The 61,164-nt window shown below is 36.8% G+C and overlaps 2 protein-coding genes across 2 annotated transcripts; both read left to right on the top strand.

Annotated features, from left to right (window-relative positions):
* Positions 1–474: 474 nt before the first annotated feature.
* LOC6646302 lies at positions 475–30,481 on the top strand. The gene is made up of 7 exons (XM_023178014.2): positions 475–1,324; positions 14,573–14,768; positions 26,860–27,118; positions 27,193–27,455; positions 27,522–27,749; positions 27,813–27,964; positions 28,027–30,481. The coding sequence occupies exons 1-7, from the start codon at positions 1,190–1,192 to the stop codon at positions 30,121–30,123; spliced, it is 3,330 nt and encodes a 1,109-aa protein (XP_023033782.1). The 5' UTR covers positions 475–1,189; the 3' UTR covers positions 30,124–30,481.
* A 22,534-nt stretch (positions 30,482–53,015) lies between these two features.
* Positions 53,016–56,165, top strand: LOC124460647. The gene is made up of 6 exons (XM_047011894.1): positions 53,016–53,089; positions 53,151–53,171; positions 53,236–53,482; positions 53,682–53,835; positions 53,902–54,003; positions 55,894–56,165. The coding sequence occupies exons 1-6, from the start codon at positions 53,037–53,039 to the stop codon at positions 56,163–56,165; spliced, it is 849 nt and encodes a 282-aa protein (XP_046867850.1). The 5' UTR covers positions 53,016–53,036.
* Positions 56,166–61,164: the final 4,999 nt, after the last annotated feature.

Here is a 61,164-nt window from a genome sequence, read left to right as displayed (position 1 = left end):
TACGGTTAATGATAATGATATGGCTTGGCTATGATGAGATTATTAGAGCAACAGCAGCAGACATTCAGTCTGACGACAACAGCAACAACAATAATAACGACGACTGAGCCGTCGACGACGACGACACTGCTGATCAGCAGATCTAACTAACTCCAGTTTATGCTTTCAGAGTTCGCCTAATTGATTTTATAATCAAGGTTTTAATGCCTTCTCTTCTCTTCTCTTCTTTATATTTTTGTCGTTTCAGTTTACTGCTACATACTACACACAGCCCATCCGAAAAAAAATAAAACAACCGAAAAAGAAGTCACCTCTCTCTCTCTCTCTTTCTATGTGTACCACCACCGAAGACGCTGTCGCTCTCGCTATCTCTCGGTGTGCAAAAATAATGCTGCTTGCATCGAAGCTCAATGCAAATGCCACTTGCGCAGCCGAAGTGGCGCTCGTGTTGCTGTGAACCAGCCCCAGTCATTTGGCTGGCGCCGCATTTCAGTTCGTTTGTGTCGCTCGGTGGGTACGGTACGCCTTCGCGCTAGTTTTCTCTTCACTTGTATACCCATACTGGTTCGTGGTTTTTTTTCTGTTCGTTATTTGCTGCGCGCATGCGTTAAAGCCTTGCGCTGGCTTCTTTTTCTTTTTTTTTTTTCTTGCCTGGTCTTCTGCTTGGCATTTGGATGTTGTGTCTTGAAAGCGGCGGCTAAGTTTATGCAAATCATAAAATAAAAATAAAAAATAAGCAACCAAAATTAAAAAGTAACTTAAACGTAGAAGAGTCTAAAATAAAAGTGTGCGAAAACAAAATGTAGCAAAAAAAAAAAAACAAAAAAAGCAACAGTTCAATACGACGGACGGGTTTCGTTCTTATCGTCGTCGTCGGTCTGTTCTACCATTCCATTTAGTTTTACTTTTTTTCACCTCCGCCTTCCCGTAGACCGTGCGTGTGTATATATATGAGTGTGTGTGTGTGTGCGCGTTGACCATTAAAAGTAGCGTCACTCTGTAATGAACCTTTGAAACAGACAGCGCAAGAGAGACCCCAAGAATCAGGCTTTGCGTCTTCAGAACTTCGTCTTCGACTTGCGTTTCGCGTTATTTTTAGACGATAAAAAAAGCACAGCACAGAAAAGAAACTTGCCGCCGGCCAACCAACAACAACAGCAACAAGAGCAACAGAAACAACAGCCACGAAATGGGCACCAAATCACCCGGTGGTCCACAACGTTGTCGACTGATCTTGCAACGCTGCTTGGCCATACAGCTGAGCAAGCCGGGCCACACGCCCGAGGACTTTTGGATGTACGATTCGGGATATATGATATTTCAGGTGAGTTCTTCTTCTTCATCTTCATCTTCATCTTCATCATCATCATCATCATCATCATCATCCTCATCTTCTTCTGTTGTTGTTATTGTCTCGAATATGTGTGTGTGTGTGTAAGGTTCGTTTGTAACAGAAGAAAAAGGAACTGGTTTTTGGAGTTTTTGCGAACTGGTCTCTATGTGTCCAGTTGGAAGACACAAACAAACAAACCCACAAAAAAAAGAACAAAAAATAAATGTGCGTGAGGATGTGATCAAAAAGTCAGAAGATACCCAACAACAGCAACAACAATGTATCTAGATGCATATTTGTATATGTATATATAGAGACTTCTAGAAGGAGAATGGTGATAAATTTCTGTAGCGCTCTGAGTGAGGGAAGGGGGTGGGGCCGAATGTGTAATTTTCTGTTCTCAAGGTCGCCTCTGCGGGTAGTTACGATTCTAGGTAAAAAAAAAAAAAGAATAGACTTCTTTTCATTGCAATTTATGTGACCATTTCCCATGACAAAACCAATCTGTTGGAACGACTCTCATCCAGGTTGTCTGCATGTGTATGAATAGCGGCAAAAATGTTTTTTTTTAAGTTTTTTTTCTTATCCAGGCGTCAGCTAGACTAGACAAAGCACCGGCACCAACACTAACTTGCAACTGCAACTGCAACGTTTGCCTTTTAAATTGCAACTTTGGTGGCGGCAATGTCTCGGGCTTCCAGTTTCGTCTTCGTGCTTCTTTATATTGATGACCCTTTAGGTAGAAAGAACTTTTTGGCTGGCAAAACTTTTCTTTTGGCCTTTGGTTTGATATTATTTTTTCGTTTTTGCTTTTTGCCCTTCGACAAGAGGAGGAAGTGAAAACCCATAGATAAGCAGAAATTCAAATAACTTATGAGTTCATGGAACTTGTGAGCCGCAGAGCATCATAAATCGCTTCTTAGTGTAGAAGTCGCTGAAAGGCGATCGCTTTGAAGGCGAACATCGTTCGTTTGTTCATTTTTTTTTTATTTTCCAACACGTTTTGCCACAAAAATTTGAATTTAAAATTATTCGTCGTTTTTGTTTCTGTTGTTGTTGTTTTTTATTGTTACTACTGATGTTATTCACTTTTTCGGTGGCTGAATTTTATTGTTGTCATTTTTCATTGTTTATTGCACAAATTACCCTAATGACGTCACACCCAGGTATAGCCACAGACACACAGGCAGGCACTCAGGCACCAAGTTCAAGTTTGAAGTGCTAATTAATGTGTGGCATCAACACTCTCAACACACAAATGAGCAAACAAACAAAAGGAGGGATAGAATTAAAAATTCATTAATTTACAATGGAATCGAATAGTCGGTACCCTAATAAATGTACCTTCTTTCCCCCGCCCCCATTCTATATGTTGGTATAAAGGTTTCCCATCCTTTATTTATAAAAAAGAGCTAATTCTTTGAAATTTTTGAATTTTTATACATGATATAAAAAAATAATGTTGTGAATGTTCGATATAAACCTTTAAATGGAAACTTCTAATTAAAATTATTTGAAAATTGTGCATTTGCACAAACGAGGACGAGATTATATTTCAGAATTTTGTTCATTTTTCATTTCTTTTTCATACCTACGAATCCATCGTGATTCTGCTCGTTTCTCACGTATTTCATTGGGCCATAGACCAGGCTTAAGCTGAAACAGTTCATATAATTGTAGTTTCTTGTAAATTAAATGTTTTTTTTTATTTTAGTAAAATAAAGAATACATATTTGATTAAAATTGTTTTGCCAATAGATTTATTCCTTTCCTAGAATTCGCATCACATTTTTATACAAATAAACATACATACATACATATGTAAATGTACATACGTATATGTATATTTTAAAATTTAAAACAAAAGAAACCTGTCGTTTAAATTTAACTATTAATCTAAATATTTTTAAGCTGTTGCAAGCTTTTTGGTAAGATTTTGGGATCCAACTGATGGGCTCGATTCATTTTGGAAATATTATATATCTTTCCTAATATCTGACAATTAGGCCAAGTTAGTTACCCACATTCTTGCATTTATAATTTTCATGAGCGCCGAGTTCTAGATTTTAAAATCCTTACCCTTCTTTATTGGGCTTAGTAATGGATAAAAAATAGCGTTTTTTCTTTCAAACCAAGAAATGATTTTGCAAATCGATTCAATTTAGTAGGGCTATGAGTAATTCTAGATATGAATCATCAAAACCAAATGAAAAGTTCTGTACTGAATATTAATATAATTAATTAATATAATATTTTTAAGTGTTTTTTTATTTAGTTTTACTAGACCTACAACTAGGACTTCAAAATAGTATATATGTATGTATATGTAGGTTCCAGCCAGTGGAAATGAGGAAAAAACATGTTTTACCTTAAAGTGCTAATATTTCGATATGAACACTAAAACGCTACACCCTGAACCGCCCCTGAGACAGACCTAAAAAATAACTTTTTTCAATCTCTTTTTTCGTCCTTTTTGATTCAATTTTATAAATTTTACCAGTAGGTCGAATTAGCCAAAATGCAAAAACGTCTGTCTGAAAGCTAATTTTTTTTATCTCCATGCCTTGCACAATTGCAAATGAAGGTATCATCGACAATTCGGCCAAACAGGTGGTTATACTTAGTGTGTATATAACTAAACAAAATTAACTTGTATTATTATTTATCTGTACTTGAAGTCTATTTTTAGACCCACTCACTCAATTCACCGGCATTTTTTTTTTGACAATACCAACTAATTTCAATTTTAAGTGAAAAAAAAAATTGAACTTCAAAAAGGCAGACCGCACTTTTTTCCCCATTCGCTTTTTCGCTTTTTGTCATGTTTTTTTTGCGTTCAGTTTGTTTTTTAGTTTTGCTCTTTTTTACACTTTGCATACAAAAAGAAGCGAGAAAAACATTTAAAAATGTCGCTTATAGTACACATTCATTTCAATTCCCCTGACTGAGTTGAATTGAACAATGCTTTTTGGTTTATGCATTTTACACCGCATACAGAAATTACAAAACGAAAAATCCAAAAAAAAAATATCAGAAGTAAAACTCAACGGAGTAAGAATACACACTCGACACTGTGTGTGTCTGTGTGTGTGAGCTAATTAATATTACGTGCTTTGGAGTTAAGCAGAGATAAGAGACCGGAGCGTGCCCTGAATACGACTACGCGGGGGTACAATGACAATGAGCCAGAGTGAGAGACAGAGGAAGAGACAGAGAGGGAGAGACGAAGAAGATGATTATTAAATAAGGGCCAAGCATAAACCATTTACAGTTTTAATTTGGGCCACTAGCTCTGCGTGAAATTATCGAAATATTTACGGGTTAAAACTTTGCCCCCACCCCCCCAAAACGGGGAAGTCAGTTGGAAGTTGTTCATTGAATGGAGAGGAAAAGACACAACAAAAATTGTACGAATTTTCTTTGTGGTCATTCAAGCAAGCGATAAGTTATGAGTAGTTAGTCAGTCAGTTCATCAATCAGTCAGTCATCCAGTAAGTTATTTGTATTTTATCATTTAAAAGAAAAACTTTTAAATGTCCATATGCAATGAAGTGTAAATTATTCTTATTGAAGGGTGACAAAAAGGTTTCTTCCTATTTCTTCTTTTGTTTTTATACTTCTTCCATTGAGGCGCAGTTCAAGACAAGTTTTGAAGCGTTTCCGGTGTTGGAAATTAAGTTTTCTGGGTGTGCCATAATTAACAGAAAAAAAAAACAAACAAAACACAAACTTGTGTAATTCTTATGGAAATTATGGGAAGCGCAACACAAACACATTTTATATATAAAATTATACAATATTCATAATTTTAGCATATTAACCGACAGACAGGAAAACGGTTAAGAATTATACAAAGAAAAAAAAGAAGGCACAACCATAAAATTTTTAATTAATATAATACATATATATGTATATACATATATACATATAGCTTTATTATGGCATATGGCCATATGGGCCAACAACGGGTGTGAGTGAATATAAACAGAAAATTAAATGGAATTACAAAACAGTTTTTGCCCAACAGATTCGGATCATATATCCATAACTGTGTAACTGTGTGTGCCATTCCAGAATCGAGCTTTGAATTCCAGAAAACATAGTTAATTTACTTGTTTTTTCTAGATTTTCATTCCCCTTTTTTCAAGTTGCTCCATTTTAAAAGCATTTCTATTTAAATTTTGTCTGAAATAATTAAGAAATGAATATTTAATAAAACAATCAGAAGTTTTTCTCTTTTTGCTTGATTTGCTGTTACTTTTTACAAGAATATATTCATATTTAAGGGCAACAAAGGATCGATTAGTCCATCAATCTGCGCAGGGTCCAATCGACTTCGATCTCTAAAGATCCGTTTGCATGTTTTGTCTATTTTTAATTCGTTTAATTTATACCTGAGGGACCAGAACTTAAATACCTGCTAATGGATATAATACAGCACAATTTGTCGATAAAAACGCAGGGCTTTGTAAATTATTTCAATAATGCAGATTTAAAGATCAATTACATTAAATAATTAACATTTCCTGTCATATACATATATTAGACATACATTGTAATCGGAGAGTAGCCCAACATTACTCTGATCTTCCAAACTATTTGGTGTTAGTTCTTATACTTATGTTTACATATATTACATAGAAAGGCTTTGTCATCATAAATGGGTAATTTACACTAGCCTGCATATTTTTATATGTTTGATATTAGGTTTTTTAAATATTCTAATGCTACTTTTTCCATGATAGGGGCAGAAACTGGTCTCCCTGCTTGGCGTCATTGTACGCCACTAATTCATTCCAAAGTAAAACTACACTTGCACTACCAATAGTCAATTAATTTCCGAATTTCCCTATCGAATGACATATTGTTAATTAAAATCGGATAAAAATTAGATAGACTTTGTTGCCTCGCAAAAAAGGTACTTATACCTGTTCGTCCCTTTTTACCTAAGCAGCGGTATTTTCCATGCGAAAGAAAGCGCGGGAAATAATACCTTTTTTGCAAGGTACCTGTAAATTTAGGTCTGTAACTATCCTCTTTTCAACGCTTTATACTGATTTAAGTGGTTCCTATGAATAATATGTGTATATTTTTATATAGGAGCATTTCTCTGATCTAATGTGAAAATCAAATTTAATTAATTTAAGGATATAAAATTTAATTGCACTCCATTCAGTTTGCATATAGCAGATACATACATATGTATATACATATAAATATATTGATGTAGTTCTAGTTCTGGAAACTTGTTCTTGCTTGCTTTTTTGGGGACTCTGCCTCACTTCACATCCGTGACTGCTTTTATAGTCAAACATATTAAAATCGACTCAATTGTTTATTTTTATTTACTTTTTTTGTTGTTTTCGGTTATAGTTTTTGTTGCCCCAGTCGCGTCGTAGTCAAAGCTTTAAATGCCAACTCAGCTCAGTGAGAAGAATGATTTAAGGCCGCGACTCACTCTAACTAAAGTCAATTTTCCGGCGTATAAAATGAATTTTTATTATTTGCCAACCAACTTTGTGTCGTAGAAACAAACATACATACGTACATACACTCTACCAAGGTACGACTCTGATCTCTCTCGGTGACCCCTCTCCCCATTTGCTAGTCTCCCTTTCACCCGACTGCACCACAACTCCAGCACCACCCCACCATCAAAAAAAAAAATGTGATCTCTGAACCGTTTTGTTAATGTTGTTGCTGTGTGGTTTTTTGTGTGTTTTTTGCACGCAAATGACTTCACCTAAATCAACTTAACTTGTTTTTCAAATTAATAAACTTGCAACAAGTTTTTTGAAATAGCTCAACGGATGCGAACAAATGGCGTCATCTGTCTCAAAAAAACGAATGGAAAGGCACACATCAGAGAGTGAGAGAGTGAGAGAGAGACATGGAGAGAGGGGGCAGGGGCGATGGAAGTGTGGGAGAAAAACACATAAACTGCAATGTAAAATGCATAAAATTGGCAATGAACATTTTTAGAATGCATATTTTCATCATTTGAAAACAAAAAGGGAAAGTAAGTGAGAACATCATAAGGGGCCATGTTGGCCTTCCTCCACTCACTCCACTCAGCTCCATCCGCACTTGCATTCAACTTGCAGCTTATTAAGCTCTTGCCACACAATCAAACAGAAAAAAAATGGGGAAAAAAAATGAAAATTAAGCCAAAGTCTGGACAGACGACGGAGGCGAGCCAAGTAAATTGATTTATCGGCACGCGGCACTAACAAAAACAGATTTAAATTGTTGATAGCCCCTCCAAACCCCTCCCTACCCACCACCGTTCCTCTTTCCCCTCCCCATCTGTAACACTCTTATACTCTCTCTTTTCATATAAAGCATCTTCAATTGCTTTGATTGAGTTTAATGGAATTGAACAACGACAATTCGATTGCTTTGGTGTGGTTTGGTTTGCTTTGGTTTTGATTTGATGTTGCAACATTTAAACGTAAATTAACTTTTTGTCGCCCGTCTTTTTGTGTTTGTTTGTGTATTTATTATTATTGACTATAATTGATTTGCGTGTGTGTGTGTGTGTGCCTTTATGATTGATTTTCATTGTGATTGGCGATGATCGACTAATTTAATTGACAAACATTGAACTGTGCTTTAGTTTAGCAGAAGGCGAAATATTTGCCCCGACTCGTCTCGCCTCTTCTCGTCTTGTCTCAAGAGCTTCCATGTCTCTAAGTCTGTGCCACTTGCCACTTGTTTGTGTTACTCACTCACTCACTCACTCATTATGTAAGCAAGCCAGTCTAGAGTCGAGAGACGGCGGCAAGGTCGCCTTGGATTTCAGTTGGTGTTTTTTTTTATTTTTTTTTGGTATTGGTATTGCTTGGTGTCCAGTGGCAGCAGCAACAGCTTGAGTTCAAGTTGAAGCTTTGTTTTGGTCACGCCAGGCGACAGGTAATTGCCAGCCAACAACAAAAATAACAACATATGAGTTTTAACTGTATTTTTTTGGTCGCTTTGCTATCTCAAAATGTGTTTAAATTGCATTTGGAAAACTTTTGTAAAACGTTGTTCAGCCACGACGTTTACAATTGGCTTGTTAGTTTTAGTGCTGGGGCAATGGGCCAAAAGCGAATCAAAGTAAGAACCTTTCTTTACGTAAGTACATATTCTAATGGAGTGTCCAAATTGTCCCTGCTGCTCATTCATGAAAATAATGTAAATAAATCGTAACGCCGACTGGACAGCAAAACTAACAACTATTTTGTATGTTTAAATCTTAATTTTCAGTTTCAGGAAGACAGTATCATATTTGTATAGAAACTTTAATATAATATTTAAATTAGTTTATTTGATTATATGCACTATATTAAATATATAAAAGTAAATCCTGGAAATACTTGTTTTACGCAGATTTCAGAATACAAATATTGTAAAATTCAACCAAGAAAAATGTGCAAGAAACATGTATACAATAAATAACTCAGCCATGTTTTCACGAATATTTTGTTGAAAGGAATCAATATAAACTTCAGTTAGAGAATAGAACGATATATTCTCAATTTTAAATTAGTTTGAAATGATCAAGCCCGGTTCTCACATTCCAATTCCACAAAAACATATTTCTACCGAAATAATTATATATGTACATATATAGCTTCGAAAACGATTGGCATTTCACATGGACACGATATTGGGTCTGAAGTTGCTATTTTTCGAACTAACAAATTCGTTTATAATTTGCAATAATTAAAAAAAATAATTTAAAACAATTAATAACAAAACGTTACTACAATTCCTATTTTAAAAGGAGAAAAAAGACAATGGGTAAGGAAATTGAAAAATTATTTTGATTCCATAAATCCCAATACATCCTACTTACTTACATCCTAATTCACGTCATTCAGGTTGTTGTTGTACTATATAGAGCTGAAACAATTACGTAAAGAAATATTCTCTTAAAGATAAAGATAGTAAGTAAGTATATAGTACTTTTTAATCTATCTGATGCATTCATTTATAATTTGTAATAATATGCCATGTTGTTAGTTTAATTACCTTTTTTTTAATGATAAATCATTAAATTGAAGTTGTATATCATGGCAAATTCAATACTAATTGTTTAAGCAGAAGCAACTAAAAATTTCTCATTAGTTTGGTCACATGGAAACAATAACAACAAACAACGAATCTATTGCATGATTACAAAATTGATTGAATGACAAACAGCCTATATACGTATTGTATATACATATACATATGAATATTCCATATATGTATGAGTAGGTAGATAGTTAGTTAGATAGGTATATATATAAATTGCGTGCTAAATGCTAGACACCGGAATAGTGTTTCCCTATTTGGTGTGTGTGTGTGTGTGTATAGACCATTTTATTTAACTAGCTTTATAGTAAATGAATGACAGACAATGGCAGAGTTAGCAAGTACAAAGTACAAAAGATGGCCCGGGCCCAGGCCCAAACTGAGTACCAGAGTTAGAGTCAGGCCAATATCAAACCGACCAGACATTTCAGCAAGTGCCAACAAAGCTTCAACGCCAAAAAGACAACAAAGCAACACCCAATAACAATTGCAACAAATCAAATTCAAAAGCAGCCTCAGAACACTTTTTTTTTATTTTTGCTTTTTACAGGTGCAGTTGAAAAAAAAAGACCAAATAAATGTATTGGATTGTAGGGGGGGTGGAGTGTGGAGCATGGGCGGCGGGTCGCCCGGGGTTGGTGGGGATTAGTTAAGCACACTTGATTGTTCCCACAGTTGCCTCCCAGCAGTTCCCAAACGTCGCCTCGTCGTCAACCGTCCTAATAGACTTTTCACGCTTCGGTTTTAAATTGAGGCGCTGATTTTTTACAGCTGATATTTTTGCAATTGGCACTCGTTTTTGCCGTCTCATACCCTTTACTGATAGCCTATTAAAGTATTTTAATGTAATAGACAAGGAAAATTTTCCATTTGGAGAAACTATAAATTCAATTCAATTCAAGATTTTTTTCAGTTTTTCATTATAAGCTTAGCTTTAATTTATAAAAACATAAAAATTGGCAAAACAGTTTTGAAAATTTACTATATTCAACATCAATACAGAGTATCTGTCAGTTGAGTTGCCAACTTTTATTTGCCTCTTTTGTTTTTATTTCATTTAGTTTTTAGTTTCGTTTTACGTTTTGTTTGTTAGAAGTTTTGCAATTGCAAAAGTTTTCCAGCAAACCGAGACAGACAAAAAAAAAAAAACGAAAAAAACAAAAAGACAATGCAACGAACCTCGGGGTTTCTAAAGTATTTACACAATATACATATATCTATTCACATTTATATGTATATGGATATACATAGTATATTTTTTATTAATTGCTGAGAAAAGCAAGAACAACAAGAACAACAACAACGATCACAATAAAGAGTTGCCAAAAAGTTTTGTTGCAGGAGAACCAGGACTCTAGGAAATGTCATCAATTGCTAAAACTTGGAATCGAAATAGGACTTTTGCCAACAGCTGGCCTCGCTGGCAATTTATTTTTAGCCAAAGGAGAGAGAATGGACTCGGTATTTTCTTTTTTTTTTTTGGTTGGTTAGTTGGTTGAGGGAAAAAACTAATAAAACAAATCGCATGTTTAGCCAAGAGTAGATTTGTTGTAGATTTCTGGTCATTGAACCTGGAAATCCTCCCCGCTAGCTGCTGCTGCAACCATCCCTTAACCCCATTCCTCGATAACTGGCGCAAGGACTCTATGCTACGCTCCACTGACCAAAAGCAAATCACAAGCAGGGCCCAGGCTTAAGTATAGTGCAAATTGCAACAGACGTTGGTCAGTCAGTCAGCCTTTCATCTTCCACTATTCCTTTGCCATACCAACCATGGGGTAGCTTGTTCCCAATTCAATTCAATTCATTGCGTTTGAAGTGGGCGTCGGTTTAGAGTTACAATTCCTCTCCCATCCTTTCTTGTATACATAAGTACTACTCATAGTTTGTGGCTCCAATGCAATTTGTGTCCTTATCTGAGTTGCAGCATTGACTGGATTTGTAGTCGTAGTCGCAGTCGTAGTTGCCGTCCGTTCCCTGTATTTATGTTTACTTGGCAAACGATTCATCCGGACAGGCGCTAAGTCTTATTGTCTCAGAACAGCCCACACACACACACACACACACACACACCCCACAAACCCCTAACGTCCACAAATAGAGAGGGTAGACGACTATTCTAGAATAAACAATGATGACAGGGTTTAGATATGGCAAGCGAACCTGGGATTTAATTGTGGTAAACTGTGCAGTACCTTGCAGAAATAAGCCAAGAAACAATGCGTTCAATTGGGCAATAGTCCTTTAGATACATATCACTGTCGCAGTTTATCACTGACAGTGGAGATAATGGGCTTAAAAAGGTAGAGTTAGCATTAGGTATTTGGAAAACAGTTTTTAGTATCGGAGGTGATATCCATTTCCCGAAGTAGAGTTTATTTTGTCAGGCCCGTCTTTTGTGTAGCTTCCTAAATCCAGCCATGTATATCACAAAAAATATAATTTTTTTTTTTTTTAAGAATCAATGATGATGATGGGTGTCTTCTAGTTTTCATTGGATCAGTTTTTACTTTTATTTTTTTGTTGGACTACTCTTACTCTTACATATAGTTACTATATTCCTCCTATTGCTACTTCTTTCAGCTTTCTCATTTGCTAGTTAGATTTAGAAAAAAGATGATTTCATTGTATACATGTTTTTTTTTTTTATTTGTGAAAAGTAAATGCCGCTTTTAAAGTCAAATGAAGGGTCCCCAAAGGCAACTACCACAACAACAACAAAAACAACAACAAATAATAACCAAAGAAATATACAAAAAAACAACAGCACACAAATATGCTTTTGACTTGTGCCTAAGTTGTTGTTGCTGTTGTTGAAATTGTTGGGCTTCGAAACGACTGGCTGCAACTTGATGTTCGTTAGTGGAAAGGTCAAGGATTATTATACTTCATCATAACTCTATTAAGCTGCAAGCCCGCAGTAGGCAGCAGCAGAGGGGCATTTGAAGCTGCTGCTGCTGTTGTTGATGCTGCCGCTGCTGCCTCACTGCGCATTTGTTTGTATATTGTTATTATCTTTTTATGCGGCACACACACACACACACACTAGAGAGAGATCTCTTCAAACGGCAGCAGCAGCCACATATCTCAACTCCCCATATGAGATACGAAGTCAGTCTGTCTGTCCGACTGCCTGCCACTCTTGACTTTGCTCGACTCTTACTCTGCCTTGCCTGCCCCTGCCACTGACTCTTTGGTGATAGTTTCGTTAGTTTTTCGTGTGTTTGTGTGTGTGTTTGTTTCTTTCAACTTAAAAATATTATTATTTGTGGGAGTTTCGTTGGATAGTTTTCTATTACATGAAATTAAGTAAAAGTTCCAATGAAAGCCATCCAAAAACAACAACAACAACAACCAACGAAACTTTTCAAGTGACTTTTCAAGAGAAAATTACTTTCATACACCGCAAACGAACAAACGGTTTGGGCATTTGATTTGATTATTAAAAGTTTCGCATACTTCCGAAATAAATACAAAAACACCAAAATAAAAAAAAGCTACGATGAAACCGTAAATTTTAAACTTACCTCTCCTCCTCCTCCCACAATGCTTAAAGCCTTTATAAGTAGGCCTTTGATTATGATTGTCTTGGCATTTTGGTCTCGTGTCTGTCGTCTGGGCGCTTGTATAGCAATGATGCGGCACTAAAATTGATCCGTAGCCCAGGCCAAGGCCCAGACTCAAAACTCATACTCTTAGGTCCAGCTATGATTGCATAGATAATAATGGAACGCGTGACAGGTAAAGCCGCCCATTTGGGGATGACGCCAAATGTTGCCGATGTTTGCCTCGAAGGCAAGCAATGACGAGTTAATTTCCGCGCCTTCTCTCCATCCATCCATCTTTCCACATTAATTGTGAACCCTGGGGCGAGGAGAGTCGCCGCCGACAATGGTTCAACTATTGTATAAGAGACACCACCAAGAGTCAGCATCAGGCATCAAGTTGGCGACATTAAAGCCCAAAAGGAGTGACCACAAAGAAATGGCAAAGTTGTCCCAAACGAACGAACTAACCATCGCAAAGATCCATCTATTTCATCTGCCATTCCATAGCCAGAAAAAGGTCAAATATTCAAACTGGGTGATGTTCATTAGCGACAGAGCATGGGCAGAGAGCGTGAAACTCCGGCGGCTACAAAAAAAAAAAAAACCAAGGCAACAAAAAAAACCCTATTCAGCCTGCACTTTAAACCCGAGTGCATTTCCTTCATCGTTTCGTATACCCTGGAAGCGTTGGCATATGTAAGGGTATATTTAATTTTTCCTGAAATCTTAGCTAAAGGATTTATATATTTAGAGTTGTTGATTTCGACGCCGATAAAATTGATGCTTGTAAATCTCTTGCACGATTATCAGTTTGATAAATCGTTGGATTGATTACAGGGTATTCTTACATTCGTTATCATCATTGAACGATCATTCCCCTTCGCTTACATGTATACGTATTGTTTTTTTTTTTGTTTTTGTGTTTGACTTTTTGGTTTCGACCCTTTTTTTGTGGACCATGTTTACATCGAAAACGTGCCTCAAGTGTTCCTGTCACAGCACAAATTGGACATTTATTTGCTGCCTCCGAGGCAGCAGTGGCAGCAGCAGCATCGCCACTACCACCAAAGATTGGCTCTACATTGGGTATATGATTTTTGCAATTCGGTCAGAACGTGTTAAGGATTTGCATTTTGCTTTTGTGGCGCCTCTAAGATTTCATTGATGGTGTGTGTGTGGTTTCTGTTTTTTTTTTTTTCGTCATGGGGCGTGTAACAATCCGCTTTGGTTAATTGATGGTTGCCAAGACCCCGATTGCGGGATTTGTCACGCCCACCATCAAAGAGAGAGATGGGTAATTCTTAAAACAGCTAGGTTGGCTAACTGGATAGATGGATGGGCTGGCAGACAGACAGTTTGCCACCAATTATGCCACTTGGTGCACTGCAATTTGTCAATTAGCTGATGAGATTGAAGGCTGGGCTTGTTAAACACCCATTGAACTTCCGCTTTGTCTTAAAAGAGCGGCGCTTTTAACCGTTTTTACCAACTGCCACAACAGTTATTTTAATTTGAATACATACCTACATAAGTTATGCCTGCGACTTCCTTCTACATAATTAGACATAATCAGCGCAATTCTCCTCTTTACCCGTGACTCATCTTCTTCTGCTGTTGTTTTTCTCTACAGAACTTTCTGGCCGCTAATGCACAATGCTGGTGGAATGGTCCACTGACTGCTGCCACACGTGCCCTCAAATATGCCGGTCATGTGGCACCTGGAATGCTGTTGGTCACCGCCGAGCCATGCGCACTTGAAGTGTTGCGTGGAGCGTTTGCACGCAGTGTCCTAAAGCCGCCGGCCACTTATGTCATCAATTCGGTTGGTAAGTCAAAAAGATAAATTTCAAGATTTTTAGGGACCATTATACAATTGACTAACTAAGCGGACACGCAGGCAGGCAGGCAGGTAAACAAACAAAATTGAAATACTCCCCGCATCCCTCAACGGTTATCACTGTGATTGTGCCAGACACTTCATCAAATATTGATGCTCAGGCTCGCTCGGTCTGCTCTGGTGAGCCTCGTTGGCTGTCAATTAAATGGACACCTGTGCAGCTAATGCAATGCTACTACTTCCCATTCCCATACCCAAACTGTCTGTACTTTTTCACACTTCCAATTCGTTAGTTTATGGCTTTCCCTCTCTCTCGGTCCTGCCCCGCCATACCAAGCCAAGCTCATGAATTGATAAATGGCCGGCCATGGCCAAAGATCGCCAATGTCCGCGTCCATGTCCGTGCCCCTGTGTGTATGTGTGTGTGTGTCCGCTCATCGACAGCCTTTGACTAACCCGTTTGAAAATTAATAAGTTTCGATTTAGCTGAAGTTTGTTGTTCATATATATTTTTTTTCGCAATGGCTTATAATCTGTGCGGCACTCAATAGAGGAAACAAAGACAACCACTCACTCATTCTCCACAAACAACATACAATACTAGAGTCAACTACTGCACCACAAATTGCCCAAGATGCAACAGAAGCAGAATGAATGTTTGCCTCCAGCTTTGCTAATTAACATCTGCAATGGCGTAGAACCCATTAGCTACTAATTACCATAAACATGACAATTTCATTTTTTCCACATGTATCTAAACGGACACCAAGCCAAATATTGTTATAGTTCATAATGAAATAGTTTTGCATTCACATAAAATGTAGAAAAGGGTCATTGTAATTGAGAAGGCAAATTATATTTTTACATGTACACTTAATAAGGTAATCTAAGCTTGACCAGTTTTGTTAGCTTTGTTTTTATAACCTTGCAGAGGGTATTATAAAATTGGTCAAATGTTTGTAACGCACAGAAGGAGACGATTCCGACCCCATAAAGTATATATATTCTTGATCAGCATGAGAACCTGAGTCGATATAGCCATGTCCGTCTGTGTGTATGCGTTCTGTGGGTTTTATTACATGGAGCAGAACAAGTATGAAAATTATCAGGATCGGACCACTAGCTCTAAAACATTTTCATAAAAATTGGAGTATTCCCATGAAATTTGCTAATATGATAGTATTGGATATGAAACCTCAGATCCCAAAATTTGAATCTGATCGGATAAATATACACAAGTTACAGTCAATATAAATCGGCTCTACTACGTCATTGCTTGAAATCCACAGAGCAGCTAAGCACACGCATACACACACAAACGTAACGCTACGTAGACTGATGTGTATGCATGAGGAAGAAGAAGAAAAAGAAATGGAAATAATATTTGGAAGGTTTTGTCTATGCATTGATGAATTGATGATACTGACATGTAACATTATTATGGCCAAGGACTGCAAGGGTATATAAAATTCGGCACAGCCGAAGTTAGCTTCATTGATATTTTTTATTAAAGTGTGTAACGATTTTCCTTTAATTTTCACCCGCGTGTTTTTATAGCACAATTGTATTTTGAAGGCACACAAGGTTTATGAGAAAATGAGATAAAATTAAGCAAGCTCTCGTCACAAACAGAGCAAACTTTGGCTTAGACGAGACCACCTTATACCTATTATAGCCTGAGTTAGACTATGAAATAACATCGAAAAAGCAGGTCATTGCTCTCTTCGTTGTTTTTTTTTGTTTTTTGCAATTATCATACCATTTATATTCATATAATTTAAATGGACATGTATTTTGGTTATTAAGTCGGCAAAACAATTACCCCTTAATCTACAATATAATCAGACAAAGAATTTGATTCTTAATCAAGCTTTTCACCTTAAGGGCATTTAAAAGCCATTTAGATTTCAGAAGAATAAATGATAGTTAATTGATTTAATGCTAATATATTGATTGATAAGAGTTAAAAACAATTTTTGTGTAAATACTTCTACTATACAAAAACTAGAGAGACGTGGTCATCAAAGATGGTTATTAAATTTTGATCAAATTATGATTGAATATTATGATTAAACTGCCCTTTTTGGAAATCCAGTTATGGGTATGTTATTCACTTTCTATATATATCCTAAATGGTGTCCTAAGTTATGGGATATATGTATGTCGTAGAGATGGTTTCCTGGGACATCCTGTGCAAATTAAATTATCAATGTATGTAGTATCTTGTCTGTGGGTATCAAGTGAAGTCGTTTAAAATGATGTTGCTAAGCAAAACTAAGTCACAATTGATGGCCCAAACAAAAAGCAAATAAAATGGCTAACATTGCATGCAAAAACAATCAATCAACGGCAATTTCTCGCTCAATTAGACAACAAACATGCCAAATAAATAAATGCAACAACAATAGCAGCAGCAACAACAACAACAACAGCAGTAACAAAATAGAGGCAAATAAAATGAAGAAACAGAAAATCAAATTAAATTCAATTTCGTGTTAAAGAGGCAAATGGGGAGGTGAATAGATTGATAGAGCAAGTAGGAAAGGAGATAGGAGTTGGGGGTATACATAGATGCATTCAAGCAGTTTGTCCGTTCGCCAATTTGACAGTGGAATATCACAAAAGAGACAGACAAATGGCCAATGCCTGTTTCTCGTCGAATGTTGTTGTTGTTTTTTTTTTGTTTTTTTTTGTTGCAAAAATGCAAAATAGCTGGAAAGCGAGAAAATTATGCAGCATAAAAAGAGGATTGGGAAGGTGGTAAGTGGGCAATGGTGGTGGGGAGGGGGAAGATAAAGAAATGATAATCTCTAATCCCCCTCCTACCCCCTTGCAACCCCTTTTCCACTGTGTCAGCTGTCGGTAACTATGATTGTGAATAAAACCGAAGAAGAAGTGAAGAGCCGCAAATCAATTTCATCACGATTTCCCATTGATGTGATGTTGCTGAAAGTGAAATGTGACCATGACAGTGGCTGTTGATTGTCTGTCGGACCGTTTGTCTCTTCGTTCAATCTGTCGGATAATTGTAACTTAATATTCAAGCCATTAACAAATCACAAATCGGTAGAAATCATTTGAGCCATTAACATTGAAAGAAAAAAAACATAACAAATTGAAAGGCCATCAAATGACAAGTCCTAGCAACATGTTGCTGCAACATTTTATTGTAGTTTTTCTCTTTCATTTCGTTTCATTTTTTCTGATATTTTTTGTTGTTGTTTTTTTTTTTGCTGCTTTCCCACAAAGCTTTCAACTCGATTCCTCCTCCATTTCACCATTTAATTTAAAATTTCACCGTTATGTGTGTTGATTGTTTGCATTGAGATTTAGCCTCTAACCGTCACCGTCACCGTCTTCTCACCCACATTACCCACATCACCCACCATCATCATACGGTGAGCCAATTTCATGGCACTGCCAGGCCAAGTGTCTTCGAAGGTTAACAAACCCATTGGAATTGGCTAGATGGAACGGGTTGATGGGGAGCTCTAAAGAGAGAATTCGCCAAAGCGTAACCAACGCAAGTTCGCCAAAAAAAAAAAAAAAACAAAAAAAAAACTCAGCGTCATCTTCATTGGGAGTTGTCTTTGCAAGTTCATCATCTCATGCTCGCTTGAACACACTACCCTTTCCTTAGCCCTAGCCCTACTCTACTCTATCTAGACTCTATTCCACGTTCTAGTGACCCCTCCTGGAAGAGCATTACCAAAAGCGATTATTGTAATTTTATTGTTCTTTTTTCGTCTTCTGAAAGCTCTGCTACCCACACTGATTACTGATTGCTTACCAAACTCCAACTCCAACTCGACTCCCAACCCCCTTAATGAGGTCAACCCGTTTATTTTAAAACGATTTTTTTTCGTTGCGTTTTTTTTGGATACGCTTCGCAGATTTCCCATACGACGGGAAAGTGTTCTTTCTTGCCCTGCATTTTCTTCATTGCCCATTGTTTTTTTTTTTTTTGCTTTTGTTATTTGGGTTACATACAAATTACTTAAAAGCCGCCAGTAGAAAAGTGGTAAGAAGTAGACAGTATAAAAGAAACGCACCGCCGCACCACCCGCAACATATTATGGTAGATCCAAAAATGGCAACATTCGACACGTTTTTCTCTCTCCCTGTCTTTGGGTATGACTGACATTATCATCATCAAAATGGTGCCACATTGCTTGGGCTTGGAACTGACTTGGACTTAGATGCTCCTGCTCGGATTCCGAAATTGCGCAAGTAAACAAAAGCAGTTCCAGGTTCAGGTCCACTAACCCTAAGTTGTCATCGCCATCATCATCATCGTCATCATGATCATTGTCATCGTCGCCGGCCCAACGAGACTCATTGACCTTTAACACAAGATGACGTGAACGAAACTGAGAAAAAGTGTCGCCAAAATTTCATTGTATTGCTCCTTATTTGCCTGCCTTTATTTTGTGTTGTGTGTGAGTGTCTTTAGTGTTTTTTTTTTTTTGCTCGTTTTTGGTGTTGCAACCACGTAAATGTCAATTTGCATTTTGTTGCATTTGCTTTGCCTTTTTGTCGTTGTCGTTGTGAGGCGTTGCATAAACAGCAGCAACAGCAGCGGCAGACCTCCTTGAACGCCTTGTTTTCAATTTGTTACTGGACTGAAATATTTTTATTAACAGACGGAAACAATTAGAGTCGCCTCGAAAACGCAAAAACAAAAACACAAAAAAAAAGCACAAACTTAGGCTCTCTATCTGTATTTTTTTTCCTATTTGGACCGACTGCGTGGCCTTTTCCTCAAAACCAAAAAAAAAAAACCCCCTCAAACTAAAAAAGACGAAAAAAAAAAAATGGGAAATTGAAAAAAACGCGCAAAAAACGTTTCAGACACAAAATCGTGATTGCCTTCGTTTGGCCGCTAGACATATTTTGTTTTTTTTTGTGTCTTTTTCGAAACTCCTTAACTTTTTGGCTGCGAAATGCTCTACATGTTCAAGAAAATGAAAAAAAAACCTACATAGAGGGGTTGGAGGGTGCTTGGAGCACGGACTTTGTGGGAGGCTTCTTATGTAAATGAATTGCATGCAGCAAGCAGCAACAGCAGCAGCAACATTTGGTCGCATACAGAAGAGAAGAGAAAAAAGAAAGAAATAAAATGGAACAACAGCCTAATTCCGGCATGACATGGTATGCATCTAATTTGGCTAAAATCAATGCTCCTTCCCCCTATCGCCCTTCACGACGGCCCTCCAATCCATTCGATTCCAAGAGCATATGAGAACCTTTTCAATAGAAATTGAATTCTACATATGAATGAACGCAAACCTGTTATCTGTTCTCTTTTCGGATTCACAATGCTAATGAAAAATGCTAATCATTAAAGCCAAATGTGTTAACTATATAATTATGAATCTATTTCTTTTATGATAATTCATGATTTCTTTTCAAGCAGCAAAGCCAGTTCATTAGTAGTACAACCCAAATTATGCCTTCAATTTCGTAAGGATCAACTAAGATACATAAAGATAACTAATTTCTAATTTTAGGTTCTAATTTATTGTTTCAGTTTGTACGCTTAAAAGTAAATGAAGATGAAGCTTAATAGTTTTTGTTTTATTTTTTTTTGTGTAGATTAAAACAATTTTTTCTGCTCTCATTGCCAAAGTTAGTATACCCTTGTTATTACTTTGGTATTACTCGTTCCCTAATTTTAGGAGTGAAAGTTATAAATAATTTGTATAAAAAGTCGAGTTGATGCCTAAGAATGATCCACAAACTCAAATCGAATGATATAGTCATCCGATTCTGATTAAGTTCGCTAGATTTTCGAATGACTATGTGTTTCTGGTGACTTTTTAGATTAACGCAGTGTAATATAAATAAAATTTTTAAGTTGGTATTTTTTTACGAACTCTGATATATTCAAGAACTATATGAACTTATGAATAAAAAGTTAGCAACCCCAAGTTTTGTAACTTACATGACTTAATTACTTCATTTTACTTCATTGTTTTATTTAACTTAATCTCTATCGATTAACTATGCTAGATAAATGCTAAAACTCCAGAATGCACCCTTCTAAAAATTTAAATCAAATCTTGAATTTAAGCCGGCTCGAGGTCCTTTTTGCAAGGGAGCACAAAAAGGTGAGCAGATTGTCTATATAGCTATTTCAAGAAGGGTCAAGTTCTATTACCAGTAGACTTTGCTAAACAACTAGTGAATTGTAGTGTCCATATTAACACTAAAATTAGTTGGGACTTACAAATAAATAAGGGCTTGAGAATGCTTACAACAGCCGAGTCCATCTTTTGTGCATACCCTTGGGCTCTATTTCTGATTGTTTGTGGCTGAAACTTTTAAAGGGATGACAAATGTTTATTTATCACTTTGAAACATTTTGTGCAGAAATTCCTTCTCTTATAGGAAACATGTATCCAGAATGTAGGCCCTATTTATTTGTAAATTCGTCCTCGAACATCATTATTAGTTAAACTCTACTAAATAGACTTATTTACTGTTGATCGATATTTTGCAAATGGGTTTTCCCCTTTTGGCTGTAAGCAAATTGAGTGATTGCTTCTTCAAATTGAATAAAACTATGACAAAGTTGGCCAAGCTTATTTTCGACTTCATCTGCATGTTTTTTTTTCTTTATCTTTTCTTTTTTTTTTTTTTAAAGTTTGGTTTTTTTTGCAAATGATAATTAATATGAAAAAGACGTGAAAACGATTGCCGCGATTTTCCCACCAACGCTTGTGATGGTGTCTTAAAGGTAACCTGCCATCCTCCGCCTTCGCCTCCGCCCCTGCCTCCTCCTATCTGGAACCGCCTCCCCAGTATTCGCTCAGCTTCATCCGTCTTAAGTAGAGTGAAAGTGTTGCGTTTTGGTTTCAAATTGTGGACGTTGCCATTGTCGCTGTTGCAGTTGCAGTTGCTGTTGCTGTTGCTGTTGATGTTGCCTGCGCTTTGGTTTATGTTATTGTTGCTATTGCTGTTGCTGTTACTGTTGTTGCCGGCGGACACATATCCTTGTGTTCAATCAAACCAAAGCGACGTCAACGCGCGCGGGCTCGTGGTATCTTTCAGCTGGCGATGGTTGTGGCTTAGTCTCTAGCTCTGTCTTTGGCTCTGGCCTGGCGTCGGAGTCAAGTGTTTTGTAGCTTGAAGGTTGTTTCGTCTACCTCCCACTGAAGCTTACAATCACCCCCAACTACACCCCTCTCTTACCTTGTGTGTGTGTGTGTGTGCAACAAACATTTTTAAGTCTTGTAGTTGCCATGAATTTTTATGCAAATGAAAAATGTTTCTTGCGATTTCCATTTTTTGTTTTTCTTCCCAAATTTTTATACATATTTCTTTTTTTTTTCCAAACGATCCGCCACTGAGGCCATTATTGTGATGCAATTGCCGCAAGTAACAATAATCTTGATGTATGATATTTTTTCGGGTTTCAGTTTTTTCTTTTTGTTTATTATTAGAAAAAAGAAAAACGTTAAAATAAAGAGGAAATCTTGCGCGCCTATCGTGTTGTTGGCACATTTTCGCGTTGCATTTTGTTTGATCTCATAACCGCCAGCGATACCCCAGCCAAAGCCAAAGAGATCTTACCAACAACAACAGCAACATCACTAGACGACGACCATCATAAACTTTTAACGCTGTCCATTTCGAAATAATCAATAATTTTTAGCTATCAAAGGCAATTTATTATTATTTTTTTTCTTCTTTTGTTTCTCCTCTCTTTGGCGAAAAGTTTTTTCTCGCTGCCCCGAGGAACGCGGCATACCCCACCAACCATTCATTCATCCACCTTCTCCTTCGCCTGGCAGACAAAAGCGCAGGAGAGGAGCAAATAAATTAACACTTCCTTAAACGATAAACACAATTGGTGGGAGAGAGGAGCTTGTGTGGGGGGTTGTGGGGCCAGGGGGTGTAGTCGAATGGAAATAGAAATCAAAAAATCAAAATCAAATGCCAAATGCTATATACAATGGTAATTGATATTGTTTTCTTCTTGCCTAGTGGGCAACATTGCATTAATATGTAGGCGGAGGTGGAGGTGAAAGGGGAAGTGGACACCGGCAATATGATGACAAATGTTTTCACAATTTAATATTGTTTTTTTTCTTGTTTTGGGGGGGGGCGTCACAAGTGTTTGCTTTTCATTTCTTTTATTAATTTTAATTGCAAGAGGTGGCAACGCCTCGCAGCCATTTTGGCGGGGCCAACAGCTAACGAGAGCTTCGAAAGATTAAGCCAACAAATTGCAATGGTCAACTAAGTGGAAAATATATAGACGTAAATATATATCGATGCATGTTATCCAAATGGTTATAACTAGATTAAATTATATATTAACTTTAGTTTGTGCTTATTGTCCTTTAAATGTAATCAATCAATGACGACAAATTATTTTCATTTAAGCAGGGCACATATACAAAAAATGCTGGACATTGATATTGGTTTCCTTTCTTATATCGATTAAGCTGCTGATGCTGATCTAGAATATATGTATGTATATTGTTTATTATGATTTTTTCTTTTAATGGACCTAAAATAATGGAAAATACAACTTTAAGTGACTTAAGCTGCACCGATATGCGTAATATGAAAGTTTTATTTAAAAAGAAAAGAAACATATTAATAATAATATATTATATAATAATATAACTGAAAATAACACTTGTCCTTGACATCATGGGTTCCAGTAGCACTTTTGCGATGTCTTTACAACAATGTTTGGCTTTCAGTACATGAGTTTTTTGACACCACTTTCAACTTGGTCACTCAAAACACTTGGTACTTTGTTCTGTGTTTGATATTTTCTTTTGAAGGAGTTTTTCACAAGCTGATCGTGTCTGTCAATGGTAATCAATAGGTAATAGAATCTGGTAAAGAGAGCTTTTTTTAGTAAGGGACACCCTAATATGATATTAATTATGAAGTTAGAAAAGATTCCTTTCGCCTATTATTTACATTTTGGCGACTTAACCCTCATATTGAATGACGTAATTGAAAACCTTTAAAGAGCTGTTTATTTACTTTTAATTTAAGATACTCTCAGTTTCTAATTTGTTTGTGCGAATCTTTTATAGAATTTACTTTACCAATGACTACATTTATCGCCATCCTTGTCTGATGTTTGAGTCAAAGTATAGGACACTTTATCTCTAAATTGAATGAAAGAAATTCTAAGTATTGCAGACAAGAAAAATTGCATTACCCTGCAAGATATTTGTGCTGAAAATCGCTTTTGGTTTTTCCATAGTTTTGTCTAAATATCAATATCAATGAGCAGCACTACCTTCTGGCATTACATTTTGTTTGTTGCCAGTGAATTTGTTTCCTGCAAATTATTGACTTGCCCTTAAGCAATATCTGCATGGTTGTTGTTGGCCCATGCGGCTGACTGCCTGCCCAACTTGCTGCTGCCTTATTGCCAATTTCTGTCATGGCTTTGACTCCACCCAAAAAGAAAAAAAAAACAGAGAAAAGAAAAACGTAATGTGTGTTTACCAAAAAAGATGCAGATTGCAGCAATATGTTTGCCATCTTTCATATTTTTTTATTTATCTAGCCTCAATTTGGCTTCTGCACTTGCAAACAATTTATGGGCAGGGCGCCGCTGCCAAATAACCAAATAAAATTTATAGAAAAATAACAAATCTTCAACGAAAAATAACTAAATGCGCCAGCTGATAAGCAAATATACATAAAGATATACTATAGTAAATATTATATAAATTGTTGGCCCAATACTTAGGCCAAGTGTCTTGCCAAATTGTTAGAGGGAGACAACTGCAAGAGAAAAGAGAAAGGGGAGAGGGAGTGGAGTAAAAACCATAAATGTTCATAGCTTCCAGTTGCGAATTGCTAGATTGAGATTGAGTGCAATTTCAAGTGACGCCACCAAATGAGTGCAAAAGATTAATCGGCAAACAAATTTGCAATATGCAATGTGAAAGTGCCACAGTATATGTGTGTGTCTGTGTGTGTGAGAGAGAGAGATAGAGATGGTTAGCATTTGAGAGACGGGCAAAGGCTTGGAGATTGGGTGAATGTGCTGTATTTATATACCCTTTACCCTCACAGTGTGTATTATGAATCCATCATCTCCATATGAATGATAATTTATCTTATCCGGATCGTTTTCCTAGTTGCTGAAGCCTCTCATTAAAATAACCTGTGTCAAAGTTCGAAAATAAAAACTTGTGTTTTTTTTTCTTGACACTTTAGTATGCTAAAAATTAAACTTCCGAATTCTAGATAGATCTTACTATTAAATACTCAGTAATCTTACTTACTATTCAATCGAAATTTACTCTTGCGTTCATTTAGTGGTAAAAACGTGAGATATTTAAGTTGATATAGGAACCAGACACTTCAACTTTAGTATAATCATCTTAAAGATGTTAAATTTAAATCACATTTTGCTTCAATCGTTGTTTAGTTTATATTGTTATAAAATAGAAGAAATTAATCTTTAACCATAGAAATTTTAATTATTGTAAATGATTTTAAAATTGATTTCGAGGTTTCTGTAAATCGAAAATGTTCCTTTTTTTATTTGGCATTAGTTTTTAAATCAGTTTGATTTCTAATTTAATTAAGAAAAAGTCTATTAATACAGAAGTAGAATAATGGATGTTATTTTTGTTTTTATTTATGAAGGGTATGACAAAGTCGTTGCACTGAAAAATCATATAATTTGTTTCTTGGCTTGTTGGGGTCTTTTTCGTTGTATTTTTTATTTTTTTTTTTTGGCTGCTGTCGCCCATCTAAATGCCGCTAATTGTCCTTGACGATGGAGCGTCCCACATGACATTTGTTTTATGCGATTTTGCGTTTAAGCTGTTGGTTCAAATTGCTGCCGGGTAGCGGCATCAAGGCTGTGTGGTTGCAACAAAAAGTGAAACTTGAAAAAAAAAATTATGCAACTGCCGCAAGGACGTTGTGGCCAAGAGGCACGGCCTCAGTCACAGCCACAGCTTCAGCCAACGGAGGTCGTCACACACTTGGTCTGATTTTGCAGTACCCCCGTACCCTTTCTCTTGGTATGCCTCTTTCGCTGCTTCTTGCTGTTTTTCTCTCTCTGGGCTTATTCTCTTTCTCACTCTCTCCATTTATTTATTATTGCATTTTTTTCATCTGTGCTTTGTTTTTATATTTGAGGCATGCCACAGCAGCAGCAATTTCAATAATGGTGAGATGGTTGCCTCGGGGGCGTTGCTGCTGCCTGTGGTAATTGTCGTTTGCGTTTTTGGAGGTTAACTTGGCAAGTAGGAAGCAATTTGTGGAGGCGACTATGTATATATATATTTTTTTTAATTTATGGGCACGACGCCAGAAAGAGACAGGAAATGTCACAGTTAGCAAGATAGAGACGGGGAGAATGAATGTTGTAAGTACCATCAGTCGGGCCTCTTCTTCTCTCCATCATGATGATCTGTTCGGTTAATGGGGCGCGCATTTTAATTATGCTTTTTGCCTTTTAAAGCCATATCTCTTAAGTCATACAACCTAACATTGAGAGAGAGAAAGGGAGATAGAGGGAAGACAATTCTTCGTAAGATTCAGAATTGTAATGTTTAGATCTCTTTTTTCATCTTCCATGTGATAAGAGTTTCACTCATGACTTGGCCGTTTGCACAAAAGCAAATCTCTTGCGACCTTCTCAAATGACCTCTAAAAACTCACCTTAAAAATTGCCTTATATGTGTTTAAGTATCTCTAACTACATTTAATTACCCCCGACACTCAAATGGTTACACATCAAATGCCAAACGAGCCAAGGCTGCTGCATCCATCATGACCATCCACTAAAGCAAGCAACCAATCCAATCCAATCCAGGCCAGTCAGCTTGGGTGATGAGGCGGTGGGGGGTAGGCCACCCAAAATGCCGAAACGAAAAAATAAATAACAAACCAAATTCATTGGAAAAAATGCGAGCAAGTTGCTTGATACCAATTTGGAGAGCTGAGAGCTAGCTGGTTAAGGCAGTGATTAACCTTATATGTAACCCCACGCAACCCACCGCCCCCACTTACACTTGTTTGTTATAGATGTCGTCTCTCATCTCCTTGGTCTGCTTTTTTTCTGTTTTTGTTTTAAGGTGACATTGACGATTGCATTGTGACGCCAACAGTTCAGGGACAGTTCACGCCATTGCCCGAGGCTCTGTGTGATGTCATTATGGACCTCACATCGGAGGGTCAATCAGCAACTATTGAACATGTGCGCGGCAAGTTGGGAGTACGTTTCCCCCACATGACGACACCTGCCACAGAGGTTATTTACGATACGCTCGCCCAGCTAATGCAAGAGCAAAAAATTTATCAAACCTCAAAGGGTTACTTTATCTTTACACCAGAGTAAGTACAAAATCAAAAATAGTGGACAAGTGGAAGGAGGAAGGGAGATTTGAATTTGAAATCTTATTGTTCAGACGTCGACGCAGTCGCTCACGACCACGAAGCAATCATCACCAATTGAATGGGACTCACAGCACCAATAGTAGTTTAGCCTATGGCCAGCTGGATGAGGAGGAACAGCAACACGATGGCGATGTAGTACCTCAGGAGGCACGCACCATGTTAATGTCCAATGCCGAGGCACTGCATTCGCTCTATGGCGAGATATCGACGGAGCGGGATGGAGATCTAACACATCAGTGCATCCAAACAAATCTAGCGGATGTGATTTGTGGAGGTGAGTACATTGATTGATTCATTTGTTTTGATTTGCCCATGGATGAATATGTTGTTTCTTTTGTAGGCAATCCCAATGACAAAATTATTTATCCACGCGCGGCCAAGCGACGTAGCGCCTCATTTCCGACGCCGCGCAGTTTGGAACGTCGGCACAGTTTGCGGCTCTTTGGATCATCGAAGCGCCTGCAACGCTGCGCCTCTACGCGCAGTCTGTCCAAGACCTATGCCCAGACACTGAATACCACGGATAGCAGCAGTTCGGAATACCAAAGCACAGATTCGTCATCCCCCAGTAAGTAAAATGGAATGAAATGAAAATGAAATCCAAGACTCAGTTTATTTTTTGTTGTTGAAGAAAAAGGATCTTTGCTTTCACGCCTGTTCCGACGCAGTGGACGCGCCAAGCAGCGTCAAATTGAGACTTATTCGGCACAGTTTCCACCAGCCGAATGGTTCAATACGCGTGCCGTTCATTTACACAGTGTGGGCACCCAGACGGCAGAACATGTAAGATTGATTGATTGTAATTGAATTGGTTTTCCTCTGACCCCCATTCTTTCCCTTTCAAGGACATGCCCGTGGCACACACCTTATCGAACTCAACGTTCTACGATGGCTCCGAGCTGAGCCAACGATCATCGACACTGCCGCGTCGTCATCGCCGTCACATGTCCAGCGAATCGACATTTTTGATATCCTCACGTGACTGTTCGCCCATCCGGCGGCGATCGCCGGTGTACTGCAGCAGCTCGCTACCTCGCTCCACGCAGTCCATACCAGCCACCACAGCCAAGATGAATCACTCGTCAGCCACCCTGTCGCGTCTGCATCATTCAGGGACGCCCACTCCGCCGAAGACGGCACAAAAATCGGTGATTGGCAAACACATCTTTGAGAGTTCACCCTCACGCTCCACATTGAAAACATCGGCGGCAAAGCGTCAAACCGATGGCCTGATTATTAATAGTTGCACGGACAACAAGACCACGTACCGGAGCCTACAGAGTAGCGGTCCATCCAGCTTGGAGTCGTGCAAGACATCGATGTTTGCCAGCGGGCCATCAAGCATCGATAGTGGCAAGTTATCCTTTAGCCAAAAGACCAGCGGTCACTCTAGTCTTGACTCACAGTGCTCCACTAACACAGCTGTGATTGCCCCATCATCGGGCATTAGTGGCAGTGGCAGTGGCAGTGGCAGTGGAAGTGGCAGTGCCCGCTCCATTTTACTGCTAAACGGCTCTCCAAGAGGCACACCACGTCATCAGGCGATGCGAGCACGCGTCGCAGAGGCACAGGCTCAGAGGCAACGGGAACGAGAGCGTGCCAGTACACCAAATCGAATTCTAAAGGAGCTTAGCTATTCGCATGTTCCCAATGGTGTTGGCGGTGGTAGTGGAAATGGTGGTATGCCGAATTCGAATAGCAACAATTCAATTACCCTGCAAGTGACCACTACAAATGGAGGTCAGAGTATACCCAGCACCAAAATCTTTGTGCAGAATTCACCTGTGAGAAGTGTGATCACATTAGAGAATGGCAAAATGCTTGAAAACTCCAATGTCTTTATAATAAACAATGAGACAATGACTAACGAGAAGGGTGAGATAATTAAAAAGACGTTGTCCAAGCAGACAACCCTGGCTGCCTCTAATTCTGCTCCTGCTCCTTCTGTTGCTACTGCTGCCGCGCCTCCTGCTGCTTCTGCTCCTTCTCCTGTAGCAGCATCAACGCCCGTCAAGCACGAGACAGTTCCGGAGCATCCGCTAAGTGAAACGGAGGCCAATTCAGAGACTTGCGATTCCATATCGTTCATTAGCGAAAGCTCCCCAGACAACACATGCAACGGAGCGGACACAGAGACACCCAGCTATGATGGTGGAAAATATGCCAAGAATACCAACAATGATGCCACAATGAACAACAACAGAAAGCTCTGCCTCCAACTGGCCAATGGCATTGCGTATAAGAATAATGTGCTGAAGAATGAATCTCAGCCCAATTCGCCCAGCATTGAGCAGCAACCACTGAAGCTGGCAGCTTTAGCCAAACAGGATTTCGAGATAGCCGGTTCGGTGGGCAACTTGCATTTCTATGAGAAGCATTCTAAGGATCTGGCTCCGGCGCAAAGCAATAATAAGCTTATGAACAGCAGCAGCGATTTGAAAAATCTCTGCTACGAGTCTGTATGTCAACTGCAAAAATGCTCCATGAATGGCCACGATGAACTGGCCTTAGCCCATTTGCTGCACAAGCAGTCCAGCAATCCATTGGGCAGCGAACCCAATCTGGCTCTGAAGGATCATGCCAATGACAAGTCCATCGACAAGGAAGCCATCGATCGCCGGCTTAGTCTGACCAAAGAGTCACTGGAGCAAGGTATGGGCAGTGTCCTAGCTGCTGGCAACGAGGAGCTCTACAATTTCCCCAGTCTAACGGACTTATCATTTAACTTTACATCGCTGGCGGCAAGAAAGATTTTGCAAGGTGTTAGCCTCAATAGCATCGATACCCTTGTCGAGTTGAATATGGCAGCGGCGGCGGCAGCAGCGGCAGCCGTTAATACCCAGGAGAAGCAGCAAAATAATCAAGCAGCAGCAGCAGCAGCTGCAGCAGCGGCGGCGGCGGCAGCAACATCACCAATGTGCACCGATTTTGGAATGGTCTAATATTCCTCCCCTTCCACTTTCCCATCCCCTTCTCCAATGCAGAATCTTCTGCTTCCCTTGAATCAAGCGAATATTAAGCGTCTTAGATAGGAGAGAATAATGCCTGTTCTCTGCATTTGGCAAGCAAATAACTTTTTGCAAACACTGTGTAATTTATTATCGTATCGATTTGATTTCCCCATTTTTTATAGCCGCAATTTGTATGTATTTGTTTTAAAGTTTTATCGGGAGAAACTTTTATTTACAGTGCCAAAATATGTTTAGTTTAATCTTAATGCATCTAATTTCGTATGCCAGTTCATCATTTACTGATTTACGTTACTTCCCCGTACCCCTCCAACCATTCCTTACCACCAAACACGAGTACACAACCAACTCCCTCACAAACACTCACACACACACACGAGTTCCGTTTTTCTCATTCAAATGGGGAAGGATGGATCGGTCCGAACTTCGATGTAATCTTTTTGTATATTTACTCAAATCAATTTTTTTTTTTTTTTTTTTGTAATAGTCTAAACTAACATGCTCCAATATGCAATCCTATCTACACACAGACACACATACATACATACACACAAACGACACACACGTAACTACAATGACTATATGAAAATAAAAGTGTACTACGAATCTAGAATTTAGCAATTAATACAAGAAATACAATAATTTTGTACAAGGCCTTAATTAGTAAAGTCAGCAATAATACAAAATAAGTTGAATTCACTAATAAAATAAAATAAAACATAATAAAACAAAACATATCTTTTTTTCATACAACACAAATAATTTAAGGGTTCAAAATGAGCCTAAAGACTAAAAGTATAGAACAAAGTCGGAAAACCTGAAAACTTTGAATACACTGCCAGCCACTTGAATAAGAACACCCCAAATTTGTTTTTATTAACTATTACCTTGGTATTAATTTATAACCAAAGTTTAAGTATTTCCCATGAGAATACATAAAGTTGCACAATTTATCAATTTATTTAATTTAGAAAAAAATAATTATGAATGAAGTACAAAAAACACTTGGTGATACTAGTTAATTATAAGAAAATGCGATTAACAAAATTAAGAGTTAATTTTTTTAGAGTAAGCTTACAATATTTATAACGCTTTAATAGTGGGTGGAACCGCCAAAGAGTGGTATAGGCTATTCAGGTAATTCAGAGAAATTTGCGACCATGCAGCTTTAATGGCCTCTATTAGCGACTGCTTTGTGTCGTATTGTTTACCTGATCCATAAACTTTCCTCGAAAGCCAACCCCAAGCATTCTCAATAATATTGAGGTCAGGTGAATATGACGGCCACTCGAGCAAATCGCCGTTTTGGGACTGGATCCATGCTTTGGCAATCCGGCATTATGAATTGGGGCATTACCCTGTTGATAACGCCACTTGAGACTTCCGAATAGGTTTTTCATTTGAGAAAACGCCTTTTCCAAAACGTTTTTGTACGCCACGGCATTCATTTTCGATGTAAGAAACTGAAGCTCGCAGGCTCTATAGTAAGATATGGCCACCCAGACCATAAAGGGGGAGTTATCCGGCGATTTCCAAACTCTTTTTCTGTAACTCAATTCATCAATGTACAGACAAAACCTTCCAAATACCATATCCATTTCTTTTTCTTCCCCATTCCCTTTTACATGCACGCTGCGATTGACACACACACACATACAGTTTATGTAGGGTTGCGTCTGTGTGTGTATGCGTGCGCTTTGATGATTCGAGCAATGACGTAGTAGGTTGCTGGCAGCGCTGCCGGCAGCATTCGAGCAGAGCCGATTTATATTGACTGTAACTGGTGTTCTATTTTTTGATATTTTGTATAAAAAACTATCATATTAGAAAATTTCATAGGGACACTCCAATTTCTTCACCTATTTGCCTTCTATAACTATGTATGTATATGATATAGTAAAAATTGAATATAATTTTTTGTAAAAAGCATGTTGTTCCTTTTCTCTGCTTTTCAACGAACATTCCAGTTAATGCTGACAGTTCCTTAAACAAAAAAGGACTTTCATCTCAGATTCGCAAAGGACATTCCAGGAAATGCTAGTGTCACTCGAAGCTAGGACTATTATCTGACAAAAGAACATCCTGGTCGTCCTTGAAATTGCCATGTCTTTTCTTTGATATTCGAAGGACATTTTAGGACATGCCGATGTTGATCGACGCGCATTGGCTAGGAGAACAATTTGTTCAAAGAATATCCAAATTATCCTTAAGAGGACCAAGTTTTGAACACTTTTGATTTAATACCCTTGCAAAAAGGGGTATATTAAATTTGGTCAGAAGTGTGCAACGCATAAAAGGCAGCATCTCTGACCATATAAAGTATACATATTTATCATCAGCAGGACGAGACGAGTTCAAATAGTCAAGTCCGTCCGTCCTTATGGACTAACGCGAAATCCTCATAGACTGTTAGCGCTATAGGGTTGAAACTTGCAAGTAGGCTTTTATATTCTGCACAACTTGTATATCTAGGATTCAGCGAATCACTATATCGTACAGATCCCATACAAACGGTAATGTCACTCACTAACAGTGACTTTTCTCAATAGCATCGATATTTTCTGAGCTATTGTCGTGAGTTAATTGGTGAGTTTATTACAGCTATAAGCAACTGTGCAGATTTTGGTCGATTGACTATATCATATAGCTCTCATAGAAACGATCGGTAGAAAACACTTACTTTTATGAACAACTTCGTTACTTTTGACGCGATTGCTTTAAAATAAAACATTTATTAGTTAAACATATCTATTAAGGACTGTGCCAAATTTAATCGAAATCGGATATCTTTATTATATAGCTGTTATATACACATGCGATAAAAAAAGCATACACAGCAGAGCTGCATGCGCCGCATTGCTCCATCCCAAACTTGTAGGCCGTATTTTCGCAAACATTCGATTTTTTATATAAAACGTTTTTCCATTTTGATCACTATAGGTAAGGAAACACTTACACTACTTATACAACTAGACGATTTGCAAAGCATACTCTTAGGGTAAATAATATAAATTAAAAAAAAAAAAACGTTGTCTACTTATTGGTGGCAAAAGGAATTTCTCAAATATTTCGCATATCCTTGGAAGAAAAAAAAGTGGTATTGTTGGCAATAAGCGTTGAATATGACATCTTAAAAGCTGTATAGCTCCCCTCTAATAAAACGGTCCAATAATTGACTGCAACCATGACACCTGTTTTTTTTTTAACAGAGTATTGTCAGGGGCAATTTATAAATTTATTTGCCACGTCCCCTTTCGTCCCCGTAAATTATACAAAACTGATTTTCTGAAAAACCAAATCGGCTAAAGACATGAAATTTGGTTTATTGGCTTGCTAATCATGTATATAACGATTCTACAAATATTTCGTTCAGTCCTCTTCCGCCCTTGCAAATGAAATAAAACAGATTTTCTTGAAAACTAAATAAGCGAAAGAGACGAAGTTTGGTACGAAGACTAGTTTAGTATGCGCGCAGATTATAATAGCTCAGAAAATAACGAAGTTATTGAGAAAAGTCACTGTCGTGACTTTGGCGTTTGTATGGGAGCTATATGATATAGTGGTCCGATCCGGCTGAATCCGAGATATACAACCCATGCAGTATATACAAGCCTACATAAAATGTCAACTCTGTAGCTCTAACGGTCTAGGAGGAGTTTGCGTTGCACACTTCTGACCAAAATTAATATACGCTTTTTGCAAGGGTATAATTAAAATGACTTATCGAACAATTGAAGAAAAGCCTAAAAGTATGCAATTTTATCAGTTTTCACAAATATTATACATAATGTCATGAACACGATTTCTGAACATTTCTTGCTCCGTTTTGGACAAATTTGATGGGTATATTTTATTGATAGTGTCATTAAAAGGTCCAGCAATTGAAAAGACGCTCAAAATAATAAACAAGGCATGAATCAGTGAAGACTTATTTAAAAAGAATGATCTTTTCAATTCAGTAGCCAAACAAATTGAACCAGCTCTGCAAGAAATATAGTACCAATCTATAGTGCACTGTTCAAAAATCAAGGGTAAAATAAAAAAAAGGGGTTGTAATTTCAAAGGAAACTATAGCTCAAATGTCTAATAAAAAGTTAACTGTAAAAAAGTTGTAATGAGAAGGACCAAAAAAGTTAAAAGCAGGGTTGTTCAACATTTTTCTATTTTTATATTGCAAAGTGTAAAGCACTCACATGCATTCATAATATTGGATGAGTCTCTTTGTATTATTGTTTTAGATTTAACTGATTAAATGGCTTTATTGAAAATTGCGAAAATTACATTCATTCCAAAGACAATGCTCAAGCAAAACAGTCCTAAAATCAACTAGAGTTTGAAAACAAAGCCAAAATCAACGCACATGGATTTTTTAAAATTGAAGGTCCTATAATTAGAGCACCAGATAATCAGGAGTTGCGAAAGGGTCTTTAAAACAACAACTGGATGATTCCAGAAATGGAAAGAAAAAGTAAGCAAGATCAAGGCACAAACATAATCGAGAATTGAAAGAAAGTCCTGTAATCAACGCATTATTGACAATTGGAAATATGTAGTCCTAAACGTCATTAAGAATTTTAGTCCTAGTATTAACGCACGAGAATGGATCAGGTTATTGAATATGGCCGCAAGCTTAATTTCTGCAAATCAAATGAAAACAGCAGCTAAACTGTCAAAACTGGCCTTACGTTTCTAGTATAATTACTTTGTAAAATCATACAATTCCGAAATTCACTCACTTGCTGAATTTTTGGGGGTGCGAGTTCCCTCTTTATTCTGGCATAAAGTCGACTTATAGCATTATGATTAATCCTGGAAAATTGAGTTAAGGCCTTTGCGGCGTGTTAGGAATTAAACAATGTATCAGTATCAGGCACCAACACTTAGTCATAGAACAGAACTTTACATAGCATTAGCATAGAGATCGAGCACTGATTTTGTAGAAACGTTACATACAATTCCCTTGGAAAATGAAAGAAAAAGAGTCATTTTCTTAGTAAACAGTCCTCCACAGACCATATGTATGTATGTATGTACATATGTATGTATGTATATCCGATATGATTTTGATTTCGCTCGAAAAGTAAAGTGAAATTTTAAAGATCATTAGTAGGACTAAAATATAACTTTTATTTATTAGTTTTGCAATCGGCTCACGCTTTTCTTTGTCCCAAAAATTGATCACTTTACCAAATGCTTCATTAATTTTTTTTTAAAGGAATTAATTTAGTTCCCTAATGAACGAATAAGACTGAGAAAACTGGTGTCTGGCCGCCAATGCATGTGTATATGGATTCGCGGACAATGTTTAAAATGAGTTGAGTGAGTTCGAGTGCACGGCCGAACATGTTGGAATGAGTGAGTGCTCTAGCATAGGACCGAGCCGCACAATGTTCAAATGCGAAAGAAGAAATATAATGAGCTCAAATATTCGAGTGGCAAAGTAGTTTTCTGTTATTGTTGAATGGAATATTTAAGAAGAAAAGGAAAAAAACCAATAAAATTTAATTTCTATGATTTCCATTATTCTTCAGCCATAGGAACGAAATGAATTTACAAAATGTGTCAGCTATAATTCGAGTTGATGCGGGTGCCTTCGGCACCGCCAAATTTTTCACTCCGTTTTATGTTTCATTTATTCTAATTCTTTTCGTAGGACGCTGTGTGTTATTTATATATATATGTGTGTGTATATGCAATATTCACTCATACTTACATGTATTCACTCAATGGTATGCACTAGATCAAGGATGGCCACGTAGTGGCTCTTTTGGCTCCCGTGGCTCTTTACCGGCAGAGGCTGGGCAAAGAAAAAGATCACTTTTGCGAGTCGACGCACACAAAAATTTGTGTGCCTCGAGTTTTATGACGGGTCATAAAACGACCTTTTTTGGGTCGAGCGAGCGATCGTCGTCGAACTTTTAGGCAGAGGGACGGCCACAATCGAATTTTGAGGGGGAGGGGGAAAAGTGTCGCGATCACGAGCTCGCAAGGGAGGAACGCGATCTCGAGTTCGAAACTTGTTGGCAGAGGGAGTGAGGGACAAGTAAAAAATAAGGGTTGTTATTGATGAGTGCTCGAGCTCGCGACCGAATATATATAAAGTATATATATTCTTGATCAGCACGACGAGACGAGTTCAAATGCCATGTCCGTCTGGATCAGCGCAAACTCTTTCTAGACCGTAACAGCTACAGAGCTAAAAGGCTTGTGAGCATACAGGCTTGTATATACTGCACACTTTGTATATCTCGGATTCAGCCGGATCGGACCACTATATCATATAGCTCCCATACAAACGTCAAAGTCACGAGCAGTGACTTTTCTCAATAACTTCGTTACTTTTAACGCGATTCCTTTCAAATTAAACATTTGTTGGTTTAATATATGTGTTAATAACTGTGCTGAATTTGATAAAGATCTGGTAACTATATCATATAGCTCCCATAGGAACGATCGCGGAAAACAGTGACTTTGATCAATATCTTCGTTATTTCCTATGCTAAGATTGTAGGCCGTTCATTAACAAACATAAGCCTTTTTAGATAAAACGTTTTTCCACTTTGAAGAGTTACCAAAGAAGTTGCAAGTATATATGTATACAAATTTTGACGCGGCTGAAGTTAGCCCAGGCCCTCTGTTTTTTTGCGCGTTTGACCTTTTTCTTAATTCTCTTAGGCCCGATTTCCACTGGCGACCTTCCAACATCCCTTTGTGGCAGTGCCTACTAGGCACCCATAACCAGTGCTGCCAATTTAGCTATTCTCCCACTACATCTAGTGGGTTGCAACAAGAGATTGCGGGATAAATTGTGAAGTAACGGCTAGCTTTTCCAAGAAAAACTGGCTCTACTTTATACTTTGAAACATCTAGTGACTTCGTGTACTTTTATGCTTTATGATGCCACATTTTCATATGAATAGTATTTTTTCATATGAATGACAAAAAACATCGATAAGCCAAACGAACATTCAGTCTTATCATTTTCTGTTAAGTTATTTGACATTTTTTAAAGCGCGAGCGAAACTTTAGAAAAGACCCTGCGTTTAATGATTGGCTGACTTTAGATGCAGCTGATGAGGGCAAATGTTATGGCAAATACTTCAAATCCAGCATTAAAGCCAAGTCTTCAGGCTTTCACTCACATGCCAAGACTGCCAAACAAACGTCAACTTCAGCGGCTTTTGCACAGCCTGACAAACTACCGTTTGTTTCTTCAATCTGATTGAAAACTTGCGATCAAGGAGCGGGAGTGTGTTTGTTTATTGCAACACATTGATGAATCAAACCTGTGGACTATTTGGAATTGCTGTGCAGAGAAAAGTTTCAAGATGCCAATCTTTTAAAGCTCCATACGACAAAGTGCACGCTGACGTGGTCGAACGCAGAGCTAGAAAGGGTTTTTAGTCAAATGAACATTGTCAAAACGAAGCAAAGAAATAGCACGGCGTATACAACTTTGAACGCCATTTTACATATAAGGCATTTTTTTTGGTAATCTAATATTTTATAAAATTGTTAATTACATAAAATTTTATATTTATATGTAGATACGGACTACGCCGCCAAGAAAAATGCTGCCACGATTACAAATTACCAGCAGATTGTATGAGAAAGATAGGGACCAATGAAACCTACATAAACCAAGATGATGAAGATGAAGTCGTTGATAAAATTATCTAAAATATTGAAATAAACAAAAAAAAAATGATATTCTAACGTTTTGCCCCTTGCAGAGGGCATTATAAAATTGGTCAGATGTTTGTAACGCACAGTAGCAGACGGTTCCGACCCCATATATTATATTCTATATAATGTATATATTCTCGATCAACATGAGAAGCTGAGTCGATATAGCCATGCCCGTCCATGCCTGCATGCCATGCCCTGTTCGTCCATGCATATGCGTTTTACTCAGCCATCTTAAGAGCTAGAGGGCTGAAATTTTTTTTGTGCTATATTATTATCTGGAGCAGATAAAGTATGAAAATTGTCATGATCGGACCACTATATCATATAGTTCTAGAAGAAACATAGGTTAAGAAATGTACTAATATGATTGTTTTTTATATAAAACATCAGATCAATAGAACATAGAGAGAAATTACAGGCAATATACATATATATCGGCCCTGCCAGCAGCCTACTACGTCATTGCTCGAATCATCAAAACACACGCATACACACACAGACGCAACGCTACATAATTTATACATACAGTATGTCCATTAATTGTTTGCAAAATGAAAAAAGGCACACAATTTGAAGTTTAACTTAATTATTTATTATAAAAAGCACTAATTTTCATGTTTGGCCCTTTATAATATTTTTTTTCAGTCTATTCTTAAGTAAATAGTAAACAAAAAAAGTGAAAAAAGAAACAAAAACATAAACAATTCATAGAAACAAAAAAAAAACAGCATATAAGATGTGTCTATTAATTGTTTGCAAAATGCAAACATTACATTATACAAGTAAATTTCTCGAAGATGAAGCTAATATTTGGCTAATATTTTGTATGCCCTCCATTAGCATCCAAAGGCTTGTTGACATTAGACATTCCGAAGCTTAAACGTTTCTCAATATTAGCAGCTGAGAGCAACGGCTTCTTCCTTGCTACGTGTGATGAATATTTGTGGATATTTAGCACTTTTCTAACAGTCTCAGGGCACACGGATTTGTTGAGATTGATTTTAATGTCATTCACCAATTCCCTGAGGGTTGTTTGCGGTTTGTTCGCAATTGTTTTTAGGATTCTTGAACAATCCCGTCGAGAAAGCTTTTTTGGCCTGCCTGTGGAGGTCTGCAGATCCAGCCTATTCTCCTGTTCCGCACGTTTTATAATGTTATACACTGTTCTCACTTTGACCTGGAACATTTCAGCCAACTCTTTTGCTGTCTTTCCTTTATTGTAATGGAAATAAACCAATTGTATTAAATTGTTGTCGGTTCTTTTACCAGGCATTGCGTAAATTTGATTTGGACAATAAAGTGCACCGAACTCAACAAAATTTTGGAAGGAATGTGACTGCAAAGAAGACTTAAGAAAAGCACGCAACGAAAAATTTTTGTATTTGATGTCCCGTTACTTTATCTTTCGTCTTCTTTCAATCAGTGTTTGCATTTTGCAAAGAATTAATAGACAGAGTCAAAAATGCCGTTTCTTAGTTTTCTTCATTTCTTTTACCGTTTTCTTGAAATTTTGTTTCTTTTTTTTTGTCATACCTAAAGCTGAATTTCGCTTAAATAATAGTTAATAAAAAAAAAACTCCCAAATTATGCCTTTCATTCAATTTTCCATGTTTAACTTGAATTTGTGTGCCTTTTTTCATTTTGCAAACAATTAATGGACATACTGTATGTATGTGTATGCGTGCCAATCACAGCATGCTTGTAAAAGGGAATGGGGAAGAAGAAGAACAAGAAATGGAAATGATATTTGGAAGGTTTTGTCTGTGCACTGCTGCATTGAGTTACCGAAAAAAGTTTGGAACATGTAAAAATATTATTATAGGTTCCTAGTCAAAATTGTATTTATATTGGAAAAGAATGGGGCCCTTTGAGACGAATGAAGTACAAAAGAATGTTCTTGAGAAAAAGAAGTTAAATCAGAGTCGCCACGGCCCATTCCCCGGACTAGGGCCTAGCTCTGCCGCAGCGTTGCCGTCTCACATACACTGTAAATGCTCGTGCACTTCGGAAACAATTCGACTCGTGCTTAACAGAAAAAAAAATGATTGTCCACATGTCAAAAGTACACTAAAAAAATGTTTGTTGACAATTGAAAAAATTTATTTTTTCTTTATTGTAAATTTTTATTTAATGTGCAATGCGTTATTTGCTATCAAGTTCCTTTAGATTCCTTCTTTATAATCTAATTATAGCGCACTTCACATTTTTTCGAAACATTTTCATCTAATTATTTTAGTTAAGCAGTTTTTTTTAGTGTAAAGCAAGAAAACGTTTCGTACTTCGTATTTGTTGTCACACACACAAATGAAAAGTCTCATTTTTGGTTGTATGCGTGCCTACCCCTGAGTTAAATGTACCCTGCAGTACGAGTCTGCGGAGACTCCCCGTCGAGTTTACGGGGACATGTCCGCTGTCTTGGAGGACATAGCGGCGACACGTTCATTTGAGTTGCGGCGACATTTAATATTAGATGGCCTAGCAATAAGGACAATCGGGACAACTGAGCGACAAAGTCGACGGTATGTCCGGGGGTGGTTTTTCGTAAATGTTTTGAGGGACATTTGCAAAGAAATTTCCTCTGAACTTCGACGGTACGTCGCAGGTCTTCTTTGCGTTCGTGTCAGAGGACGTTCCATCGACATTTTCTTTGAATGTCGACCGTTGATCGACGGATCTTCTTTGCATGCGCGTCAGAGGACGTTCCATCGACAATTGCGTTGAATGTCGACCGTTGGTCGGTGGGACTTCTTTTCATGCGCTTCAGAGTACGTTCGATCGACAATTGCATTGCATGTCGATAGTGTTGTCCATACAAAAATAAAATACAAAATTTTCTTTTAATTAATTTATTTATTTACTAAATTTTTTATTTCACAGCAATATTTGAAAAATGTAATTTTAATAAATTACATATAATTATTATATTCACTTATTATTAATTTTTAACTAATTTAATTTAATTATAATAAGCTGTTGATCCAGACAGACAGGCAGACAGACGGACAGACGGATTTGAACTCGTCTTGTCATGCTGATCAAGAATATATATACTTTATATCAGGACCGAAAATAATTATTATTTTCCAAAAAATTTCCAAAAAATCATCTATGTAATAATTGTTACAAAAACCCTCAATCTTAATTCTTATTTTTGATTTTTAAAATAAAACTCAAGAATAACTTTTATTTTTGAAAAAAAAAAAAATAAAAATCATTAGTGATTTATATAAAAAAAAAAAATTATAAATATCATTTAATGATTTTTATTCTTTTCTCAAATATTTTTTTTGCAAAAATACACATCCAATCTGAAAAAAATTTTAAAATTTCCAATTCTAACTTCAATCGTTTGATAATAAAACTATGGAAAATGCTTAAAACGAGCACAATACAAACTTCGGCACGGCCGAAGTAAGCCCAAGCCCTCTTGTTAATAACGGTTCTAATAGTGCCCAGCTTGAATGTGACAAAATTGACCGAAGTTGTTTGCTGCATTTATTAATTGAAACACAACTGTAACATGTTTACTCAAATCTCTTGGTTTGTTCTCAAGCTAAAAACGGTAAGCATTTGGAATTGGAAATTTTAAAATTTTTTTCAGATTGGATGTGTATTTTTGCAAAAAAAACTATTAATAATTCAAATTGAGTCAGCAATGATTTTTATTTTTGAGAAATTATAAAATTGGTCAGATGTTTGTAACGCACAGAAGGAGACGTTTCCGACCCCATGAAGTATATATATTCTTAATCAGCATGAGAAGCTGAGTTGATATAGCCATGTCCGTCTGTCCGTCCGTCCGTCCGTCTGTGGATATGCGTTTTGCTCAGCCGTCTTAAGCTATCGGGTTGAAATTATTTTTACCCGGGAAAAATAAAGTATGAAAACCATCAGGATAGGACCACTATATCATATAGCTCTAGAAGAACTAGAAGAAACATTTTCATAAAAATTGGAGTATGCTATGAAATTTACATATGTGATATAAAACCCCAGATCCCAAAATTTGAATGTGATCGGATAAATATAACACAAGTTACAGTCAATATAATAATCGGCTCTGCTCCCAGCTCTGCCGGTAGCGCTGCTTGCTGTCTACTACGTCTTTCGTCATCAACAGAGTACATGCATACACACACAGACGCAACGCTACATAAACTGTATGTGTATGCGTGCGTTGCTTTGCTTTGGGAATGACGGAAGAACAAATTGTCAAATAGAGAGTCAAATTGTTTTGTTTGTATATTGATGAATTGAGTTGCAGAAAACAAACATGTAAAATTATTATTACCAAGGACTGCAAGGGTATATAAACTTCGGCATAGCCGATGTTAGCTTCTTTGATATTTTTTTAAGCTACAAAGAAACATTTCTAGTTTTTTTTAGCTTTTTAAATCCGACCGATTTAAAAGATAAGACTAAAGATGATTAGCCTGTCGATGATGAGCTGAGCATAATAAGCAATATATGTAGATGTCACCGAAATGGATGAGTTGACGGAGGATGCGATGGAATATATCGCGGGCTATGTCATTAAAAAATTGAGAATCAGTGACAAAGTAAAAGAAAATTTGACATTTACATACATACGTCGACGAGGTGTCTCACGGCGGACTTATTAAACCGTCCGAAAAATTTCAAGAGAAGCTGAAAGAGCTCGAATGTATTTTTTCGCAGTATACAAATAATAATAATTTTGAAGTTACAAATAATGTAAAGGAAAAATTAATATTAGCGGCGCAAAACGTCGATGTCGATAAACTAGTAAAATCTTTTCATTTTAAAATTATAATATATTTTAGAATTAAGTACTTAAACATATAAATTGAACTTAAAAATCAAAAACAAAAGTTAATTGGAAACTCCAAATTATTAAAAATAAAACTTTAAAAATAATTTCGTCTAATTAATATTATGAGTTAATTCAAACCCCACGGACATGCTAAGTTCTTCCCACGGATATGACTGCCAGGCTCTGAATTAGTCTGTTGCAGCATTTCGACGCGAGCGTGTTTATGTCGCTTTGCTGGAAAAATGCACATGAAATATGAATTATGAAGTTATTTTCGGGCACGCTCGTTTGAGCGATTGAGGCACATATTGTTCACTTTTCATTTTGCGAAGTGTAAAGCACAAACATACATTGACAATTTTCGTTGGCTCCCTTTGTGCCTACCCCTACTTTGGGGGATGATAAGGTTTTGCCGGGCCGAAATTTTACCATCCATTTCACCATCCATCCAATCTGGGCAAAAGTGTTCCTGCAGAGTTTTAATTTGTCAAAGATCGGTTTTGTATGACATTTTATTTAGTAGTTAGCTATTTATTTTTACTTAAATGTATGTATGTATATATTTACATTAGGGGTGTTCTTATTTTGAAAAATTCGAAATTCCACGAGTGCCGGCCGTTTGTTTTTTCTTTTATTATAAAAAAATCTCGGAATTGGGGGCCGATTGGATAATTAATGGGCGCGGAACTCGCCTAAAGTTTTCAGTGTGATGCTCCCAAATAAGCATACATAGCACCATACAAATAGCATACGAGTGAGCGAGATGGCATGCTATGCAATTAAATATAAGTATATTGTTATTGATGTTATTTCAAAAAAAGAAAAGAAGAATTAAAACAAATGTTTTTTTAGTTAATGGTTTGACTTAAATTTTTATTATTTTGACTGACTAGACCGTTTTTTTTTTACAGTGGGGTATTTTGAACGCATTCCAGTGCTCGTTAGCTACAATGGTCCTTCAAAGTTCCTAGGTGCACCGAAAGTGTAATCTTCAATTGGCAAAACTGTTGCTGAAACAGTTTCTGAAAGGTTAGTTAATTTGAGCAAGTTGATTAAGTCAATGGCTTGTCCTATGACACTACGGCTGCAAATTCAGGCATTTACTCAGGAGCAGCAGATCTATTGAAAAAAAAGTTCAGACGCAGTCCAATTAACCTGCGAAGCCTATTTGAACTGAAGCTGTCCTCGACATCTGCAGCAAATGCTGTTATTTAAAAGATTTTTACAATCATGGCCAAATCTGTGGAAGAAAAATTCTTAAAGTGGCACTCCAGATAAAACAATTCATGTCAGAATTTGTGAAGCTGAACTCCATGACTTCACGAAATTGGATCTTGGTGCACTAAAGAAATGGCAGAGCCGTGAAGATCATAAGGTATTACTTTAGCTACCTTCAATATTTCTTGGTGTTGAGCAGTATTCTTTTCATATACCTGGACCAACTAGGCATGCACGCTGGATGTCAGAAGATAAATATATATTCCAGTAAGAAATTTTCTTACAATTAGTCAAATTGTATATTAAAGCATGGTTTAAGGGTTTAAACGCTATTGAAGCTCCTCTCCATGATCTGAACCATATAAAAAGTTGTTTCAAATATCCAAATACTGATGCGGGAACTTCGGCTATAATATTAAAAATATATCAAAGAAGCTAACTTGCAGCCAGGCCTGGACTGGGACCCTAAGGGCATACCGGGCATACAAGTCGAAGGGCCCCGTATACTATAAATTAAACACTTCCTTCACTCACGATATAAAAAAATTAAGTTTTATTTAAAGTCACTTGATTACATTTACAGTATAATTAAAGTTTACTAAAAGATTCTGACTGTTAGTGAATTTCGCGGAGCTAAAGCGAAGTTACTGGATGATTTGAACTTAGGCTCAAGACTGATTTGCTATGAATCGATTATGTGGGATGAAGGCTTGGGTACTTGACGTCGTCGTAGGCGGCGGCGTTGGCTGAGTCCAATAGTCCACTAAGTGCGTGGGACCATTCTTTGTTTACACAAGTGTGCAAGACCATCTTTGTTTATTGCCGAAATTTGGGGCGTGATTATGGGTATGCACCGAACACCACACCATTCTTCAAGGGCCTGGGAAAGTGGGGTGCAGACTTGTTGTTTATCCTAGCGATCGGACTCTAACTTGGGATAGGCGATCATGCGACAAATGGGCATGTGACGATTGAGTGGGATTGACCAATGGGCATTGTATGTGATGATAAAATAGGGTCGGCCAATGGGCATGCGATTAATTAGCATGTGTTGACAGGGGCGTAGCGAGGTTGTCGATAATGGGGGGGTGATTCTCATTGAATTGCCGACTTACCTCGTGTATTTGCCAACAGCATGTAGATTTGCGGTAGAAATAAATTTACTTCGATAAAACAAGGTCAGTGTATAAGGAATTTATTCTTTGAAGATAATTTGGCAAAAATTATAATTACAGCATTTGGTACGTACACGAATGTGTAACTAAAACTAACATTGCGCAGAAATGGACGACAAATATTTCTAAGTTCCTTTTATTCGTTGATCAATTGTATTTAAATTTTCACTCTGCGGTGTTTCAATAACGACCATTTTTCTACGAGTTCGTGAATGTTTATGTCGTCTACCTTATCGTTTGAAGAATAAAGTAGCATCAATGCATTCAACCGATCATCTCCCATCGTTGTTCGCAAATGATTGAAAACCAATTTCAATTTACTAAATGATCGTTCACAAGAAGCTGATGTTGACGGCACAAAAGATGAAACTGGAGGTTTCCTTTTTGATGCTTCAAATGGATTCAACGGAGCTCCAACATGTTTGACTTTAACACGTTTACCATGATGTTTTGATGCTTCGTGTCTAGTTCTATAATCATCGTCAAATTGACCCTCACATTCTTCACATTCCAATTTAATTCTTTTCGTAACGGCTTAGACATTTCCCTTGAACCTACAAATAAGCATAACGTTTTGAACTGTCAATTTAAACAATTCTTGGATAATTGGATTAGGAAATCTTGAGCAAGTTCCGGAACATTTTGTTTTGATTGTTTACTCGTAAACATTGAGGTTAGGATTCATGAAGCATGGTAATATTTGCGATTGCGGGACTTAGAACTTACCTTCGAAATACTATCATCAGAATAAATTATATCACTCGATTATTGCTGTGTGGCTCCGACAATACACTAAAGGATTTTTTCTCCACCGAAAATAAAATAAAATAGATTACTCCAATAATATTGATCGTAACGATTATTATCGAATGTCGAAAATTCGATATCTCACGAATTATCGATATGAACATGCGCAGACACTGTATGCGCCGATTTTTCAAATCGAATTCAAATGTTACAAGAGCACTTAATTATTATACAATTATATCCAAATGCAAATTAAAAACCGTTATAACTTTGAATCTACAAATAAATTAATAAACGTAATTGGGTTAATCAATCACACAATATTCTGATTACCGAATGCATGTCGACAATTATAAAATAAAAATATATTTTTCGATTTTGAGAATCAAAAGTTGTTGATTAGCCGATTAGTTTTAAACAAATTGCCGACTTTAAAAACTTGGGGGGGTGTCACACCCCACATTTTAATTTGTCTATCGTTTTTCAACAATGCGCTTTTACGTAAGACGTAATTTTACTAGATTTTAACACTCATCAATCAGTCAAACGTTTTTCAAGTAAATTGCTCTCTAAGGATAAGGCGTTAATAGTTCGTTCATCTTCAATTTGATTCAAGTTTTTTTCAACTGCCATTAGCAAGAAAGTTTCCAAATGCTTTTGCGTCAAACAGCTTCTCAATATATTTTTGACATATTTTAACTTGGAAAATGATCTTTCACAAGCTACTTGCGTACAAAAAAGTGTCAAAAAAATGTATATGCAAGAAACAGCTGTTTGTAAGTTTTTTTCATGAAGTAAGAAGCGTTGTAAAAAAAAAAATACCAAAAACCCGCACAATTTTTGCATGTCTTACAAGTTTTAGTAACATTTGAGCATAGAGATGGATCTGATTCCTTCATTTTATCTTGATCTGCAGGCAGTTCAGTGTCGGAGTTCTCTTCGTGTAAATCTCTACCATCGTCACAGTTTTGAGTCGCTTCTACTAAAGTAGGTCATTTTGAGGCAAAGTTTTTCAACTTGACAAGAGCTGGTAGAGAATTTTCGAGAAGACCATCCGCTACGATATCAAGAAAAATTTTTCGGGTCGAGGCATGAGAAATCTAAATCTGCGATAAATTCTGGCATTCGTGTAGGATTTTATCCTTGAGGGCTTCCAAGGTCTCAGGCTTGTTGATGTAAACACGGGACTTCAAAAAACCCCATAAAAAGAAGTTCAAAAAACCCCATAAGCGATCCGGAAACGCTTCCTTCACAATTATTCCGCGTTCTTGGAGAGTGTATCGCTCCATGGCTTATTCACTTGTATTCAGTATCTGTCTAGCCCACAAATGTCAAAACAGATTTGACATTGGCGGCCATTTGCAAAAATGAGAGCATCTTCCAATAGGGTGATTTCTTTTGCGCCACTCATAATTTAAAGGCTTTTAATCCTTAAATTAGAAAAAATGGTAAGACATTGAAACATGACAAAAATAAAAAAGTTTATCTTAAAATGAGCATCATAAATTCAATTAAGTTTTAATTCGACATAGTTTGAAGGCTAACGTTTTTATTAGCGAGAATTGTAGAGGTATTTGGGAGACTGAATATGAAACTCGACTTTGATTCCACCCATAATAAAAACAATGATTAGCCTTGATTATATCTCTGAATGTTTTTGAAAGAAAATTAGAATTCTTTCTCATTAAAATTTGATAACTTTTTGTACCTTGAATTCCAACCAACATATACTGAGTGGACAGCCCATCAATCACTTTAAAGAAACACATGCATATGTATGTATTACACCTCAATTTTAAAACGTCGGTTAATATCATGAACAATAAACTACTTTAAATATAATATTAACCTCAGATAAATATCATTAAGAAAAATGTCAAAACCATTAATTATGGAAAAAGACCACAGACTTGCCAAAGTATAGCTTTGTTAGGGAAATCTAAAGATATACAATTATAGTCGATTGAAGGAGCCCCTAAACGTCTGGGGCTCAGGCCTTTTGTTTATTTTACATATATACGAACAGAACATTTTTTACTGCTCTGCTCTCTCCCTTCAGTACCGGTCGCCGCAAATTCCTCTGAAAATCCGAGGCGATTTGTCAGATGTCGCCTCGGAATTTCAGGGGACTAATTTGCGGCGACATTTAGCATTGTGTATCCTAGCGCCTCGGACATTCTCTCGAATTTTCGGCGACATGTCGCCGGAAATTCCGCTGAAGACGAAGAACCAAGTCGCTCGTATGTTCAACGGAACTTGTGGCGACATTTCGCCGAAAAATCGAGCAAAAACATTGCTCGTGCGTTCAACGGAATTTGCGGCGACATTTCGCCGGAATGTCCGAGCAAAATAGTGGTTGATTTTTCAATAGAATTAGCGGCGACATGTCGACGCAATGTCCCAGCGAAATTATAGCTCGGATTTACAATCGACATTGCGGCGACATTGTCGATGGAATATCCCCCATTTTCCCAAAAATAAATAAAAACTTGGTTTGATTTGGTTTTTTAAAATGCAATAGTTTTTATTTAATAGCATATTTATTTTAATTTCTATATTTCTATTTTTTAACATATTAAATTAAATTTAAATATTTATATTTACATTTTCTTACGTTTTTGATAGTTTCGCTTTATTTACGTGTCTTTGGCTTGTGCCAAACAATTTCTTAGCACGTTGGGTCACCCGGAATGTAATTTTGGATGGATTCTGAAAAGAACAAAATTGATTAGGGAATGAAAACTTCATAATATTTTAATAACACTTATGTACCTTTATTACTGTATACTGAATTTGAAAAAATTCAACAGTTCCTGCCCCTACGAAATTCAATCGCGAATGAACAAAGAAACGAAAAGTACAAAGCGACGTGCGCAGAAGTTGGAAAAAACAATAACAACAATGCACTGACGCATGATGAAATAAGTACAAGGTGGTCGCGTCCATCATGGTCCCGTCGGCAAATCGTACGGTCCTATGCATGAAAAAAAAGTAAACCGACAACTGATAACTGACCACGAAGTCGAACGACAACTGAAATAAGACCTCGTCGTGAGCAGCGCTGCTGCCGATGGGACCACCTTATACTTATTTCATCATGGTTTGGAATATGTGGCGATTTTGTCCCCGGCGACATTTGGTACTGAAAGGCTGCTACACAATATTTCTTTACTTTTGACAACAATGTCTAAAATTCCAGTAGCTTACAGGGCTTCTGAATTCCAGTGTCCATCAGTTTATTACGTTTAAAAAATGATTCTTACTGAGAACCTCGTATGAAGGGGCTCGTGGCTAACTGGTACATTCCCTCCAGTACCAAATGTCCCCGGTCGACAAAGTCGCCGCACAGTGGGCGATTTGGCTGATCTAGCGTAACTTAATTGATATGTGTTAGAATATTGGTGTTTTTTTAATGAAACTATTTAAATTATTGATATTTAATATTAAATTAACAAATCCAACTGAATAACATTGTATATATTTGATATATTTTGTACATAAAATTAATATTTAATTAATCGGAATCAGAGCTGGAGTCTGTTTCTTAAATTTTTTCTAAAAGAAGAGCTTTTACCTTCTTATCTAAAATCGTATATTTTTTTATGAATTGTGTTGAGCTTCTACGTAAACTACTTATTAAAGGATCCGAGGATATTAATAACGTGTTCATTAGGTCCTGCATTGAATTTGTTCTTGAGTTTTTGCGTGTATGCTTCAGTCGAAAGTTTCTAAAATCTTTATTTCTTGCTTCCAAGGCTTCTTCCGACATCATACCAATTGGAAGAGGTACACGTAAAATGATTCCAAGATTTTTTATAAGGATTCCATTAACTCCAGTTATTTGAGCAGAAAGATCGTGGTACTCGAAAAATCTTCTAGCGGTATTACCGCTATTTGTATTTCCTGTTCCCTGCGTTGGAATATCCACCAATAAAGCCATCTCCTTCATAAATTTATTTTGAATTTCGCTTTTCCTTTGATTTACGATGCTTTTGTCTAGTCCGCTAACCTTCCACTTCTTTATTGGGAGTCGATATCCTATGTGTAGAATGCATTCAAAACAGCGAATCCAGGCATGTAATGTCGATAGTCCGTAGTCAAGGAAGTTTTCATTTATTGGCAATTCCAAAATAAAACTCAAATTGTTCATATTTTTCGGTGAAACTTTACAAATTCCGCAAGTTTGGGTTGATGCGTCTGTAATCACGCTAAGGACTTTGCCGTCAATCATGGTCAATTGCAATTTATGTTGAGCTCTAAACATACAAAGACTAGTAGGCTTAATGTTTGAAATTTGTAATTTAATATTTTCGATTTCGTCTCGAATTAATTCCACAGATTCTTTTGCAAACATAATTTTTAGGGGTCTGCAATATCGGGTTGATGATGGCCGTGGATTTTTCCATAGTATCCTGCTCTCGAATTGCATTTGTAAAGGCACAATACAAATGGCAAAAAAATTTCCATCAACCATTTTGAGCTCAGAATCCAAAAAGCTTTGCCGATATGTTGAATGTCCCGAGCTTCCATCGCATCCCCACTTATAAAATACTGATACATCCTTATATTCATCAGCCTTAACGAACACAGAACTAAAAACCTCTGGGTGTGCTTCAACAATTCTTGTTACTGTGTGATCCAACATTTCTTGTAACGAAATTTCAGCACAGCATTCGCTGACTATTATTTCATCTGGATAACATCTTCTTTTAGCGGAGCGTAATACATCATATGTTGGATAAATGTTAGCATTTCTTGATTTTGCACCAGCTTGCATTAGTTTATATGTATTTTTTGTGAAGTCGCCATCAATATACAGGGCTAATGCTTCGTCTGGAGTGTATTTTTTAATAATTTGATCAGGTTGAGGATTTTTGTTCATCTGTTTTGCAACTTCCGGATCTGCGCCTACCATTGAAACTACTTGAGATGCACTTCTCTGTCCGGTTTTGTACAAGCTTACCCGTGTAGCTGTCAGCAGTTCCTCGCATGTATTTTCCTTAACCAATCCAGATACTTTGGTGCATTGACGTTTTGCATGGCAATCAGACACGTTTTTGGGTTTTCGTCCACACCGTTTACCACCGGATTCTTGTGAATATGTTATCTCTTCTTCTAACCAAAGTTTGATTTTCTGTTCAAATCGCTCATAGCCTCTATAACATTCTCGCCATTTTTTTACCACTTTTTTGCAAAAATTTTTTAACATATTTAATGAAGCGTTGTACTGGTCTTCTGTAAGTTTGGACCTATCTACTATATTTGAAAAAACAAAGTTGTTGACTGCGGTAACTTTCTGCGAAGGTTTGGTTTCTTTGTGCCATACATCAAACAGAATAAGTTTGCGTACCGACATGGTGCCTAAAAAGTCAAATATTATGAGCAGGAGCTTTTTGGAGCAGCAAAGGCTGCTTAATTCAAAATGAGGACGAAACATATTAACACTAGAATACAATTTGGATCCGACCCGAAGAGGCCCACACTAAGTTTCAATTACCATGATGGTTAATTTCTACCACATATAAGTACAAGAACACAAATGCACAGGTCACAAAACATTTTTTTTAGTAAAATACATACCTTAAATTGTCAATAACTGCAAAAAAATATATAATACTATCAATTTCTGACTTTTGTTCAGACCAAAGCATCAAGTGCAAAAAGCGCGCCAAAGTGTTTTGCAAACAGCTGTTTCAACATACTGCTCGTTTGTGATCTTACAGCTGATCAAATATATCGAATAAAGCATTCAAATTATCGCCGATATACTAACCAAGGTTTCAGTAATTGGCAGGAAGTATCATTTTGGAACTTTTAAGACATTGCAAATGTTAATTTAGTTACGCTAGATCGTCGAAATCGCCCACAGTGCGCCGCATCGTCGACTATACCGACGAATTAAATTCTGCCGGCGTCGACAAGCAGAGACCTGCCGACGGTGCCCGAACTATCCAATGTAGTCGTCGAAACACTTCGGCTACCGAAAAGAATTGAGCAAACACAATTTCTTGAAAAAAATTGACACAAAAAAAAGCAAGAATAGGAAAAATGCAGCATCAAATAATATTTATTTTCATGACGGCTTTTCCATACCCTTGTTACTAATGGATGAGGAAAAAATTTGAACATTATTATTATTTTTATATATACATAATTTGTCAATAACTTGTTACTTATAAATTGATAATTAAATAAGCATGTTCTTTTGATGTGAAACATATGTAAATTTCACATAATTTTACATGCATCGTCGGTTATGGCCAAGCATACTCTGTGTTTTCGGCACGCGACCAAAAGGAAGACAAAAAGAACAAAGTTAAAGCGGAACATTGCATTGTTGTTTTTATTTACCATTTCGGCACGCGTCGCTTTGTTATTTTCGTTTCTCTTTCCATTTGATTTAGAATTGCGTACAAGATAGTTGTCACAAAAGTGAGGAGTTAGAAACTTGTGAAAAATTACAGTGAAAATATTCAAATTATTCAAAATATATAAAGGTAAGTTTGCATTTCAAAATAAATCAAATAAAGTTTTTTTAAAATAAATTTTGAAAATAGAAGTGACAAATTTTAATTTTTTATGTTGCACGTGGCATACATTTTTTTTGCTTTTGCTTTCATTTACAGTCAGTCACAAAAGTATTCGTCTCTAGGGTTCCTTTATATTCATGCTCGTTTTTGCCGGATATTCAATAATAAGAGACTGTGAATCAAATCGGAGATCCGATTTTAGGGTCTTCTTATTCGTTTGAAAATTATTTGCAAACTCTGAAAAGATTTGTCCGAAAGCCTACACAAATTTTACAACAAGTACTTATATAGGAAAATTGTAGAAGATAGTTTCGATGTAGGGAGGGAGGAAAAAACAGAATTCGTTAGAAATGTGCTCAAAATAAAGGGATGCACTCTTACCAATAGAAAGCCAGATAATTTTTGTTATGTTGGAGAAAGCATCCCAATTCAGATAGTTTCATATGAGTAAGAGTTAGGAGAAATATATATTTTAGGTAGGAGATTTCTTAAGATTAGTAGCTTTTATAACGAGCCCATAGTTGCATGTAGTGTAGGAATTTATTTAGCAGAATTAGAAATGGCTCAATCTGTAGAAATGTTTAGAGTTTCCGATTTCGTAATGCGACGGCGCATTAGGCATCTTTTGAAGATTCACTTACCATGGTTCGAATACCTACAAAAAAAAAATTCCTTGTGTGTTTCATTATTCACTGTGGAAATAGAAATTAATAAATTTTTTTCCTTTTAAGTAGAATGGCTGGACAAGGAACACCCCCGAAAGTTATGCGCTTGCGCCCCAGCATCGAGTAAGCATTACAATGACTTTCTAAAAATTATTCTAATGCATTTTCTTTGAATATATTTCAGAAAGCATCGTTGGTCAACCGAGTAAGTATTTCAATGAAATACCCAAATATTCAAGTTCTAAAATTTCATTTCAAATTGTTTTTAGGCAACGCCGATCTGCTAAAAAGGATGAAGTTTGCTCCATCCATGGAGGCCAATATTGGGAAAAAAAAATGGATGAGATGAGGAGCCATCTCAATGATGCTTTGGCGACACAAGCTGCCTTAACAAAGCAGTTAATGCGGATGGTGAGCGACAAGCCAGACGACAACTCCGCTTTATTCCCCTTGGAGTCTGTGGAGGACTTAGTAAAGATGGAGCATAAGATAACGCCGGACTCTAAAGAATTTTATGTACATACATATGTATTCTTTTTAGCCTCTCTAAGTTATTAGAAATACCTTTAGCGAATCCGTGTAAATATCAATCAATTTCTATTCAGAAGTAGTGTTATTCACGGATTCCCTAAAGGTATTTCTAATAACTTAGAAGCCACATATATTAACATATAATAATATTTTGTATTAATTTTATTTTCTTCTTTGTTTGCAGATCAAACGAATGAACACCTTGCTGACCCAAGCGGCCATCACGAAAACCATACGAAAGGTTTTCTCAGATGACCTGCTTGAATCGCACAACGTAGATGGGAAAAATGGGAAGCTAAGCCTTAGAGCTTATCCCCAGGTGTTAAGCTGCTTACTAGGTAAAAATACAATTTTTCGTATTTTAATTTTTATATATCTCTATAAATATATATTTGTCCTTTCAGAAGCCATTCAGATGTCTGAAGGAGGACAGCCGGCGGAGAAGGTGCTCCGAAATGCCATCGGCTGCGATGCCAAAAATACAGTCAACAAAATGAAGAATCGACGTACGAAGGCATTAGAAGATACATTATTTATTGTTTATGTTTATTGGTATACCCTTGCAAAAAGGGTATATTAATTTTGGTCAGAAGTGTGCAACGCATAGAAGGAGGCATCTCCGACCATATAAAGCAGGGACCGTAACTGTTATAAGATAAAATAAATTTTTATTTTTTCCCTCAACCCATAACTGTTATTTTTGAAAAAAAAAAACAAAAAAATCATTTGTAATTTATATAGAAAAATATCAAAGAAGCTAACATCGGCTATGCCGAAGTTTATATACCCTTACAGTCCTAGGTAATAATAATTTTACATGTTTGTTTTCTGCAACTCAATTCATCAATATACAAACAAAACAATTTGACTCTCTATTTGACAATTTGTTCTTCCGTCATTCCCAAAGCAAAGCAACGCACGCATACACATACAGTTTATGTAGCGTTGCGTCTGTGTGTGTATGCATGTACTCTGTTGATGACGAAAGACGTAGTAGACAGCAAGCAGCGCTACCGGCAGAGCTGGGAGCAGAGCCGATTATTATATTGACTGTAACTTGTGTTATATTTATCCGATCACATTCAAATTTTGGGATCTGGGGTTTTATATCCAATATTATCACTTATGTAAATTTCATAGCATACTCCAATTTTTATGAAAATGTTTCTTCTAGTTCTTCTAGAGCTATATGATATAGTGGTCCGATCCTGATGGTTTTCATACTTTATTTTTCCCGGGTAATAAAAAACCCCGAAAACAAATTTCAGCCCGATAGCTCTTAAGACGGCTGAGTAAAACGCATACGCACAGACGGACGGACAGACGGACATGGCTATATCAACTCAGCTTCTCATGCTGATCAAGAATATATATACTTCATGGGGTCGGAAACGTCTCCTTCTGTGCGTTACAAACATCTGACCAATTTTATAATTTCTCAAAAATAAAAATCATTGCTGACACAATTTGAATTATTAATAGTTTTTTTTGCAAAAATACACATCCAATCTGAAAAAAATTTTAAAATTTCCAATTCCAAATGCTTACCGTTTTTAGCTTGAGAACAAACCAAGAGATTTGAGTAAACATGTTACAGTTGTGTTTCAATTAATAAATGCAGCAAACAACTTCGGTCAATTTTGTCACATTCAAGCTGGGCACTATTAGAACCGTTATTAATTATTGGGCTTACTTCGGCCGTGCCGAAGTTTGTATTGTGCTCGTTTTAAGCATTTTCCATAGTTTTATTATCAAACGATTGAAGTTAGAATTGGAAATTTTAAAATTTTTTTCAGATTGGATGTGTATTTTTGCAAAAAAAATATTTGAGAAAAGAATAAAAATCATTAAATGATATTTATAATTTTTTTTTTTTATATAAACCACTAATGATTTTTATTTTATTTTTTTTCAAAAATAACATTTATGGGTTGAGGGAAAAAATAAAAATCAAAAATAAAAGTTATTCTTGAGTTTTATTTTAAAAATCAAAAATAAGAATTAAGATTGAGGGTTTTTGTAACAATTATTACATAGATGATTTTTTGGAAATTTTTTGGAAAATAATAATTATTTTCGGTCCTGATATAAAGTATATATATTCTTGATCAGCATGACAAGACGAGTTCAAATCCGTCTGTCCGTCTGTCTGCCTGTCTGTCTGGATCAACAGCTTATTATAATTAAATTAAATTAGTTAAAAATTAATAATAAGTGAATATAATAATTATATGTAATTTATTAAAATTACATTTTTCAAATATTGCTGTGAAATAAAAAATTTAGTAAATAAATAAATTAATTAAAAGAAAATTTTGTATTTTATTTTTGTATGGACAACACTATCGACATGCAATGCAATTGTCGATCGAACGTACTCTGAAGCGCATGAAAAGAAGTCCCACCGACCAACGGTCGACATTCAACGCAATTGTCGATGGAACGTCCTCTGACGCGCATGCAAAGAAGATCCGTCGATCAACGGTCGACATTCAAAGAAAATGTCGATGGAACGTCCTCTGACACGAACGCAAAGAAGACCTGCGACGTACCGTCGAAGTTCAGAGGAAATTTCTTTGCAAATGTCCCTCAAAACATTTACGAAAAACCACCCCCGGACATACCGTCGACTTTGTCGCTCAGTTGTCCCGATTGTCCTTATTGCTAGGCCATCTAATATTAAATGTCGCCGCAACTCAAATGAACGTGTCGCCGCTATGTCCTCCAAGACAGCGGACATGTCCCCGTAAACTCGACGGGGAGTCTCCGCAGACTCGTACTGCAGGGTACATTTAACTCAGGGGTAGGCACGCATACAACCAAAAATGAGACTTTTCATTTGTGTGTGTGACAACAAATACGAAGTACGAAACGTTTTCTTGCTTTACACTAAAAAAAACTGCTTAACTAAAATAATTAGATGAAAATGTTTCGAAAAAATGTGAAGTGCGCTATAATTAGATTATAAAGAAGGAATCTAAAGGAACTTGATAGCAAATAACGCATTGCACATTAAATAAAAATTTACAATAAAGAAAAAATAAATTTTTTCAATTGTCAACAAACATTTTTTTAGTGTACTTTTGACATGTGGACAATCATTTTTTTTTCTGTTAAGCACGAGTCGAATTGTTTCCGAAGTGCACGAGCATTTACAGTGTATGTGAGACGGCAACGCTGCGGCAGAGCTAGGCCCTAGTCCGGGGAATGGGCCGTGGCGACCACTGATTTAACTTCTTTTTCTCAAGAACATTCTTTTGTACTTCATTCGTCTCAAAGGGCCCCATTCTTTTCCAATATAAATACAATTTTGACTAGGAACCTATAATAATATTTTTACATGTTCCAAACTTTTTTCGGTAACTCAATGCAGCAGTGCACAGACAAAACCTTCCAAATATCATTTCCATTTCTTGTTCTTCTTCTTCCCCATTCCCTTTTACAAGCATGCTGTGATTGGCACGCATACACATACATACAGTATGTCCATTAATTGTTTGCAAAATGAAAAAAGGCACACAAATTCAAGTTAAACATGGAAAATTTAATGAAAGGCATAATTTGGGAGTTTTTTTTTTATTAACTATTATTTAAGCGAAATTCAGCTTTAGGTATGACAAAAAAAAAGAAACAAAATTTCAAGAAAACGGTAAAAGAAATGAAGAAAACTAAGAAACGGCATTTTTGACTCTGTCTATTAATTCTTTGCAAAATGCAAACACTGATTGAAAGAAGACGAAAGATAAAGTAACGGGACATCAAATACAAAAATTTTTCGTTGCGTGCTTTTCTTAAGTCTTCTTTGCAGTCACATTCCTTCCAAAATTTTGTTGAGTTCGGTGCACTTTATTGTCCAAATCAAATTTACGCAATGCCTGGTAAAAGAACCGACAACAATTTAATACAATTGGTTTATTTCCATTACAATAAAGGAAAGACAGCAAAAGAGTTGGCTGAAATGTTCCAGGTCAAAGTGAGAACAGTGTATAACATTATAAAACGTGCGGAACAGGAGAATAGGCTGGATCTGCAGACCTCCACAGGCAGGCCAAAAAAGCTTTCTCGACGGGATTGTTCAAGAATCCTAAAAACAATTGAGAACAAACCGCAAACAACCCTCAGGGAATTGGTGAATGACATTAAAATCAATCTCAACAAATCCGTGTGCCCTGAGACTGTTAGAAAAGTGCTAAATATCCACAAATATTCATCACACGTAGCAAGGAAGAAGCCGTTGCTCTCAGCTGCTAATATTGAGAAACGTTTAAGCTTCGGAATGTCTAATGTCAACAAGCCTTTGGATGCTAATGGAGGGCATACAAAATATTAGCCAAATATTAGCTTCATCTTCGAGAAATTTACTTGTAAAATGTAATGTTTGCATTTTGCAAACAATTAATAGACACATCTTATATGCTGTTTTTTTTTTGTTTCTATGAATTGTTTATGTTTTTGTTTCTTTTTTCACTTTTTTTGTTTACTATTTACTTAAGAATAGACTGAAAAAAAATATTATAAAGGGCCAAACATGAAAATTAGTGCTTTTTATAATAAATAATTAAGTTAAACTTCAAATTGTGTGCCTTTTTTCATTTTGCAAACAATTAATGGACATACTGTATGTATAAATTATGTAGCGTTGCGTCTGTGTGTGTATGCGTGTGTTTTGATGATTCGAGCAATGACGTAGTAGGCTGCTGGCAGGGCCGATATATATGTATATTGCCTGTAATTTCTCTCTATGTTCTATTGATCTGATGTTTTATATAAAAAACAATCATATTAGTACATTTCTTAACCTATGTTTCTTCTAGAACTATATGATATAGTGGTCCGATCATGACAATTTTCATACTTTATCTGCTCCAGATAATAATATAGCACAAAAAAAATTTCAGCCCGCTAGCTCTTAAGATGGCTGAGTAAAACGCATATGCATGGACGAACAGACGGGCATGGCTATATCAACTCAGCTTCTCATGTTGATCGAGAATATATACATTATATAGAATATAATATATGGGGTCGGAAACGTCTGCTTCTGTGCGTTACAAACATGTGACAAATTTTATAATACCCTCTGCAGGGGTATAAAAAGTGAGATCATTCATGGTACCTTGCCGAAGAGATAATAGATCTGGCGTCCTTTGATTCAAATGTCTTCTGCGATGGAACAATTACAATGGTTAGCAATCCTCAGTCAAACGAACCAAATGTTAAGCTAAATGAAGTACGTAAGTCGTCTCGCCGACTTAGGTATACCATACACCAGTAAAGCAAATATTTAAACTTTATTAAACAAATGCATTTTCACATGCTTCTTACAAGCATATCTTAGTATCTCGCTCACTCAATCATACGAGCACCCTAGCGCCCCCACCAGCCAACGGCCAACTCCGGCCTTATGGAAAAACGTTTATATGCATTACTCGACTGTTTTTTGTCCGATTTTGATCAAATTTGGTATTTGGCTAGATATTAATTTAATTTAAGTGTGCCAAATTTGATTGCATAAGGTAAAAAAATACGGAATATAATCAAGTTTTTCAAATTACGGGGGCGGAAAAGGGCGTGGCAAAATTTTTATACATACAATTATACATACAATACAAAATGTGTGCACTTACTAAGCGAATATACATACCAAATATGGTGTCTCTATCTGGAATAGTTTTTGAGATAAACGCGTTTTTTTTAATTGCGGGGGCGGAAAGGGGCGTGGCAAAAATTTGAAATAAACTTGATCACTCTACATACTACACGAGTCTACATACCAAATTTGGTGGCTCTAGCTCTTACAGTCTCCGAGATCTAGGTGTTCATACGGACAGACGGACGGACGGACGGACGGACGGACAGACGGACATGGCTAGATCGACTCGGTTGGTGATTCTGATCAAGAATATATATACTTTGTGGGCTCGGAGATGCTTCCTTCTGCCTGTTACATACATTTTGGCGACTTTAATATACCATTTCACCCTATGGGTGTATGGTATAAAAATAATAGACAATATGCTAATTTGTTGGACTTTTAGCAAAAACAAAAAAAATTAGAGAAAGTTAATCTACCACAAAAATTTCTTGAACTAGATCCATCGTATTGGAACAAAATATTTGAATTTGGACGTATGAATTATACGTACTACCGGGATCTCCTTGTCATAAATGATATGTCCGAAAGATGAGTCAAATTTATGCAAGAACGAAACAGAGCTCTCACAAACCACGCCTAAGAAAAGCAATTATTGTTTCAAGTTGTTGAAGCTTATAAAAAATGAAGTAAGTCGGCTCGCCGACTTGGGTATACCATACACCAGTAAAGCAAATATTTTAAATTTATTAAACAAATGCATTTTCACATGCTTTTGACAAGCGTATCTTAGTATCTCGCTTACTCAAGCATACGAGCACCCTAGCGCCCCACCGGCCAACGGCCAACTCCGGCCTTATGAAAAAACGTTTATATGCATAACTCGACTGTTTTTTGTCCGATTTTGATTTGGTATTTGGCTGGATATTAGTATCAAATTTAGGTGTGCCAAATTTAATTGCATAAGGTAGGAAAATACGAAAGATAATCGAATTTTTTCAAATTACAGGGGCGAAAAGAGGCGTGGCAAAATCTTTACCCATACATAATGTGCGCATTTACAATATACCAAATATGGTGTCTCTAGCTAGTATAGTTCTTGAGATAAACGCTTTTTTCAAATTGCGGGGGCAAAAATTTGAAATAAACTTGATCACTTTACATACTACGCGAGTTTACATACAAAGTTTGGTGGCTCTAGCTTTTATAGTCTCCGAGATCCAGGTGTTCATACGGACAGACGGACAAGGCTAAATCGACTTGGCTGGTGATCCTGATCAAGAATATATATACTTTATGGGGTCGGAGAAGCTTCCTTCTGCCTGTTACATACATTTTGGCGACTTTAATATACCATTTCACCCTATGGGTGTATGGTATAAAAAATACACCACTGTAAAAAAAGTGATTTAGTGAGTCATAATTATAATGAAGTAAGTAAGTCGTCTCAAATTTGATTCCACAAATTACGGGGGCGTAAAAAAGGCGTGACAAGATCTGTACAAAAACCAAATGTGCGTATTTATTAACAAACATACATATCAAAAATTGTGTATCTCGCTTTAATAGTCTTTAAAAAAACACTTTTTTGGAATTGAGTGGGCGGAAAAGGACGTGAAAAATTTTTAAATAAATTCGATCACTTTACGTATTACAGGAGTAGGTATATATACCAAATTTGGTCGCTGTAGCCTTCATAGTTTCCGAGATCTGCGTGTTCATACAAACGAATGACTAGATCAGGGGTGGGCACGCATAGTGACGGCAACAAAAAAAAAAATTAATCGATTATTTTGTCATATGATTTTTTGTCCCTTGCGATTATTAATCGCGATAAATTCCACTTCACCACCAACTGAGTCACCACTAACACTGTCTTGGCTTTTATTTGCATAGGCTATAGTCGCCATTTCTTTCCGTATATTTATCATTACTGAAGCCAAGGCAAGAGCATCTTAAAATGGATTCTTTTGAAGCGGGGTTCGAGCAAAGTTGATGCAGCTAACAAAAACGACTGTTCCATTGCTCCGAACCGACGATCAAATTGAGTCGGTAAAGTTTTTTTGAGCCAGTG

The sequence above is a fragment of the Drosophila willistoni genome (assembly GCF_018902025.1).
Source record: "Drosophila willistoni isolate 14030-0811.24 chromosome XR unlocalized genomic scaffold, UCI_dwil_1.1 Seg143, whole genome shotgun sequence".
NCBI lineage: Eukaryota > Metazoa > Arthropoda > Insecta > Diptera > Drosophilidae > Drosophila > Drosophila willistoni.
This window is presented reverse-complemented; position numbering and strand designations above follow the sequence as displayed.

Coding starts and splice junctions, on each gene's coding strand:
- LOC124460647 (XM_047011894.1), top strand. CDS start 53,037: ATGGCTGGACAAGGAACACCCCCGAAAGTTATGCGCTTGCGCCCCAGC. Junction 53,172..53,235: donor AAGCATCGTTGGTCAACCGA/GTAAGTATTTCA, acceptor AATTGTTTTTAG/GCAACGCCGATCTGCTAAAA. Junction 53,483..53,681: donor CGGACTCTAAAGAATTTTAT/GTACATACATAT, acceptor CTTTGTTTGCAG/ATCAAACGAATGAACACCTT.
- LOC6646302 (XM_023178014.2), top strand. CDS start 1,190: ATGGGCACCAAATCACCCGGTGGTCCACAACGTTGTCGACTGATCTTG. Junction 1,325..14,572: donor CGGGATATATGATATTTCAG/GTGAGTTCTTCT, acceptor TTTTCTCTACAG/AACTTTCTGGCCGCTAATGC. Junction 27,965..28,026: donor GCACCCAGACGGCAGAACAT/GTAAGATTGATT, acceptor TTCCCTTTCAAG/GACATGCCCGTGGCACACAC.